We start from the raw sequence: 72,089 nt of genomic DNA on the forward strand, positions 1-72,089 counted from the left end.
AACAAAAGAAGCCACCACAATAAGAAGCCCTCGCACCGCAATGAAGAGTAGCCCCCTGCTCACCACAACTAGAGAAAGCCCGTGCAACAGCAACAAAGACCCAAGGAAGCCAAAAATAAATAAATAAAATAAATAAATTTGTAAAAAAAAAAAAAAACTTGACTGACCAGAAATTCAGGCAGGGATAGTTGAGTCTAATTACACTGGTTTATTCTGTGTCATTGATTTAGGTAGAAGAACATGCCTTATTATTAAATAATGAGAAACAAAAGAAAAATAAATGAAATAGCTTACAGTATGTAACCATCGTTCTCCTGAGAACAAGGTTTCTATAATACTCCTGTTTGCCAATTTAGTATCACCTTTAATTTCCTGTTTAAGAGATTCCCAACGTGGTCATAGTATGTCCCCACCTTCACCACAGTGGCTTTACAAAAACACATAACGCATAGAATAATACCCAAAAGTATGTGTCCCTCCCAATTCAAAAACTACATAACAGGGCTTCCCTGGTGGCGCAGTGGTTGAGAGTCCGCCTGCCGATGCAGGGGACATGGGTTCATGCCCCAGTCTGAGAAGATCCCACATGCCGCAGAGCGGCTGGACCCGTGAGCCATGGCCACTGAGTCTGCACATCCGGAGCCCGTGCTCCACAACGGGAGAGGCCACAACAGTGAGAGGCCCGCATACTGCCAAAAAAACGCCAAAACTGTATAACAATGTTCTGTGCAGAGTAAAGCATTCTGACTTGGAACTTGTTTCTGTGTCCTGATATAGGAAAAAAGTCTAAAACCTAGAGCTAGGATCTAGTTTTGTAGCTGTCTGTTATTTGATAGATTTTCCCCAGGTTGAGGACTTTACATTATTGGTAACCTGTGACTACATTCTCTGGATTATGTGTTTCTGCATCTTCTTTTCTTGCCCTACTCACAGTTATGCATTGGCCCAGGCAGAAGTGCTTACACATGATTTCCAACTAGTACCTTTATGGTCAAACCCATTCAGCATAAAGAGACATGAGAACTGATAACTACCCCTTAGTACCCACCCTAATTGAGTACACAGGCATCCTCCCGTTGGGTCAGTCTTCATCATCACTGAACCCGTTTTGTTTTCATGGAAATATTCATTACTAAATGAAATAATCTTTGTTCATTTTTTCATGTACTTATTTAATGTTTGTCTCTTTTTAGAACACGCTTTCCATGAGGTTAGAGAACTTCTCTTTGTAATTCATCCCTGTGTCCCAGCACCTAGAAGACAGTCTGGCACATACAGAGATTTGATCAATGTTTGCTGAAGGAATGACTCTTGGGAGTACAAACAACGGATTTGTCCAGAAAGATAGCGCTCAAGGTTCTTAGACTCTTCCAGGTAGATGGAGTCTCATAGGTCACTCAGAGTTGGCAAATTTTTGTTAAAGGACCAGATAGTTATATTTCAGACTTTGTGGGCCTCATGGTCACAGCCACGACTACTCAAGTCTGCTGCTGTCCATGAAAGCAGTCATAGTGAATGAGCACTTGTGAATGAGCCTCGCTGGGTTCCAAAAAAAACTATATGCACAAAAACAGTCAGTGGTGGGTTGAAGTGTGCTGACTGGTTCTAGACCACTGGTCTCCTACCCAATGACTTTCTAAGAATACATTTCACCAAGGGCAATAAAAGAAAATATAAGGATGTTTCTGTGAAGTTTTTCATAAAGCTAAATTTTTTCAACTTAAAAACTGTCTTTTTTTCTGCATCTATGTCTTCCTACTTTTTTGGTCTTCAAAAATATTTCTTCAGATAAATTATGGTGATAGTAAATTGGTTTTGTATTGTTAATCCCCTCTCTTGGAAAAAGAAAAGTTGGCAACCCTAATGGAATTCCAAAATATGTTTTGGAAATTTTTTCTATCCAAGAAAATTCAAACAGTGGAGAACTACTACGGCAGTAGCCCAGAGATCTCATTCTACAACCTGGTTCTTATTTAAGGTCAAGAGAGTCCTTTCTATTTAGGGTATGCAAAGGGATTACAGAAAAGATCCTAGCAGTTTATGGAATCTGGGAGGACCAGAGAACTAAGCACTAGAAAAAAGCCACCCCATACCATGTGACTGTGTTGGCAGACCTGGACATCCCCTACTGTCTATTGCACTGCGTCTACATCAGCAGGGGCTGAATGCCAAAAATCTGCCTCAGCTGCCCCCAAAGAATAGATGCCTCTAGTGCAATGCCTATCCAAAGAACTGTGTCCCATCCCACTCCCAGTCCTAGACACTGCCTTGCTGTTTGCACATGCTCCTAGTCTCACACAGATCCACGGATTTAGCTGATGCAACGTCACATGCAGAGCCCTCAGGGCAAGGGAGGTGGAGAAAGGAATCTTCAGCTCTCCACCCCTTTGAACAGGAAGTCAAGAAAGAAGGGTGCTGGAATAGGTGCTGAGTAAACCAGTTTATAGCATCTTCCATGAGAATACTGAGGCCCAAAGCTCTTTACCTTTATCTACACACCCATTCAGACATTCCAGAGGACAAGGAAGCTCCGGCCTCAGGATCTGTGTCATAACCACATTTTTTAGAAGAAAAGTAGCATCTCCAAAGGTTGCCTAGAGGGTTGACACCACAGAAACATTTCAACTTGTTAGTGAAAGCCACATAGCAGAAAACTGAAGAACTGGGATGACTACCCAGATAACTCAGATCTCAAAACAACTTTGCCTAATCATTAAGGTAAACGGTAAGAAACAAACTAACAACACTCGCTCCCCCCCCAAAATAAACCACCTTAAAATTTGAATAATCACCTCAAGTCATTTTTTGTACTTGTAGACATATCTTGAAACTCTGCAGTTCAATAGGGAGGGGTTGGGAGTTGCTTCTTCTAAGCAATGCACACACCTCTCAGATCTGAACAGCCATGTCAATTAAGAAACTTGCCCCTGAATACGGAGGATTCTCTCTAAACAAAATAAACCACAGAAATCACATTAGCTCCTTTTTACCTATTAATAGATCACTACTGTGAGAGAAAAGCTGGAAACAGCACAATTATACAAGGAAAGTTTGACTTACAATGGAAGTTGTTTGCTGTGATAGTTCCACTAACCAGAGACCAAAGTAAAACACACTAAAATTTCAGTAATTGTTGCTTCTGGACAGCCGAATTGTAATGACAGTCATTCTTTTCAAAATTTCAAAAATATGTACAGTTGTCCCTCAGTATCTTTGGGGAATTGGTTCCAGAACCCCCTTGGATACCAAAATCCACAAAGTCCCTTACACTGTGTTAAATGGCATAGTATTTGCATATAACCTATGCACATCCGCCTGTGTATACTTTAAATCATCTCTAGATTACTTACAACAAGTAATACAATGTAAATGCTATGTACATAGTTGCCAGGGCACAACACCCTGGCAACTATGTACAAAGTGCTGCTTTTTGGAACTTTCTGGAATTGTTTTCTGAATACTTTCTATTTGCAGCTGGTTGACTCTGTGGATGTGAACCTGTGGACACAGAAGGCCGACTGTATATACTATGTATATATAATCCTTTTTTAAAAAGAGAGCAATTTACTCCCCAAAGATATTAGTACACAGGAATCTCTTTATAACACATTTATTATTTTTACCCTTTCATTAAATATTTATAGTTCATTAAGCACAGGACTGTATTTAAGACATATGAGCCTAAAAAGATGTTTGAGATATCCTTTTCTCAAGTTCACAATTGAATCAACAAAATTTAATAACCAATGATGTCATTACAAATACTACAAAAGGCATAAGTCTTCTTAGAAATGTTTATGTTAAGAGAAACTGTTCATTTTTTGAGGAAAGAGGTGTGAATGCTGATGTACACATGTAATTCTTGGATGCGCAAAGTTGTTATCCTGTGAGGAGAGGTGGAGTTGGGGAGGATTTGAAGGATAAACATTGCATTGTAGGGAAGGAAACAAGGACTCACATCCAGAGTAGTTCCTATTTGCCAGACCTCAGTTCAGTGGTGTCTGAAATTCCTTAATAAAACCCAATAACCAAAAGTATCATTGGTGCATATTTGTGTAACAAGTCCTCTTCAGGATTAAAAACACATCAAAAAAAGTCATGGCCACTGAATTTTCCAAAGAAACAAAAGACAAAAGATGTTTTATGTCTCAGTCTCTTTAGGCTGCTAGAACAAAATACCACAGACCTGAGTGCTTCTAAACAACAGAAATTATTTCTCACAGTTCTAGAGGCTGGAAGCCCAAGATCAAGGCACTGGCAGATTCAGTGTCTAGTGAGGGCCTGCTTCCTGGTACAAAGACTGTTCTCATGTTCTCACTATGTCCTCCACAGTGGAAGTGATGAGGGAGCTCTCTGAGGTCTCTTTTATAAGGGCACCAACCCCATTCATGAGGGCTCTGACTTATGACCTCACTGCCTCCCAAAGGCCTCACCTCCTAATACCATTACACTGGGGATTAGGTTTCAACATACATGAATGTAGGGGGGACACAAACATTCCATCTTTGCGTATGTCCTAGTGTTTGCAAACAGCAGGCTAAAAAGATTGCCTAGCGGTGCTCTGAATGTCAGAGCCCTCCAGAGCTAGTTTTTCTGCTAAGTGCTTTCATTTATTAAAGTAGAAAGCAAGACTTTAAAGAGGCTCGACCAAGGGACTTCCCTGGTGGTCCAGTGATAAAGAATCCACCTTCCAATGCAGGGGATGCAGGTCCAATCCCTGATTGGGGAACTAAGATCTCACATGCTGCGGGGCAACTAAGCCTGAGCGCCACAACTACTGAGCTGGCGCGCCTCAACGAGAGAGCCCACGTGCCACAAACTACAGAGCCCACACACCCTGGAGCCCACGTGCCACAACTAGAGAGAGAAAACCTGCACGCCACAACTAGAGAGAAGCCCGCATGCCACATCGAAGAGCCCATGCCGCAACAAAAGATCCCGCATGCCTCAACGAAGACCCCACATGCCACAACTAAGATCGACGCAGCCAAAAAAAAATAAAGGAAATAAATAAATTTTTAAAAATAAAGAAAGAAAGGGGGTGGACCAAACCCTGTACTAATCCTCGTTCTTTGGATTACATGGCTATTCTCTCCTAGGCTTGTGGTCAATCTTCCAATCAAAGATTCTTAGCAGAGTGGTGTCTACACAGTTCTGAGGCCTGTTTCTCCACTGGCACTGGAAACGCTGGGTCTGTGGCAGCCTCTGGAATGTGGTTTACATTCAGGGGCTTCGTTTACAAGGAAATAGTCTTGTTCATCACTGCCTAGGTTACAACTTACGTTTTTATAAAGATGGAGTTAGTATTAGGGCAAATCCGAGTTTACTGGCTTTAAAAAGGGAATGCGTCACCAAGGAACAAAATCAGAACCAATGTCTGGTCTTCCCAACTAAAGGATCTCCAGTCAGAATGGAGCTCACATTTGCACAGGTATTTGGAGTTGGACCACACCCCTCCTTCTTCATATCTATTTACCTCTACTGACCTAAACATAGGCCGAGGAGAAAAAAAAAAGCATGTCCGTAGTTGGCTCAGACCAATACAGACAGACAGGGCTGACAGCCTTCAGGCTTTGATAGAAGACAGCTTGTGGGGTCAGAGAAGTGTCTGGGAGCAAGTTCACCATTATGAAGCAGCCTGGCAGATTTAGCAGTAAGGCTTGAGTGCCTGGTAAGTGGTTTCAGATAAACAGTACTTGAATCCATCCTCACCCAACTACCTGGGTGACATGTCTGTGCCCTGGGGAGAAAAAGCCTTGTGTTCCAGGACTGATAAAGCTCTCCAAACTCTGCAAAGCTCCAGAATCGACACAGTCCTTGGCAGAGGTGGTGTGGCAGTTCTGCATTCTTACTACCTGCTAGGGAAGCTGAGAGCTAGTCAGGCTTCACGAGGAAGATTTTTGCTCAATATGAGGATAACTTTTTTTTAGAAAAATAGGGAGTCACATTAACAGAACTTTTGATCTTAGAAAGTAGTGAGCACCCTAGCACTGGAGACGTTTCAGCAGAGACAGAAACATCTACATTGGATGGAAAGTTGTCTTAGCCAGCCTTTAAGGTCTCTTCCAGGGTCCTATGCTTCTTGCTGAAAAGTGGACTCAAATGTGCCATTTTTCTTTGCCACTTCTGTTCAGCTCATATGCATATGCATGAGAGAAAGTGTTAAGTATTAAGAGCCAAGAAGCCAACCAGCACTGTCATGGTTAATTTCACGTATCAACTTGACTAGGCCACAGGATGCCTAGATATTTGGTCTGTGTATTTCTATGAGGGTGTTTTGGGGGGTGAAATTAACATTGAAATCAATAGACAACATTAGACTAGATTAACATTTTAATCAGTAAAGCAGATTGCTCTCCCTAATGTGGGTGGGCCTCATCCAATCAGCTGAAGGACTGAATAGAACAAAAAGATTGACCCTCTTTCAAGTGAAAGAGAATTCTCCAGCAGACTACCTTTGGACTTCATCTGCACCATCACAGTCTTGAATCAGCTGGCCCATACTGCAGATTTGGACTTGCTAACCTTTACACTTGTATGAGCCAATTCCTTACAATTAATTTCTTTCTCTATATATTCACATCCTATTGGTTCTGTTTCTCTGGAGAACCCTAACTAATACAACTTTTTTCTGTCTCCTTTGCTGACTCAGCTTCCACTTTCCAATCTAAATACTGGAAGCATTCCAACATTCAGTCCTCAATAATCTTCCCTATTTAAATCTCCCCATAGGTGAGATCAGCCAGACCCATGACTTTAAATATCATCATCTCTACACTGATGGCTTTATATGCCAGCCCTAACCTCTCCCCAGAGTTGCAGATTGGACTACACTTCACATTTCTACTTGGATGCCCAAAAAGATCTCAAACGTAACATATCCCAAACAGAACTCTGCCCTCTACTCTCACTCTCTACCTCCACTCACCCATCTTAATTAATGGCACCACCATACACCCAGTTACTCAAGCTCAATACTGAGGAGGCATCCTTGATGCTCTTATTTCTTTGTATTCAATATTCAAAACTTTAGGAAGATTTATCAGTTATATCCAAAAAAAATCCCAAATCTGTCCACTTCTCATCATCTTCACCACCTTCTCTGTCTCCATCCTAGCTCCCCTCCATCTCTTCTTTTTTTTTTTGATGGTTTGCTTTATAAAAGTTACTATAATACAGTGGTACATAGTATTGAATTCACAAAAATATGAACAAATATTTACAGCAAGACACACCTACAACGGAAACACTTCTCTTCAAACCAGGTTACATACGATGAGAGTCAATATGCACAAACATCCCTAAAACTTACGGGTTCCTCTTCTTTGCTGGAGGAGGGAGGTGGGGGGAGGAGGGGGGACAAGAAAAAGAAAAAGCAGAAACCCCCAATTCCTCAAAAGCTGTCAGTGCCATTTTCAAAACATGAACCTAACAACATCCCTTCTGTACTCAGTACCCTCCCATGGTTTCCAACTTGCTCAGAATAAAATCCAAACCCCTAATCAGGGCCTCAAAGGCACTACACATTCCTTTGCCCCTCTCTCTGACCTTACGTCCTACCACTCTCCCACGCTGGCCTTTCTGCTATTCCTGGAACACCCAAGCTAATTCCCCATCAAGGACTTTACATTTGCTGTGCCCTCTACCCCCAAAACTCTGTCCCCAAATCTTCACAATGGCTTTCTCCTTCCCATTATTCATGTGTCAGCTTAAACCTCACCTCCTCGGAGGGGTCTTCCCTAACTACCCTGTCTATCTCCTTTTCTCCCCGACCTTCCACTCCCTAACACTGCTATGATTTCTCCACGGCACTTGGGCTTGCCTTGAATCAGGTTGGCCTCTGGATAGAATTTGTACCACTTGCTTCCTAGGCCTGGATCTTAGGACCCACCTGCAGAAGAGACTGGGCCTCTAGACTACCCAAAACTTACCCAATCAGCACCATAACCGATTGAACCCCGACAGCAAGGACAAAGAGACAAAGGTCTCCAAAAGTGCACGTAGAAGGTAGGTTCTGGGCCTGACCCAGAACCTGGGTGGGGGCAGGAGTGAAAGGAGAAGGCACTGTCTTAAGGGCAGGCTGGCCAGGGAGAGAAATCCCCCCAGGCTGAGCCACGACCTCTACAAACAGATACTACTTCTCCTTGGGAGTAAGGGATGGAGAGAAGGCCTTGCTAGCAGAAGACCCTTCATGAAACACAAGGCCTGAGGAGTTGGGATCCCTCTCTTAATTTAGGGTAATAACAAATATTGTTTAAGGTGATGGGACTGAAAAGCAAGTAAGTTGACTAGTTTATCTCCAGAAGACCCTCCTCCAACCACGATTCAATGCTGGAAGAAATGCAGTCTCTGTGATGGCATTTGACCTTTTTTTTTTTTTTCCAATCTGGCGCATTGCTCCTTCTTTACTGATACCTTACCTATGGCAAATTAAAGCACACACTGCCCTACCCCAGCCACAACACCTCTTCTGCATGAACTTGGTTACATAAGTTAATGATCATCCTACTTCTCCTATCTTTCATGTCATTTATAAATTAAGTTGCCTTTCTCTTCAGTGGCTTTATTATCCTTCTGTATCTCTGTGAATATCTTTGTTAAATTGTAGGTTGTTCATTTCAACCAAGGAAGCAACAGATTTATTGTGCAGAATGACACCATGTTGAAGGTGCTAAAAAAATATATAGTAGAGAAAAAGAAGAAAACGAAACACCCTCTTTTTCTCCCATCTTCCCAAACTCACCCTCATCATTTTCCGTGTGTTGGGTGCTGGGCCAATCCCTGCTCAGGCCTCTGTCAGGTCAGACTCTGTAAGCCTGATCACCCTGGCTTGATCTGTGCCTTGTGTTCAATCTGGACTGCTCCCATTTGTCCTGAGAGCGAGACACAAAGGAAAGAGTGGCATTTTAATGAATTGTGAACCCTTTTGAAGACAGAAAAGGCAACATAAATTGACTATGGGACTTCAAAAATTGTATAAGAATGGATAATGCTGGGGGCTGGGGGTGGGGTTTGGATGGGGGAGGGATGGATAAAGGTCCATCCTAGATTACCAAGTGACTTACTGATGGAAGGTGTTTTCATCTTGGTCATGTACTTCTCAGTATTAATTTGATGACAGTGACTGACTTAATACATTATTTAATACTGATATATTAGGAGAAGTCTCCTTCTCCATGCACTGGCTTAGCAATCAAGGACAGCTACTTTGCCCGGTGATTGTCTTGAAGTTGCACCGGAGGGAATATCCTATGTTCCACTGAAGGTACTGTCTCACTTCTCCCACGAGCTAACAAATTCTTTCAATCCACTTCTCACAGTACATATACCACTTTGTGCTTCATTTTTTCTGTTTTACGACTCAGATGTATTAATTCCCTGCACTCCTTGGCCACCCATAAACTGAATATTGTTACACTGTTTTTGCACTTTTGCTCCATTTTTATCTTGGGCGGGAAAAAACGTACTCCAATCACGGATGGTTAAACTGCCTTAACGTTTCCTCCCATGAGTCTCTAAACAAGCCAACATCTTTAAAACTGGCTTTTTCATTGTGGATTTTATTTTTATGTTCTATGTGAACCAAAGTCATTTGTAGAGTTCAGTTATTTATGCCTTTGGGGTTTTTTCCTTTTAAAGATTCTGACAGCTATTTTCAAAAGCCCATGTATCATTTTCAAAAGTAGGAGAATTCAAATATCATTTGGGGTGGTGGTGGTGTGTGTGTGTTTGTGTGTGTCTGGATTTGTGCGTGTGTGTCTTTCTTAAGATTATGACAGCGAAGGGAATATTTTCTCTTCCCTTTTTGAGAAAAATTAAAACGAATAATTAAAAAAATTTTTTAAGGTTTCAAATTGAAAAATCCTGTCATCACTCACAAGTGCAATGTATACTGTCAGTCACTGCTGCTGTGTTTCAGGGAGTGGCAGAAATGACTGGGAGTTCTGTTTGTTAACTGTTAAGAAAGTGACAAGTTGCCAAGCATCTGCTTATAGAGGCCCTGACTCCTTCTTCCCCTCATACTCATCATTCAGTCCATCAGCAAACCTTTAAGTACCACCTGTAAGCATAAGCCTGTATCCTTCCACTTCTAGTCCTATCATTAGCACTCTAGCCCCCGCCACCACCGTCTTTCATCCAGACTATAGCAAGAGCCTCTGAAAGATTTCCCAGCTTCCACTCAAACAGCTGACTGTCCAGACAGCAGCTACAGCTATCTTTCAATAACATATAGCATGCCAATTTGAGGTCAGAACTCTCTAATGGCTTCCCATCACACCCAAAAGAAGACCCAAACTTCTCCACACGACCACCCAGACCTGATATAATGCACCTGTCAGCCTCTCCCACTCAGGTGCTATGGCTCTGCCAGTCCTTAAATAACCAAGCTAGAGCCCATCTCAGGACCTCACATCTGCTATCATCTCTGTCGTGAACACCCTGTCTCCTGGTGGTGGTACATCTCCCTCCTTCCTAGCCCTCAGGACTCAGTGCAAACGGCAGACCCTCGTAGGGGCCTGCAGTGACTTTCCTTTCCAAGCCATCACCGCAGTCTCATTCCTACTCACTCTTCATCCCTCTACGTTGCCTTTATTTTTTTCCTGCAGAGCACATATTAATATCTGAAATTATTTTATATACGTCTCTCTTCCACTGGAAGATAAGCTCCGTGAGAAGAGCAACTTTGTCTTTACTGCTGATTCCCAGCTCCTATGACACTGCCTACCACACAGTATGCTCTCCATCAATACCTGTTGGATGAATGAATTCTCCTGCTTCTGAATATAATTATTCCCATGAGCTATGTAGGATCCCAGTTATTGTAAAAGAGAACGCTTACGAAAAGCTGAGAATGCCTGAGTGCACTGAATGCCGAGAAGGTGAGAATAAATGTCTGAAAATGTGGTGGTATAAGAGAAAAAGAATTGGAAGGGCCCCTAGAGATCCCTACATTGTACCAGATCACACTGTCTCTGAAAGGCTGTCAGTACTTCCCTGGTCTGTGTACCTGAAAGATCTCTGGCAAGAATTCATTTTCACTTGAGGGTACAGTAACTCAGAGGATGAAAAATGATGAGGAAGCACCTGTTCTTCAGCAGCCAAAGGGAACCAGAAATCTAGGCCTTCCAGAGTATTTAGGCCTGTGTCTTGAATCATAGAATTTCCCCAATCTCCTCTGCAGTTGTGGTCTAACCCTGACCCTACTTTAGTCTCTAAAAATGGAAGCCAATAGATGGTAAGTATAGTGGCAAGAATTCTGCACTTGGAGTGAGAAAACGTAGGTCTGAAGTTATGAGTACTGACACTCAACTGGTCGAGTTTCGGATGAACTTACTCCGTTATCTGTAAAGTGGAAATTATGCCTCCTGCTTGACAGGTCATTATGGATCATCAGCAAGGTGTGACCGTGACAGAGCCCAGCCCAGTGCTTGTATGGAAGTCCTCAGTGTATGCTTGCTTCCTCCCAGCCTTCAAACTCTGTAGGTCATTTCCTTTTGTCCTTCAAACACTCATAAAAGAATGATTTGGCAGGCCATACATACTTTTAGAGCATCAATATACAGGCTTTTAAGGTTTGTTTTCGAAGCCTCACATAAGCAGATGAGTTACATCTAATCAACCAGAGATAAACAGTCTTCTTTGGGTAGTAACAGCTTTAGATTTTGAAAATACATTGCCTTCGGTGTGTTTTATTCTCAGTGCATCACTAAAATGACAGGCTGCCTTCCTCAGAATGTATCAGGAATTCTGTTTCTTAGCAACACCCCTCCCACAGGCAATAAAAGACAGAACATAATCCCCTTTGGGCATTAGGAATCTGCTCATAATACTGAAAATATGGCCAATTTTCTCTTAGACGCAGAATTAGAAATCAGTTCTCCACATGTGAAAGACAATACAATTGTGACCCTTCACATTAAAGCTTTTGAAAAGTCGAGCACATTTCTCATTCCAGGGCCTGCTACTGCAGGGCTTGTTTTTAAAGATATTACAGAATTTTAATGTATTAGGTCTCACAGCCTTCCTCTTCGCAATTCAAAAGAATGAAGCTTTTTTTGGGACTTCCCCGGCAGTCCAGTGGTTAAGATTCTATGCCTCCACTGCCGAGGGTGCGGGTTCCATCCCTGGTCGGGGAACTTAAGATCTGCATGCAGTGTGGTGCAGCCCAAAAATTAAAAAAAAAAAAAAAAAAGAATGAAGCTTTTCTAATTCTAGGCTCTCCCCTCCTACTACTACCTTCCAAGTTCATCTCTTAAGAAAGTACAAATTATTAGTCTTGAATACCAGCTGCACTCTTCAGTTTTATATTCTGGATTTCAGAAAATAAAAAAAAATTTACATTTTTGACCAAGTATAAAATAAGCTCATTGCACCTATTAAGTCTGTTCAAAGATTAAAATCCAAATAAATCCAGCATTTATTTTATTATCTACTTTTCCACCAAATAATATTAAGAGCTACTACATTTATTAAGAAATTATTATGTGCCAGGTGTTCTACTTAGCACTTTAAATGCTTTATTTACTTCTCAGAAAAACCTTGTGAGGCAGGCATTATTAATCCTCATTAACCACGGAACTGAATCTTAGAAAAGTTAACTAGCTCAAGGTCACACAGCTCGTAGTAGAGACCCATGGGCCAAGTAATATATTAATCTTTACCCCCTAATAAATTATTTATTAGTTTTAAATTTTGTGTTCTGCTCATCACTGCCATTGATTTGTTGAAACTAAGTGAATGAATAAATAAAATCACATGGAGTTTTACCTTTCTTGAAAAGGCAGTATTCAGTAGCTACCTAAGGAAACTGAACACATCCATAATTAATACTTAATCCTTTAACACTGCAATTGTCTGTTACAAAGAAGGTATTTTGAATGAATTCAATGTAGTAAAAAAGCTCCAATGAGCTTTGATTTATTTTCTAAACAAGTTTCTCAACACCAGAGCCAAACTATTTTCTCAGCTGTTTGATAATCAGGGTAATTTACCACCTCTTCCCTGTGTCTGCAGTTCTGTCCTGGGTAACTAGGAAACTACCAAGCAAAACAAATGTGCTCACAATTATTTAAAGTGTGTTCCCATCTGATGGACCCAATTTGTACTTAGACACCTGCCATTTGAATGGCTGTCATTTTCTATGACTAAAAACAGTATTCCCATTATAACTAAATAAGCCACTCCTTAACTTGAACACAAGCACTGCAACAAATATACTGTTATGCAGTTGCCGCAATCCAACAAAGCACATGACTACTTTTGTTTTAATTTATTTTATTATTATTTTATTTATGTTTATTTTTGGCTGTGTTAGGTCTTCATTGCTGTGCGCAGGCTTTCTCTAGTTTCGGCGAGCGGGGGCTACTCTTCATTGAGGTGTGCGGGCTTCTCATTGCAGTGGCTTCTCTTGTTGAGGAGCACAGGCTCTAGGTGCACGGGCTTCAGTAGTTGTGGCACGCGGGCTCAGTAGTCGTGGCTTGCGGGCTCTAGAGCGCAGGTTCAGTAGTTGTGGCACACAGGCTTAGCTGCTCCGCGGCATGTGGCATCTTCCCGGACCAGGGCTCGAACCCATGTCCCCTGCATTGGCAGGCGGATTCTTAACCACTGCAACACCAGGGAAGCCCAAAGCGCATTACTATTTAGCTATATATTAAATCGTGTCTTGGGAAGGATCTTTCTCTCTCTTCTTTCTGTATATATATATATATATATATATATATATATACATATATATATACACACACACACATACACAAACACACATATGTAAGTATATATTTAAATTTATATATGTGTATATTAAATGGAGTGTCTTGAGGGTCAATATATAGCATATATTAATGGAATGCTTATGATGAAAAGATACATTAAATACACATTTCTTCTTTTAGATATCTTGAGATACTAGTTCATTGGTAGAAGCATACGACATTGTCTTAAAGGGCCATTTAACACTAAATGCTTCACATACATGTAAATAAAAATATAAGATGTACTTTGTACCCCCCAAATAACCCATGAATGAATTTTTCTAGTAAATTAGAGGAAATGCATTATACAAACTCTCATCCTCCTTTTTGCCATGGAAATTGCAGCAGGGTTTACTTCAGCTAAGTCTACAGTCTGTGACTACAAAATGAAGACCACTCTGTGGCTCAAAGGTTTTCAGCCCCAAGTCTTGGCCTCATTACAGGCTGCTCTAAGCAACTTTGTTTCCTATTGTGGCAGAGGAAAAACAATGTTCACATTCAGGACCAAATTCCATGGACATGCCCAAGGTCACAATTATACTTCTATGCTTTCCTGATCCATTAACTAAGTGTAATTGATTTCTAGGGAGAATATCAATATAAGAATAACCTTGATTCGACTTTAATTTATAAAACTGAAAATCCCTTAATAACTCTGGTACTTGTGACCCAGCAGACTGTGGAATGAGACGGGTGGACCAGCTTAGTGCAGACTACTCTCTCATTCCAAACACGTGGAAATGGCAGATAAATATAACTCCCCCATCTTTTTATAATACATAGCTGAGCTGAGAAGAAAGGAGAGTGCTTAAATTTCAGAAATGAAGAGGGGAATTCAAAGCCATGCTAATGCCAACACTGATGGGATGTCTAACGGCTAGGGAGCGAGGGCTTAGCACCCACAGAAGGCATCTCCCTGAGTCCCAGTTAGACAGGAAGCTGGAACTGAATTCTACATAGAATGTAAGGAACCCAGGAAACACTATCCTTGAGTTAAGGGGCCAAGAAAACCATAGCCTTTTAGTCCAGTTAGTCAGTGAGCAGACTTTGCTGTCTGTCCATCACTATGGATTTTGTTAAAAAGAATATGATTTCAGAAGAAACTGGAACTGTAAACCTGCATTCTGTGTACAGGCACACCTTGGAAATATTTCAGGTTCAGTTCCCGATCACCACAATTAGAGCAAACATCACAATAAAGTGAGTCACAGGAATGTTTTGGTTTCCAAGGCATATAAAAGTTATGTTTACACTATACTGTAGTCTATTAAGTGTGCAAAAGCATTATGTCTAAAAAACAGTACATACCTCAATTTTAAAATACTGTATTGCTAAAAAATGTAAACTATCATCTGACAATGCAGGGTTGCCACAAACCTTCCATTTCTGAAAAAACACAATATCCACCAAGTGCAATAAATCAAAGCACCATATGAAGAGGTATGCCTACATAGAATCCAGACTAACTTCATCCTCTTCATATAGGATACCCAAGTTGAAAAATTGATATTCTGGAACCCCTGGGGTCCTGGTTGCTCTATGGGGATATTCCCAAAGCCTTGGACACACAGGTCTTCCACCTGAAGAAATACCACATGCTGAGGACAGCTACGGAAATAAAATTATAACCTCTGGGAGGAAAGGAGCCATCCTGCAGAGAGCAGCACAGGGGGACTGGCATGCCAGGAACTCGAGATAGTACAACTACAAGGGATGATAAAGTAGAAATGTTTAAAATGATGAGATAGGTGGAAATTGAAAAAGGAATAGGAAATCGTGAACAAAATAGAGCTTCTAAAAATAAAAATACAGGGACTTCCCTGGTGGTGCAGTGGTTAAGAATCCGCCTGCCAGTGCAGAGGACACAGGTTCGAGCCTTGGTCCAGGAAGATCTCACATGCCACGGAGCAACTAAGCCCCTGCGCCACAACTACTGAAGCCCACGTGCCACAACTACTGAAGCCTGCGCTCCTAGAGCCTGTCAACGAGAAGCCACCGCAATGAGAAGCCCACGCACCACAACAAAGAGCAGCCCCCACTCGCTGCAACTAGAGAAAGCCCACGCACAGCAACAAAGACCCAATGCAGCCAAAAATAAATAATTTTAAAAAAAAACTCACAAAAAACAAAGTGTCAACAGGGTTAGTTCCCTCTGGAGGCTCTGAGAAAGAAACTGGTCCATGCCTCCCTCCCAGCTTTTGGTGGCTGCCAACAACCCTTGGCATTCCTTAACTTGTAGCTACATCGCTCCAATCTCTGCCCACATCTTCAAAGAGCCTTCCACTCTGTGCAGCTCTGTCTGACACAGCCTTCTCCCCTATGTCTCCCTCCATGCATTCTCCTTTTCTGTCTCTTATAAGGACACTCTTCATTGGATTTAGAGCCCATTCTAATCCAGGATGATATCATCTGAAGATCCTAAGTTATATCTGCAACTCTTATTCCAAATAACGTCACATTCCTAGGTCCTGGGTGGACGTATCTTTTGAGAAAGCAATTCAACCCAGTACACATGTTAAAAATGAAAAGGTAGCCACTAAAAATGTTTTTTCTTTAATGGAATGCATAAATTCTAAAAAAATAGAGGGAAAAAAGAAATATAGAAAACAATCTCTTTGAAGGTAGGAAACAAGAAATAAAAGCTAAATAAAACCATGGTAAAATAAGATGTTAGAAATTAAGTCCAAATGAATTATAAATTAAGTGTAAATAAGTTAAACTGCAATTATTAAAAGAAAACTTCAGATTAAATTAAAAATGAAATAAAACAAAACCCACATGTACCACTGCTGATCAAAATATTCACATACTTAGGTCCCATTCTCTTTAATACCTTCCTCAGCACCTTAGTTTAGCAACGCAGAAGTACATTGTCATTTGACTAATATCCTGAAATCATTTTCACCTGTGACAACATTAAGCCCAGACTATAAACAGAGGTTACAAAATAGAAAAAAGGAAAAAACTGTTTTCAAACCAAATTTCCCCCATTCTCGTGGTAGCTAAGGACTTACATTTTCTGGATCAGTTTTAAGATTTTTTTATAAGTAGTTTTAGATGGCTTAAAAGATTAACAAAAGGTTAAAACTGTGAGATTTATTTTTGATCCCTCACTCACTTTTATTCTTCTGCCAATTCTACATCTTAATAATAAAAAAATTTCTTTGAAATTCCAGACTACAGAGAACAGATCTTGTTAATGAACCTGGTAGACTGACTGATTTTCAATCATGGCGAGCACAGATTCTCAATGCTCAGCATGGGCCAGATTTAATGAGTTCAGAATACAAAAGACGTTACTTAGAAACACACACACATACACTCTCACTCACTCAAAGGATACCTCCTACAACTTTATGTAAGGTAAAGGACACATTTCAAAATAAAATACAAAGTACAAATTTTAGCACAAAAATGATGTCAAATAGATGAAGAAAATTCAGTCAATGGACTATGCACTTTTCCTCTAAACCTCATTTTGATAAAAAGGTGAAATAGCCAGCCAGTCCTAAAAATGTGAACGATGGTTTATAAAAAAAAGTGTACAGGGCTTCCCTGGTGGCGCAGTGGTTGAGAGTCCGCCTGCCGATGCAGGGGACACAAGTTCGTGCCCCGGTCCGGGAAGATCCCACATGCCGCGGGGCGGCTGGGCCCGTGAGCCATGGCCGTTGAGCCTGCGTGTCCGGAGCCTGTGCTCCGCAGCGGGAGAGGCCACAGCAGTGAGAGGCCCGCACACTGTCAAAAAAAAAAAAAAAAAAAGTGTACGATGTAATGTATAAGCAATTTTAATTCGAGATCTTTCTCAATTCTTATTAAACCTAAAAGTCAGAAAAACCCTCTGCCCTTCAGAATACAGTTGAAAATCAGCTTCACTTGCCTCCTTAAAAATATTGCTCACTCTTCAATGGCAAGTTTGTATTATTAATCTTTATATCCCCACTCACTGCAGGGTCAGTGAATTTACTGACTGTGTGAGTTTACATGATAAATTACTCCCAAATTTATTTCCCTTCAGTCCTAAGGACTCTCTCCCCTAAACTTTCAGTAGATTGGTAGGCTAGAGAAGTTTAAACTTTGATCTCATGTCATTGTATGCAGATGAAGTACTGGGGCCTAAAGAAAAGCCAGTGCATTCAATATGGATCCTATAAGGTGTTATGGTGGTTACCAGCTACTCTCTTATTTTGGCTTTTAGCACAAATAATTAAGGTGTTTCAGTATTTAAACACAGAGAATAATTTCCGGTTTTTTTTGATTTTTTTTTTTTCCACGGCAAGCGGGCCTCTCACTGCTCTGGCCTCTCCCGCTGCGGAGCACAGGCTCCGGACGCACAGGCCCAGCGGCCATGGCCCACGGGCCAAGCCGCTCCGTGGCATGTGAGATCCTCCTGGACCGGGGCACGAACCCGTGTCCCCTGCATCGTTAGGCGGACTCCCAACCACTGTGCCACCAGGGAAGCCCAATAATTTCCTTTTAATAATTTCCTTTAATTTTCCTTAAAAAGATAATTAAGACTCTTTCCTAACCTTGCTCCCATTTACTTCTAACGATCCTCAAACATCACTTCATTTTTAAGGCCTACTCAAAATATCAGAAGATGAATTTCACCAACAGACATTCTGATTCTATTTCAGTAATCTCAACTTATAAATTTAACATTAAAAAAAGCTAGAGAATCAGCAAAAGCAGTGAAAAGATACTAGAGTCAGCTTTGTTGAACAATCAGCTGAGACAGGAAGAAAAGAACAATTTTAGTTAGAAACAGGTTAAATGTATATATTTTTACTTTAAAACTTTATACATTATGTCTTTGAAACATTTCCCTGTTTTTTTAAATAACAATTCTTTTTTTAAAAATTTATTTATTTATTTTTGGCTGCGTTGGGTCTTCCTTGCTGCACGCGGGCTTTCTCTAGTTGCAGCGAGCAGGGGCTACTCTTTGTTGTGGTGCACGGCTTCTTACTGTGGTGGCTTCTCTTGTTGTGGAGCATGGGCTCTAGGCACATGGGCTTCAGTAGCTGCAGCACGCAGGCTCAGTAGCTGTGGCTTGCTGGCTCTAGAGCACAGGCTCAGTAGTTGTGGCGCATGGGCTTAGTTGCTCCATGGCACGTGGGATCTTCCTGGACCAGGGATTGAACCTGGGTCCCCTGCATTGGCAGGCAGATTCTCAACCACTGTGCCACCAGGGAAGCCCCATTTCCTTGTTTTTGATGGTGAGCTATAGCTTGTAGTCAGAACGTTACTCTCTTTGATTCTTATTACACAATAGTCATTAAAAAAGTTTTGTTGGGGTTAAAAGGTGCTGCCTTAAGTAATCTTAGAAAATGGTGTTTTGACTAAATACTGTAAGGCTAACAACAGAAATAGAAAAAAAGAAATATACATAAGCACTGTACTTGTAGGTAAATTTCTCACCAGGATCCCGGGTTTAGCAATTCTAAAGCGACTTTAGGTAATAGGGTTGAAAAAATAAGTAAATAAATTGTAGATAAGGGGAGTTAGGTTTGTCACTTACAGAGAAAGAAGCCACAAATAAGCAAAGGGAGAAGGCTGTAATGAATCCTGTAGTGCTAGACTGGGAGTAGGAGATGTCAGTATGAACTCAGATTTATTTTAAATACATACAGATACAGAAATAATTATAGGTATGTGTATTTACATGTGTTAATATACATTCAACAAATACATCCAAAATCAAATCTTGGATTCTAAATACCATTCTCCAACTAAAGCAACAGGGCTCTAGGGACTTCCCTGGTGACGCAGTGGTTAAGAATCCGCCTGCCAATGCAGGGAACACAGGTTTGAGCCCTGGTCTGGGAAGATCCCACATGCCACAAAGCAACTAAGCCCATGTGCCACAACTACTGAGCCTGCGCTCTAGAGCCGCAACTACTGAGCCTGCGTGCCACAAATACTGAAGCTCATGTGCCTACAGCCCGTGCTCCACAACGAGAGAAGCCACTGCAATGAAAAGCTTGCGCACCGCAGAGTAACACTTGCTCACCGCAACTAGAGAAAGTCTGTGCGTAGCAACGAAGACCCAAAGCAGCCAAATAAATAAATAATTTTTTTTGTGTGTGTGTGTGGTATGCGGGCCTCTCACTGCTGTGGCCTCTCCCGTTGTGGAGCACAGGCTCCGGATGCACAGGCTCAACGGCCATGGCTCACGGGCCCAGCCGCTCCGCGGCATGTGGGATCTTCCCGGACCGGGGCACGATCCTGCGTCCCCTGCATCAGCAGGCAGACTCTCAACCACTGTGCCACCAGGGAAGCCCAAATAAATTTTTTTTTTTTAAAAAAAGCATGTTTAAAAATAAAAAAGCAACTGGGCTCTAGAGAAATGTATGATTCTAGGGCTGGGACAGAGAAAATACAAGATGAGCCTAGAGTATATTTATAAAAAGTAAGGAAGGCTAAGGAGGAAAAGTGGGGTCATGTCAAAATACCATGGCTCCCAATGGCCAAAGCTGAAACAACCCGAGCAAGAAAACAAACAATTATAGTATTTAATTATAATACACAAAAATAAAATATAAATCCATGATCCTATACTAAAAAATGATTGATTGAGGGAGACGGGACAAATCTTCCTTCCATTAGAATTCCACATGGATACCCCTGTCTAGGAAGAGGAGCTTAATTACTCTCCTCTTCGAACAAGGGCTGGACTTAGCAACTCACTTGCAAAGAATACCCTATGGAATAGAAAAATATAACTCTCAAATAGAGAAAGAAACCCACCAGATACCACCTCAACCAAGTGATCAAGGTTATTATCATCAGTGTGGTACTGTTGGTATCATGTACCCTTGATATGATGTAAGGAGAAGGGCACCTCACCTCTGGTGGTATTCCTCCCCAGAAAATTAAAATCACAAGAAGATATCAGATAGACGCAAACAGAGGAACATTCTACAAAATATCTGACCAGCACTCTTCAAAAACGTCAAAGTTTAGCAAAGATCAATAAAACTAAAAGCTGGTTCTTTGAGAAGATAAACAAAATTGATACACCATTAGCCAGACTCATAAAGAAAAAAAGGGAGAAGACTCAAATCAATAGAATTAGAAATGAAAAAGAAGTAACAACTGACACTGACACACAAAAGATCATGAGAGATTACTACAATCAACTCTATGCCAATAAAATGGACAACCTGGAAGAAATGGACAAATTCTTAGAAATGTACAACCTGCCAAGGCTGAATCAGGAAGCAATAGAAAATATGAACAGACCAATCACAACCACTGAAATTGAAACTGTGATTAAAAATCTTCCAACAAACAAAAGCCCAGGACCAGATGGCTTCACAGGCGAATGCTATCAAACATTTAGAGAAGAGCTATCACCTATCCTTCTCAAACTCTTCCAAAATATAGCAGAGGGAGGAACACCCCCCAATTCATTCTATGAGGCCACCATCACCCTGATACCAAACCAGACAAAGATGTCACAAAAAAAGAAAACTACAGACCAATATCACTGATGAACATAGATGCAAAAATCCTCAACAAAATACTAGCAAACAGAATCCAACAGCACATTAAAAGGATCATACACCATGATCAAGTGGGGTTTATTCCAGGAATGCAAGGATTCTTCAATATATGCAAATCAAGCAATGTGATACATCATATTAACAAACTGAAGGAGAAAAACCATATGGTCATCTCAGTAGATGCAGACAAAGCTTTCGACAAAATTCAACACCCATTCATGATAAAAACCCTCCAGAAACTAGGCATAGAGGGAACTTTCCTCAACATAATAAAGGCCATATAGGACAAACCCACAGCCAACATTGTCCTCAACGGTGAAAAACTGAAAGCATTTCCACTAAGATCAGGAACAAGACAAGGTTGCCCACTCTCACCACTCTTATTCAACACAGTATTGGAAGTTTTAGCCACAGCAATCAGAGAAAAAAAGGAAATAAAAGGAATCCAAATCGGAAAAGTAAAACTGTCACTGTTTGCAGATGACATGATACTATACACAGAGAATCCTAAAGATGCTACCAGAAAACTACTAGAGCTAATCAATGAATTTGGTAAGGTAGCAGGATACAAAATTAATGCACGGAAATCTCTGGCATTCCTATACACTAATGATGAAAAATCTGAAAGTGAAATCAAGAAAACATTCTCATTTACCATTGCAACAAAAAGAATAAAATATCTAGGAATAAACCTACCTAAGCAGACAAAAGACGTGTATGCAGAAAATTATAAGACACTGATGAAAGAAATTAAAGATGATACAAATAGATGGAGAGATATACCATGTTTTTGGATCGGAAGAATCAACATTGTGAAAATGACTCTACTACCCAAAGCAATCTACAGATTCAATGCAATCCCTATCAAACTACCAATGGCATTTTCCACAGAACTAGAACAAAAAATTTCACAATATGTATGGAAACACAAAAGACCCCGAATAGCCAAAGCAATCTTGAGAATGAAAAACGGAGCTGGAGGAATCAGGCTCCCTGACTTCAGACTATACTACAAAGCTATAGTAATCAAGACAGTATGGTGTTGGCACAAAAACAGAAATATAGATCAATGGAACAGCATAGAAAGCCCACAGATAAACCCACGCACATATGGTCACCTTATCTTTGATAAAGGAGGCAGGAATGTACAGTGGATAAAGGACAGCCTCTTCAATAAGTGGTGCTGGGAAAACTGGACAGGTACATGTAAAAGTATGAGATTAGATCACTCCCTAACACCATCCACAAAAATAAGCTCAAAATGGATTAAAGACCTAAATGTAAGGCCAGAAACTATCAAACTCTTAGAGGAAAACATAGGCAGAACACTCTATGACATAAACCACAGCAAGATCTTTTTTGACCCACCTCCTAGAGAAACGGAAATAAAAACAAAAATAAACAAATGGGACCTAATGAAACTTCAAAGATTTTGCACAGCAAAGGAAACCATAAACAAGACCAAAAGACAACCCTCAGAATGGGAGAAAATATTTGCAAATGAAGCAACTGACAAAGGATTAATCTCCAAAATTTATAAGCAGCTCTTGCAGCTCAATAACAAAAAAACAAACAACCCAATCCAAAAATGGGCAGAAGACCTAAATAGACATTTCTCCAAAGAAGACATACAGACTGCGAACAAACACATGAAAGAATGTTCAACATCATTAATCATTAGAGAAATGCAAATCAAAACTACAATGAGATATCATCTCACACCAGTCAGAAAAGCCATCATCAAAAAATCTAGAAACAATAAATTCTGGAGAGGGTGTGGAGAAAAGGGAACATTCTTGCACTGCTAGTGGGAATGTGAATTGGTACAGCCACTATGGAGAACAGTATGGAGGTTCCTTAAAAAACTACAAATAGAACTACCATATGACCCAGCAATCTCACTACTGGGCATATACCCTGAGAAAACCATAATTCAAAAAGAGTCATGTACCAAAATGTTCATTGCAGCTCTATTTACAATAGCCCAGAGATGTTAACAACCTAAGTGTCCACCATCAGATAAATGGATAAAGAAGATGTGGCACATATATACAATGGAATATTACTCAGCCATAAAAAGAAACGAAATTGAGCTATTTGTAATGAGGTGGATGGACCTAGAGTCTGTCATAAACAGTGAAGTAAGTCAGAAAGAGAAAGACAAATACTGTATGCTAACACGTATATATGGAATTTAAGAAAAAAAAATGTCATGAAGAACCTAGGGGTAAGACAGGAATAAAGACACAGACCTACTAGAGAATGGACTTGATGATATGGGGAGGGGGAAGAGTAAGCTGTGACAAAGTGAGAGAGTGGCATGGACATATATACACTACCAAAGGTAAAACAGCTAGTGGGAAGCAGCCACATAGCACAGGGAGATCAGCTCGGTGCTTTGTGACCACCTAGAGGGGTGGGATAGGGAGGGTGGGAGGGAGGGAGACGCAAGAGGGAAGAGATATGGGAACATATGTATATGTATAACTGATTCACTTTGTTATAAAGCAAAAACTAACATATCATTATAAAGCAATTATACTCCAATAAATATATAAAAATAATAATAAAAATAAATAATGAAAATTTTAAAAAAATAAAATAAAAGAGAAAAAAATATTTCTTTCTAAAATCCAAACAAAAACATAAAACAAAAACATCAAGGTCTAGGAAAACAAGACTGAGATACTGTTAACAGACTAAGGGAACACAATGACTATATGCAATGTGGTGGCTTAGATTTCATGCAGGAACAGAAAAAGGACATTAGTGGAAAACTGTGAACTCTAAATAAAATCTATAGTTCGGTTAATTGTTTTATACCAATGTTAATTTCTTGGTTTTGACAAACTAAGTTTTGATAAACAGGTACTGTGTATGTGAGACGTTAACATTAGGGGAAGCTAGATGAAGGGTATACAGGAACTCTGTACTATCTTTGCAACTTTTCTGTAAATCTAAAATTACTCCAAAATTTTTTAAAGTTTTGGAGTATTCATAGAAATAAAAATATTCTACAACTCTTACTAGTTTGTATAATTCATCTGTAAAATAAAATTTTCATAATTCAAATATATCAAGACTTGTTCAAAGTCAGTGATGTAGAAAAAGAACTAAATATGAGAAATATCAGCTTATTTTTAAGATTATAGAAAAATCAGAAAGGTTTAAATGTATTATATAAGCTCTTTATGTGTAACTAAAGCTTCCATAATTTCTTTAATAAGTTGTATTTAGATGAATAGAAGCTATCCTAACATCAGCTATTTCAGAGATAAACAGGAAGGAATTGTTACCTACTGACAATGCATGTGGACTTATTTTGCTAATTGATTTTTTCGTGAAGATTACCCTGAAAGAGCATGGAGAATATGCCTAATTTTCCCTTAACACTCCATTATAAACAGGTCACACTCATCTAAAATCATTCTTGACCTAATTCTATTTTTCGAATTTTAGCTACCACCTATTGCTTTAAGAATTTGTCTTGAAAGAACTTAAGGTTTAAAACAGAACAACAACAACAAAAAGAAAACACCTAAGCATTAACCATGTATAACTGAGAGGTATGAGATAGGTGGTTTTCTTTTACTTTCGAAAAGCTTCTACAGTGAATAGAATAATCATTTGACACAGTGTCTGTTACTGCAGGAATTCAATATTATTGACTGAATACTGAACTGGTATTACTTCTGCTATTAAAGAATCAAGGTGATCGATCGGAGCCGCCCTTAAAGGAGTGGGACGTACCCGAGCTGGGGCGCCGAAAGCCTGTGAGCAAGAGGCCCCCGTGGGGGCATCCCTGGTGGCGCAGTTGTTGAGAGTCCGCCTGCCGATGCAAGGGACACGAGTTCGTGCCCCGGTCCAGGAAGATCCCACATGCCGCGGAGCGGCTGGGCCCGTGAGACATGGCCGCTGAGCCTGCGCGTCCGGAGCCTGTGCTCCGCAACGGGAGACGCCACAACAGTGAGAGGCCCGCGTACCGCAAAAAAAAAAAAAAGAGGCCCCAGTAGGAGCTGGTGACCCCCAGGAAGTCTAGGGACAAGGGAATTTCTGCCTACCCTGAGTCAGTCCTTTCCACATGGGTGAGGTCCATCCACGGAGCAGCGGGAACAGTCTGTGAAGACCAGAGCTCTCTGTCTCTGCGGTTCTAGGCGGCTTCCATCGCAGCGCCTGCGCAGTGAAGCTCCTCAGCCCTATACCAGCGCCACGTGGATGCGAGGCTCACGTCGGCCTGGACATCTCCGAGAACAAGTGGGCCCACCTGTGTGACATCAGGACCACCTGTTCTCCGTGCAGAACCGACTAGAACCCAACCTCGACAGCTCTCTGAACACACATGCTCCTAAGTTCTAGAAATACCCACAACCTGTAAGTAACCGGCAAGAAAGTCTAGTTAAAGCAGGTCTCCCTGTGAGAACCCTGACTCCAGCTGTCCAGCCTCTTTCACTGTTGCCTTGGTTTTCCCTTAGATGGTCTGTCCTTTCTTTGTTATCTTAAGCTGTGGTGTCATTTTAGTTTTGTTTTTCAATTGTCTTTAGTTAATCCCTTGTAATGAATATGTTAACTACATTTTGTTTAGAAAAAGAAAAATCAGGTGCCGAGTTTTTGAACTAGGTATTATCACAAGTATCCTTTATAACTTTATAATCTACAAACCCATTCGTTTATATGGATGAAAGGATTTTAGAAATAAGTATCAATCCTAGGATCAATTGGTACTATAATGTAAACAAGAGGGGAACCTGCTATTAACAAAATTTTCTTTTGGAAAAGGAAAAAATTAAATTAATAAAATAAGGCGCAAATTATGTCTAAAATAAATCAAGTAGACCTCACTTTAGAAGAGACATTACTGGGAAGTTTTGTTTATGGTTTTATAATAGACTATCTTTTTTTAATTCATCTTTGGCAATGTGACATACTTTAAACCACTCCACTCCTTGACTTACAAATCCCTTTTTAATGTGAACATATGTATCTGAAGTGTATCCCATTTTAAAGTTTCAATTTTTTAAGGCATGGAACTGTATTATTTTTAAATCAGACATTCTATATTAAGAAACTAAATTGAGATAATTATTAAAAGCTGAGTTAATTTAGGGAGAGACAATCTTATTTAAAAAAGCCTTATAATAAATAAAACGTAAGGTAACATGGCACACAGGAACCAATTCACAATTCCCACAACCCCATATTACTCATGAAAGAACATTCTAAATGTGCAGAAATGGAGGGGAAAAAAAGGATATAATAACTTTTTTTTTTCTTGCTCAAATCCTTAAAAATATTCTTAGCCTTATATATTTGCTAAGATTTCCTTTTAAATATTGGTGGTGGTAGTTGGGAACAACCATAGCACCAAGGGTAAAGAAGACTAACGCTTCAAAGGGTCCTGTGAAAACTATGACAAAGCCTGTATTTGTTATGGATAAGTTAATGATTCAAAAGGGGAAAGCCCATACAATTGAATATTTCAATTTATGCCTGGAGTTTAGAAATTATGCATTTTCTGGATCTGTTAAAACTTCTTATATTAGGAAACTTACAGATAAGGAAAAGACAAAGACTACTTACATTTTGCAATTTAAAAGTGATGAAAATAAATTTATAAAATTTACCTTCATAGTAATATATTTATGATATACTTCTGATACTTAATATCAAACTCAGTTAAAAAACTGAGTTAGACCAGTTAAAAAACAAGAGTTAAAAGCAGTCCCTCTCCCATGCATCCCACAACAAAAATCTTCCTGTATCTTTAGTTTCTGTGCTCTTTACTGGAAAAAAAAATTAGAATAAACTACATAAATCATCTTTGTTTTTTACATACTAGTATAATAATAAATGCTAACTTGTGAGTTCTGACTATAAATTACCAGTAGGTGTTTTTGAGAAAGGAGTCCACTATCATATGCCTTAAGATAACATCAGTCAAGTATTGAGTTAATAAGAATACACTAGTGTTTGGCGCAAATTTAATTTTATTAAACCTTACAATGAATGTTGTGGCATATCATTTTCCATTGTGTGACAGTTTATTGGCTGGCATCTGAATACAGTACTTTTTGGAAAAATACACAATGGGAATTGACAAAAGGGAGAGAAACTAGTTGCTTAGTGATGTACGAGGGCAAAAAGAAAAAGATGACAATCAATTAATTTTAGTTTTCTTAGTAACTAAAATGGTTAAAGTTCCAAGCAATAATGCTGCTGTTACAGTGCACAGGAAAATGGTTATTATCTCATCCGGCCCCCACAATTCTGGGGAAATTAAAAGGATTATTATACCTGTAAAATTCAACCTAAGGCTTCTGCTGGGTAATATTATTTTAAGGAGCTACTTTTTCAAACATAACCTCAACAGTTTTCCCAAGTCACAGGAGATGGGGGCCTCGAAAACATTATACATTAAGTCACTTTACAAGTGAGCAATCACTTAACTGCAAAATCATAATGGGCACCAAATTACCTTTGGTTGATTTGGGCTAATGTCCCTGTCAGATTTATGGATAAGAAAATGACTATTTTTAAAATCTGTAATACACTTGTCTTTATAATGTAGACTGGCATCTAAATAAAATGACCATTTCTTTTACAGAAATGATCAAGAGTGGAACATCTAAAATTCAGCAGGCCTTAACAGGGGATTTTTATGGAAATGCAACCAAAACTTATACATTAGCTCCAGCCAACATTACCATACTACAGTGTACAGTTGAGAGTGAGAGTACAATTAGCTCATTATTAAATTACTCATCTGTTGGTTAAAAAAAATAACACAAACTTAAGTTTTTTTTTAAATTCAGTCTCACAATTTTGTGAATACTTCCTGACAAAGGCCTTAAACAGTGTCTGAGGGCACATTTATGAAACAACCTCCTCTAAAATAAAATGGACAATTTTGAGCTTTTAAACTAAGTGATTTTTCAAGAGCTCCTAACATCATTTGGGGAGATGGCAAATAGAGAACTGTATCTTAATTGAAATAAGGCATTTCAGTTACCAAGACTGAGGAATAGTTCTAAGTTATCTATATTCAGTGGTGGGAAAATGCTATGTAAAGAAATCCTTATTTTATACTAGAGTTGCACAATTCAAATTCACCTATAAAATAGTGTGAGATGTGCCTTACTATAAGAGCATGTAAGCCCTCCTACACCCTCCCAAAAAAAGGAATATTATATCACTTAAAATCCAATTGCTCACCGTTCACCCCAAAATTATTGAGATCAACTAATGTAGATTTACTGTGCTTGCAAAATTTTCCTTTCTTTAAAAAAAAAAGGCTGTTCACGCATATAATTCTTATTCCAGAAGGTCAGAGGCAAATGATTTCAAAAATTGATATCTGATATTTCTAGAATAATTATCTAAATCACAAACTATTCTTAATTTATGTGGCAGTTCAAATATTTCATCAAATTTTCCTATAGTAAACAAGATATTAAAATCTCTTCATCAAAAGGTTGCAGAGCAACCATTTATATCCAAATCACCTTTTTCAATGGTGAAGTTAAATATACAACCTAGTAAAATGAGTAAGGATATCTTTTAAAAAATTAAACTTCAATTATTTAACCAGAAAGTAAGTCTAATGCTTTTTTGTTTATTTACTATTCTTCATTACAAGTTTTTTACTGAGTAAAGATGAAATAAACCTAATGTGACTGTTTGCAATGATGACTCCTTAAATACCCCTACATCAACCCTCAGAATAAAATGTTAACACAAAAATCCAAGTGATCAGGCTCATTAAACTCACAGGTAAACTGAGTTTTTCCTCAAACCAATAAGGAGCTTTTTATTCAGAACAATTTCATTAAGACATTTGCAGGGCAAATATGCCATCATAAATTTTATTCTGAATAACAATAAAGTGCTGAATAATAATTACCTGAATCTTTTTTAGTACTTTTCACTTATTTTTTCTTAAGTTAAAAGAGCCCTTTCTGTGGCATTAGCAAAGCTGTGAAAAAAAAAATCAAAAAAAGAAAACAAAGAAGGGAGGGAGAGAGGAAAGAAAGAAAAGAAAGGAAGAGAGAAAGAGAAAGAAAAAGAAAAGCTAATTTTCAGTAAGGGAAGAGGAAGCACTGCAACCTTTTGTGTTTAATTAGGGTGACAAATAATTGAGACCAAAGTAATTCATGCAAGTTATCTTCAAAGGTATACTTAAGCTTGAAGAAAGAAGGAACACTGTTACTGACCTCTGATACTATGGCAGTAAATTGCATACTAAAAATACCTTAATTATCCTAGATGCCTAGATCTGGCTTGGCAAGCATCATGCCACTGACATGCTTCAGCTCTTTTTTGTAAATAAAAGTGATTTGCAGTTCAATTACTGAATAGTTCAGTGTGACTCATTAAGCTGTGTGATAAAACTTTGAGGTTAAATTTAAGCAAATTCTCTACACCTAATCACATCATCAGCACAAGCAGGACAATGCTGGCGCAGCATGAAAGGTGGGTCACTTTATAAAGATTCTTCCTTTTACTGCATGATATATTAAGACGACAGACCTAAATTTCAACTGGGTTAATGAGTTAGAATAGCTTTGTTTCCCAAATTTAGCACACGATAATTTCAGTGGATTAGAGAAAGAAACTTCAGATGTAAAGAAAAAAACAACAAAAAAGCTTGAGCTCTGGTAGCTAACCTGTAGCTCTAAAAATTGTCATGCTACAAGAGTACTTTCGTAAAATAAACTTTGTAACATACTTAGCAGTGTTTCAGAGTTGAAGGTGACCAACTGCTGCATAGAAAATATGCTAACATACAACAGTCAAGTTGAAGCCAGTGCATAGAGAAGATAAAGCACTTATGGTAACTGCAAATGGTAACAAGTCCATAAAGTTTGTACAACCTAACATGGATCCATAAGGGGAAAGAAACTGATAAGTAGAAATGGTTAAGTTAAAAATGAGGTGGAAACAGGGGAGAAGCTCAGAGAAGAGAAGGAAGAAGCACAAAAAAGACATTCAATTGTATAAAATTCACAAACCAGAAAAGTATAAAGACACCACTGAAAAATGGTTAACTCTGTCCCAAACACCCAACAGCAAACAAAACCAGAATGGATAAGCCTTTGGCAGACAATTTTAGAAATCTGAATATGAGATTACATTTCTCAATAATTCACAAACAATATATTATATGGTATATTTATATTAAATACTGGGAAACCAGTCCTGTAAATTTGATGCTTACAATGCTTTAGCCAATGAGAGCACGATGAAATCAAGCTAAATGAATGCTGGTGTTACCACAACAGTGCTCATTTATGAAACAACTGTTACCAAGTCGTGCTTCAACAGTCAAATTATCATCTATGAAGTGAAACGAAGGTCTCTAGCTTTTCTGGGATATGCCCTTTATAGTATATTCTATGATTCACTATGACACGAGCAGCTAGACACTGCAATGTGGTATGATTTATAGGCTGGATCAAATTTTTAGCTATTTCCTTCTCGTCCAGCAAGTCACTAGCAGTTTGTTTGTGCAAGTTTGTGGCATCAAAATGTGCACCTGATTTAATAAGGAGATTCATGATGTCTGGATGGTTGTTCAGAGCAGCGATATGGAGGGGACTGTTGTCATCCGAGTCTCTGACGTTCACATCAGCACCACATTCTATCAGTATCGCAGTAACTTGCAGAGATGGAAATTTACAAACAGGGTACTGCCCTACACAGGTAGTATTCTTGTCCACAGCCAGATGAAGAGGGCTGAAGTTATTCTTTCCCCTTGGATGCAGCTTAAGAAACCTGTATATAGTTTGCTTTTTGAAATGATCCTGTTCTAGAGTACAAGGAACTTTTTCTAATATGCAAATCAAGTGCAAAATAATGGAAAGAGCCTTATTTAACTGTAATGGGTCTGCTGGACACTGAGTTTGTTTGATCGCTCGCTCTATTTCAAGGACACTTTTGCACAGTATGCCCATAAGATCATCAAATGTAACAGTGGTTCCCAGACCTTTAGCCCTATACTGTAGCATAAAAGAGAACAGTTCTGCAAAAGATAATAAGCTGCTGGCGGTCATCGGGCTTAGAGGGTCCAAATTGTTCTGCTGCATATCCAAAGCATACTTCCATAGGTTGATGCATCGTTTGAAATTTCCAGAGTCTGCATAGACAGCACCTCTATATCTAATGTAGTAAGAGGTGTCAGGATGAGAAGGACCGAGAATACGTTCTCTAATTAATAGTGCCTGCATTCTCATCTCATCAGGATCAGCAATAAGACCTTCTAGCTCTTCTGCACTGTTTACCTCCTTGGCATAATCATAAGCCATTATTAGTGTCTGTGGTACTGGTTTGCTAATTATATTAGTCCTATCACTGTACCTCATGTTCATTGCCTTTTTCCAGTATTTCAAAGCCCCAAGGAGATCTCTTTTTTTGTCTACAAATGTGGCTCCCAGAAGCTCTAGAGCATTGATCCTTTCTGTCTTGCTGGTCTGTGCATGGTGAGTCAGGAAATCTACAATATTTGTGTGACCAGTCACACTTGCTGAGAGGAGGGGAGTCATTCCATAACCATCCTTTTCCATCTTGGCACAATACATAAGAAGCATCTTCATGATGTCCAAACTTCCAGATTCTGCGCAATCATGCAATGCAGTATTACCTTAAGGAGGAGGAAAAAAAGAGATAACATATTTGAGGGACCAGGATATAATGTAATACATATGTATACTTTAGAATCTAAAGAAAAGCAGGCAGCTCCAAGCTGCCCTCAATGGGACATACTTTAATTTGATTACAAATAAGAAAAAATGATCCCCAGCACCTAAAGCTAATGTCTGACACACAGCAGGGGGAAAAAATATTGGTTAAATTCTTTGAATAAACGAAATGACAAAATAAGGCATGAAAAGATATTCAAAGTCACTAAATGAAATTCAAAATTAATCCATGGCCTCTTGATATTTTTCAGTAATGTTTTCAAGTGTATATTCTACAACTAAAAACTGATGAAATGAAATTAACCAGCTATTTACAGTTTTGCTGACAGTCACTTAACTTTCTGGGTCAGACTCCACATTTATAAATAAGAAATCTAGTCTGTAACACCTAAGGGTCTCCAATTTGATTCTAAGAGCCAGAAATTATTTTTTCAGTATTTCTGATTGCCAAGTGAACCTCAACTGTTTTAGTCAAAAATCTTGGTAACAAAGTACAATACTTTCTTCAAAAAACTCACATAAGAAAAACAAGTCCACTGAAACCTAAAAAATATGTGGGTGGTTCAACATGAACTTTAAAAGGAGACATCTGAAGTGTCCTTTCATAATGGATTATTTCCCACTGTAATTTAATTTTCTTAAACATTCTTTTTAAATGTACTAAATGTTCTAACACCGTCCGATTCTTCCCACACATGCATTAAAACTGACAATAGACACTGGCACATTAGTAAAAGGCTGTGTGGATGGAACATACTAAGACATAATCACTCATTTTAGCTACCTAAATTTAATCTAAACATTCTACTAATGATCAAAACAGAAATTATCATGCAGACCTTTGATATCTACATACAATGTTTACAGAAAATTTCAACAGTCTTATTAGGCATGTGTGTGAAAAATAACTAATATAGCTGGCTGAGACAGCTATCTTTAGAAAGACCTGCTTGCAAGGATGGCCCTGGGCTGGCATCTAGAATGTTGTCTGGTAAACAGTTCCAAGATATAAAACTTTCCCTAAATGATAAGGGTGGCTTTTATGCTGACTACCTGCTTTCCTTCTGGGACTCTGGAATTTTGCGTATGTGCTCAGCAGAGGGTGCCTTTGTGACCAGTGCCCAATAAAAACCTGGACATTGAGTCTCTAACCATTCTCTAATCAATCAAAATGGGTTTCCCTGGGCAGGAATATTGCACACATGCATTTATGTTGCTAGCGGAAGACAGCTCTTTGTGACCTCACAGGAAGGAGAGAGCATAAAAAAGCCTGCACAAAGATTCCTCTAGGCCCCAACTGTGCCTTTCCTCTTATGATCCAGGTACATGTCCTTATTATACCACTGTAATAACTCTTAGCCATGAGTACAACTGTATGCTAAGTTACCTGCTAACATGGGGGTGGCCTTGAGGACCCCTGACATAGGATGTGTACTAGAAAGTTGTTTAAACCTGAATACTTCATGTAACAGGTCTACAGATAAAATTCCAAAAAGCACAAGTTGTAATACATTAGGGCTTTAAATCTCTTCACAAGTTTATCCTGTTTATTAGTCTTCCATGATATCTATAGGGATTATATTAAAAAATCTGGATATGTTGTGACCCAGGATTCCAGTGGTCTACGATGGAAGGGTGTCTGATAGAATGTTTTAGCAATGTGTACGGTAACCAACCACTAAGAGAGCCCAGAACTTCTGACTACTAATGTTCATTTGCTCAAAATAATTTCAATTAAACATGACTACTACTAAGTATATTTTTAAAACTCTTTTGAATTATGGATCCCTAATATTCCCATTTTCTCTAAGAAATAGACAATATAATAGAAATATAAAGAGAAGGCTTAGATGGCATTCTTCTCTATTCAGAATAATAAAATCAAGAAAAAGAATGCAGCAAAGCCAGTTTTTTAAGTAACTGAATTGACATATTAGAAAAATGCAGAATATATATATTTTGAATACACCATATACTGAAAAAATGTTCTGTTTTGTTTTGTTTTTTGTTTTAAAGGAATAAGAGACTCTCACATCTAGTATTGGCAGAGGTAGCATGATTACCCTCCCAATCAGAACCAGAAAAGCTGAAAACTGCATTTAAAAAAAATCTGTATGACCACCTGTAAGAGCTCACAGGGAGACAACATCCAGGAGAATAAAGAAAATTAGTTAAGTAAAGTCCAGAATTTGGGGAAGCTTTCCCCAATGACCTCTACTGATTCTGGAATAGGCAGCTAAAAAACTGGGCAGAGCTTTTGACCTTTCAGAGCTAGAGGAGAAAACTGGAGTCCAAAGCCTATTAAGAAATCCCTATACACTTTAGGTTATAGCTCTGAAGGGCTGCTCTCTAGGAGTTAAGGTGAAGTGCAAAGAAACCAGCGTTCAGAGGCACTGAAATGCAAGTTAAAATCATCTTTATATTGAATTAAAGTAATCCAGAACTGCTAGTATATATGTAATCAAAAGCCAGAAGCAAATACAAATACTACTTAGATGAAGATATTATCATACAAGAGCTCAAATTATCTTTATATATTCTTCATATATAATGTTTGGTATCCAATCAAAAATAATGGACAGAAGAGAAAACAAGTAACCACAGCACAAAAACCAAGGATAAGAGCTAAGAGAAAAGCCCAACAGAAGATCTAGATAATACAGTTATCAGACACAGACTTTAAAGTAATAATTATGCTTAGAGTATTCAGATATTTTTTAAAAATTTGAGAATTAGACAGAAAACTGTGAACTACAAAAAAGAACCAAATGGACATTCTAGAACTGAAAAACTCAATGGGTGGCTTTAAAAGCAGACTACACATAGCTGAATAGAGAATTAGTGAACTAGAAAATTAAGCCAGATGAAAATACATAGAAAGAAGCATGCAAGTGAAAGAATGGAAAAACAGGAGACTATAGAGACAGAGGAAACGATGTCAGAAGGGATAACATGCTTAAAACCAGAATTATAGACTAAGAAAATAGGCCCAAAGCAATATTTAAAGAGACAAAGTTTGAGAATCTTCTGAAGCTGATGAAAGATTAAGCATAAATTTAATAAGTTTTATAAACAACAAGGATAGACAAAAAAAGCCACACCGAGGCACTCTACAGCAGAACCGTTAAAAACTAAGGACAAAGAGAAAAATCTTAAAGCCAAAGAATAGGTGGACATGACCTGCCAAAGAACAACAATTAGACTGACAGCAAAGTTCTAATCAGAAACAAGAGAAGCCTTAAAGCACTAAAGGAAAATAAATGCCAACTTAGAATTCTGTGAAGTAAAGGACCGTTTCAGGTGAGAAAGAAAAGATGAGCCACATGGAAGCCTAGAAAGGAGAGTATCAACATTGACAGAAAGGGTAAATTTGTGAGATATCTAAATAAATATTGACGTTAAAAATAATATCTTGTAACAGGGTTTGAAACACATATAGAAGAAAAATGCTTGACAGCAATAGCATAGAAGTAAAGAGGGTAATTGGAGTTGAAGTATTCTAAGATTTCTGCCTTACTTGGAAAGAGGTAAAATAAGAAATTTATGTTAGCCTTTGATAAGTCAAAGTAGTACTATCTAGAGTAACCACTAAAATAATAGAGGGTATGCATGCATATAATTACTATATCCTCTAATATAGAGAAAAAATGAAAAATAATCCAAACAAAGACAGAAACAAAGCAAAACAGGTAGACAAATAAAAATCAGTTAAGTAGCTAGGAGATTAAAGCCCAAATATATAAGTAGTTACATTAAATACAAGCAAACTAAATGTTCCATTAAAAGACAAAAACTGTCAGACTGAAAATACAAACACACATAGAACTCGACTACATGCTGCTTACAAGAGAAATACCTTAAATGTAAGGATAGAAAAAGGTTTAAGTGAAAAGATGAAAAAATATATATACTTTATGCAAAAATTAACCATTACAGATAAACATTTTATAATGACATAAAATTCAAAACAACAGAAAGATATAATTCTAAATTTGTTTTCACCTAAAAACAGCAAAATAAATAAAGCAAAAATCAACAGAACTACAAGGAAAATCAGATAAATCCACTCATAATACATTTGAACACCCTTTTTCAGTTTAGGAGACCAAAACCAATAAGGATATTGAAAATTAAATGAACACTATAGAATTTAGTTTTTTTCTAAGGACACATGGAGCATATACAAATGCTGACTACATTCTGGGCCATAAAATGAGACTCACACAAATGTCAAAGGACTGAAATCACTGAGTATGTTCTAAGTCCACAATACAAGTTAGGTTCTAAGTCCACAATACAAGTTAGATTAAAAACAAGCGGGGAAAAAAAAAAAAAAAAAAAACCTAGAAAAATCTCCACATATTTGAAATTTAAAAATATACTTTTAAATAGGCCACAGGTCAAAGAAGGAATCCCAATGGAAAGCAGAAAATATTTTTATCTGGATGGTAATAAAAATGTTAAATAAAAAAATCTTGTGGGATATGGCTAAAACTATGCTTAAATGTACATTAGAAAAGAATGGCTTTTTGAAAAAACAGCTAAGTTTCCATCTCAAGAACTTATAGGGGAAAAACAATATATTAAACCTAGAGAGACTAGAAGCAAATAATAAAAAACAGAAATAAATGAAGAGAAAAGGTACCAGTATGCTAGCACGGCATTTTTCCCCTAAATTGTATTAACTATTGCGAACTTATATTAATAACTATGCAAAGTAGAGAAGATAAACTTGTTCTACAAACAGAAACCAGAGAAACTGGTAGTAAAATAAAAACCCATGTCTCCCAATTGCCATTTCAGTGTATTGCTCATTACTAAGGTCATATTTTAAATGCTAGTCATACTACACTCCAGTGAATAAGTTATTTCTAATATAAACCAAGCATCATAATAAAACTTCCACCAATCATATTACTTTCCAGCTCAAAAGCTTTCATGCTTCCTCTAAAGAAATAGCTGAAAATCTTTAAGATTTCAAAATTCTACAGCATTGATTCTCAAAGCACTATCTGTGTGAGGATGAGAAAGCAACAAGGCAGAAATCTATAGTTTTAGAAGGCATGTCATGTGAAGTAAAGCTTAATCTTGGTAGTGGGAACACACATAAGAAGATATACTCTGGGAAATAGATTTTTAAAAAGAGAAATAGTTCCCTAACCTACCTCTCTAGCCTCATTCGTTGTCATCTCCAGTATGAATGCTGCTCTGTGAATCTAGCCCAGGAGCCAGCAAACTTCTTCTGTAAAGGGTTAGATAGTATTCCAGCTTTTGCAGTCCATAAGGTCTCTGTTGTAATCACTCAACTCTACCATATAACAAAAAGTATCCATAGGCAATTGGTTAAATTAATGGACATGGCTGTTTTCCAACAAAACTTTACTTATGGACATTGAAATGTGGCTTTTGTGTAATTTTCTCATGTCATGATATATTACTCTTCATTTGATTTTTTTTTCAACCATTAAAAAATATAAAAAATATATCTTAGTTCTCAGGCAGTACAAAAACACGGGGTGGGCAGGATTTGACCTCTGGGCCAGAGTTTGCCAACACCTTCTCTAACCCAAAAGACATCATCAATACCAGCCACACACAAGGCAAAGAAACTGCTTAGGCTTCCCATCACTGTATTCTAAGTTACCTCTCCCAGTTCCTGGAATAGTCCCACTTACTTCCACCTCCATGCCTCTTCTCTTAATTTTCCTGTCAATATACTCTTTCTTCTTTGCCTTTTTAACTTCTTCTTCTCCAAGTTGCACCAGAAATTTCAGCTGCTCAAAGAGGCCTTCTTGGTTATACTATGTCAATTTATCATTTTGAGAATGCCTGGTGAATAAATGTTTCATTCATCCTGGTAAGTACTCATGTTATATCTATCTACTATTATAATCTTACGTAATACCTTACATAATATGTTAGTGCTTCACAAATAGGTTTTCTTACCTAAACTGTCTATTCCTAAAGTACACAGAGCCTATGTTATATTTCCTTTATATCCCAGATAGCAGTTAGCACAATATCAAAGCTAAGGTAGATTCTTAAATTTTTAATACTTGATATCACAAAAAATGATTCAAATAAGGACAAAATAATTTTAAAAACTAAAATCTTAGGGCTTCCCTGGTGGCACAGTGGTTAAGAATCCACCTGCCAATGCAGGGGACACAGGATCGAGCCCTGGTCCAGGAAGATCCCACGTGCCGCAGAGCAACTAAGCCCGTGCACAACTACTGAGCCTGCGCTCTATAGCCCATGTGCCAAACTACTGAAGCCCGCATGCCTAGAGCCCATGCTCTGCAACAAGAAAAGCCACCGCAATGAGAAGGCTGTGCACCACAATGAAGAGTAGCCCCTGCTCGCCGCAACTAGAGAAAGCCTGCGCACAGCAACGAAGACCCAACGCAGCCAAAAATAAATAAATAAAATAAATAAATACATTTTTAAAAAAAGTAAAATCTTAGCAGGAGGGGATCACCTTTATTATTCTAACAGGTTAAGTATATAACCGCCACACTTTCATGCCCTGGAAGCCCTAAAAAATTTCTGAATTATAACCTAGACCATTACTTAAAAGTTAAGAAAACAGAGGTCAAAAAAAAACCCCAATACAAAAGCATAATTTTACAGCAACTATGTCATGTCTCCAAGTGTCTTTACATAGTATATTTTGATAAAGTTGTAATCAGAAAATATACAACTGTTTCCTGCTTTTCACCTACATCTTAGTCATTTTGTCATGTTCCATGTATATAGTCTACATGAACTATTTACACAGATACTACATAATCACTCTTAATGGCTTTATGGTTAAAGTTCAAGTAAGGAGGCATGTCATAATTTACATAAACACTTCTCTGTTGATGGACATCTGCATTCCTTCAGAATTTTCACTATTAAAATTAATGCCTAAAAAACTATAAGGACAGATAACAGACCAGTGATTGCCAGAGGGTGGGTGCTGAGAGAATGGTTAACTGCAAAGGGGCATACAGGAAGTTTTCATTCCACCTCTATTGTAGTGGTGGTTAAATTACAGTTTATGTTTTTCAAAACTTAGGGAACTGGGCTTCCCTGATGGCGCAGTGATTGAGAATCTGCCTGCCAATGCAGGGGCACGGGTTCAAGCCCTGGTCCAGGAAGATCCCACATGCCGCAGAGCAACTAAGCCCACGCGCCACAACTACTGAGCCTGTGCTCTAGAGCCCGCGAGCCACAGCTACTGAACCCGTGTGCCACAATTACTGAAGCCCGCACGCCTAGATCCCATGCTCTGCAACAAGAGAAGCCACCGCAATAAGAAGCCTGCGCACCTCAACGAAGAGTAGTTCCCACTCACCACAACTACAGAAAGCCCACGCGTAGCAACAAAGACCCAACACAACCAAAAAACAAAAGTAATTGTGGTGATGGCTGCACAAATCTGTGACCATACTAAAAATCAATGATGGGTGTTTTTTAAATGCGTGAATGGTATGTGAATTATGTCTCAAAGCTGTTTTAAAATCAAAGTATTTGTTTTTTGTAAAGTATAAGTTTTGACTGATAGAAACAGCAATTAAAAGGTTTTTTATCATAACAGATATGTCTGGAAATGCACAAAAACTACTTATTGTAACAGGGAACAGCCAATTTTGACTCCATGTTGGATCTGTTTCTTTGACTTTAGCCTTTGCTTTTCCTTGCTTTTGTTTTTATAATCATACATAATTGCCTGCCTCAGGGAACCCTACCCACCTGTGAATCGCTGCAAGAAAAAAGAAATTAACACATCCCCTCCGGGAGGCTGGCCATTCCAGGAGATGTTCTACAAGACTGATGGCCCTTTTAAATTTACTTCCTCCCCACCTCTCCCTCTCTATTCTGCCTTTTTACTTTACTTCCGATTCTGTAAAAAAAAAACTGGCATCCAGACCCCATAAGGTGGTTTTTTGGGGGACCCTAGTCTGCCATCTTCTCAGTCTGCCAGCTTTCCGAATAAAGTGGTACTCCTTGCCTCAACACCTCGTCTCCCGATTTGCTGGCCTGTCGTGCGGCGAGCAGAGCCAGCTTACACGACAGCTCCAGCTCGCTCATCATCTCTCCTCTTTAGCCTGCTGTGCTTGGCATCCATTCTTCTACCTTGCAGCTGGGGCTAAGCCGAGTCTTTAAGAGAGGTCCACCTATAAACATGGGGGCCGGGGGGGAGGGGTGCAGTTCAACTGCATAACAAGGCTGATTCCAAGTATTTTAATCCTGGAATAGCTAATTGGTATGTGTTAAGGGAGCAGGCGGGAAGGGGTAAAGAGGAAAACTTTAGGATATCAAAGGAGCACTAGAAGATTCCTCTGCTCAGAATATTTTCCTTCCCCATGTATGCTGTAACACCAGAGATACTCAAGGACAAGAGTTTGAAAAAAAAAAAAAAAAGAATCAAAAATAGGATAGGGGGCTTCCCTGGTGGCGCAGTGGTTGAGAGTCCGCCTGCCAATGCAGGGGATACGGGTTCGTGCCCCGGTCCGGGAAGATTCCACATGCCTCGGAGCGGCTAGGCCCGTGAGCCATGGCCGCTGAGCCTGCGCGTCCGGAGCCTGTGCTCCGCAACGGGAGAGGCCACAACAGTGAGAGGCCCGCGTACCGCAAAAAAAAAAAAAAACTACTGGTATCAAGATTACCACGTGCCTTCCCCTCATTAATTCTTTATATAAGGCAGTGAGCTAGGAAACACAGAGAAATTTAACAATACAGGTCCTTGAGCTCGATACAAAGTTAAATGCTAATAAATGCTCAAGATGCATTTATGTGACTCAAGGGGGATGAGGACTTGCCTTTGAAATGGGTCTTGATAGCAAGCAGTAATATCTGAGCTAAGGGATCAGGACTAAATTCAACTAATAATAGTATAATTTGATGAAAATTACACAACATAAGTTGATGAAAACATCAACATTACAATTCAGATTTACATTCTAGTTCAGACTCTCTATTCAACTGCAGCTCTACCCAAAGGTAGGGAAAAAAGAGGAAAAGAGATATTTTAATCAAATTTGCATCCATGTGACTTCTTTACCTGGGCCTCTCCCCAACTCTTCCACCTCTATCTTCCAACACATGCATTCCCGATGTCTCAGTAGCATACATCTTTAGAATGCCATGGGCTTCCTAAATTTTCTTTTAAACAAATTTAATTTAATCAATGTGATTAAAATCTCATAAAGATGAACTCAGTGAGGGAACTACATGTAGCTAAAAGATCAATAAGTAAAACTTAACCACTGCCTTAAGTTTGTGTTGCTGGGGATGACTTTGAAATAACAGTAGTGTTCAGGATCTACTCATTTTCACCATCTTCAGTTCAATCTTGTGAGGACACAGTCTACAATCCAATCTTCAGGGACAGAGGAACACAATAGATATTTCCCTACTGCACTCAATAGACACATCATCTACAGTTTAGCTTCCCCAACTAGGATGCCAAGTTTCCCTGAAGACACAGAGAAAGTGTGCCAGGAGATACAGGAGGGAAAAGGATGAACAAGAAAAGAAACAACTTGCAGGAGCAACTCGATCTGGGATTAAAATGTTAATGAATTCAACTAGTTAAACATTATTATTATAACAAAATAAGTATGGAATGTTACAGAGTAGAAAGAAATTTTAAATCCCTCTCTTTCACTCTTCTCTGCTACTAGGTGTGTTCTGAGGTAACCAAGAGCTGAGCTAGAGTTCTCAAAGAAGAAAAACAGAATTTCAGCTTCCAACACTCTTAGTCCTGAAGTATACAAATAAACTACCTACATGACAATAGTCATTATCTTTGTCCATTCTCTTAATACCAACCATTCTTAATTTACAGTGGAGATTTTCTTACATGAAATTCCTTTGGATTTACAGTGGATAAGAGAAAAAAAGGATTTCTTTTTTTTTAACATTCTCTTGATTGAAATACATCTATACCCTAAACTGCCTATACTATAGGAGAGAAAGAATGCCTGGGGTTTGCTTCAAGCTACTGCAGAGAACAAAAGGAGGGAGAAACATATTTTTTAACATATATTAGCAAATGTGAATAAATGTTGAAGCAAGGTGATAAATACATAATGGTTCAAAGTATTCTTCTCTCTTTCTCCACTTACATATAAGTTAGAAAACTTCCATAATAAAGAGGCAAATAGGGGCTTCCCTGGTGGCACAGTAGTTAAGAATCCACCTGGTGGGCTTCCCTGGTGGCGCAGTGGTCAAGAATCCACCTGCCAATGCAGGGGACAGGGGTTCGAGCCCTGGTCTGGGAAGATTCCCACATGCCGCGGAGCAACTAAGCCCTGTGTGCCACAACTACTGAAGCCCGCACGCCTAGAGCCCGTGCTCACAACAAGAGAAGCCACTGCACTGCAACAAAGAGTAGCCCCCACTCGCCACAACTAGAGAAAGCCTGTATGCAGCAACGAAGACCCAGTGCAGCCATAAATAAATAAATAAGAGATTTATTTATTTTTAAAAACGAGGCAAAAAACTGCCTGATCTAGCTCTCTCAAACTCTTTTAAAGCTAACCATACTTACGAGCCTACATGGTTTTCTCCCTTTTCTAAACTCCTATAGAGTTCTACCTGTACCACGCACTTCACAATCACTGTCTTAATGTCTTCATGTACGTATTTCTGTACTACAAGGACCAGAAAACACAGTTCTTGCCATCCGAGAGCTTATAATCTTTCCTCTCCTAAATGCAACACATTCATTCAACAAACTCATTTACCAATTGCCCCCTGCGGGCCAGATTACTCTTTCTAACACATGGATACAAACACCAGGTCTCTAGCCTCAATGAGCTCACAATGTAACAGAATTAGAATGTACTAAGATGGGTTTCTCTAAAAAAAAAAACCAAACACCTCAGTCATTCCTCTGCTGAAAACATTCACCAACTTACCTACCACTGCATAAAGAATAAAGTCAAACTCCTTTACCTGGAAGTCAATGTCCTTTTATACTCTAGCCCTGACTACCCTTTGGTCCAAATATGCTACTTTCCAATTTCTGTACCCTCCAAGCATATTTCTCAATGTGCCTTTCCTTATGCCATTTCCTACACCTTAAAAACTGGATCAAATCCCTTCTGCAGATCTCAACTCCAACAATCCTTTCAAAGCCCAGTTAACTCCATGAGGCCTTTCCAGTCAGTACACTCTTCCAAAATCCTATATAATGAATTTATACCATTCCTTTAGCGGTGAACAAATGCGATGTGCTGTATCTTTTCAGAGCCTCCACAATGTCCAACACACTATCTGGCCTACAGAAAATGCACAGGAGTTATCCTATTACTGATTTACTTAATTACCTTGGTATCTAAAATAACTGACCCATGCGTGAGGACAGCCTGTCCTCTGGGGCCAGTCTCCCCACTCCCAAACTCAAAGAGCTGTTCTACGTAGGTCTGTAGTACTCAACCAATCACTTTCAGGTGCTCAATTTCCAGTCGAATTTGGGTGTAAAAGCAGAATTGAGGGTTTAAGTAACTTTTCCATAGATATGCAAAGTCCTATTATGAGTCAAAACATAAACAAACAAACAAAAATACCCTCAAATATAAAAGAACCAGGGCTTCCCTGGTGGCGCAGTGGTGGACAGTCCGCCTGCCGATGCAAGGGACACAGGTTCATGCCCCGGTCCGGGAGGATCCCGCATGCCGCGGAGCGGCTGGGCCCGTGCGCCGTGGCCGGGCCCGTGCGCCGTGGCCGCTGAGCCTGCGCGTCCGGAGCCTGTGCTCCGCAACAGGAGAGGCCACGTCAGTGGTAGGCCCGCGTACCACAAAAAAAAAAAACAAAAAAAAAAAACCAAAGAAAGCCAAAGATGACTATAGCCGTGAAGTACTGAGATCAGTGTTATGGCCCTAAGATGGGCTTGTCTAATCACTCCTGAATAGCAACCAACTTTCCTGTCTCAAAAATGAACTGTTGTGTTAAACTGCAGCAGCATTTCTAAATATCTCAGTTTTTCTCCCCCTTTTGAATGGCATGGGAAAAAATGGAACCCACTGTCCCCTCAGGTAATGAGTTAGTTGGGGATAAAGCATTTCCAAAAATCTAAAACAAGAAAGCACTACTGCTGCATTTACCACAGTGTGTTTTAAGTATCTGCTTATGAACCTGTCTCTCCAAACAAGCCATGAGCTCCTGAAGAGCAGGGAATCAAGGACTGGATATCTTGTCTTACTCATCTTTGTATATCCTAAGTCAAACAGTCTGGCACACTCAAGGGACTCAGTAAGTGCTCTCTCGATTAATGAATGAATTCCACCTTAGGTTAAAACATGTTCAAAATGCCAAGAGCCTGTTAAAAAGTAATGGAAAGAGGTTAGATAATATATTCAAATGTCAACTGCCTGTTAAAAAGTAATGGAAGGTAGAAGTCACATGCATTTTATATTTAAGCAAACCAAGCATAATATACTGACATTTTCCTTCTTCAGAACCATTTCCAACAGTTTACATATAAAATTTCCTAAGAAATTATTCCATTTTATCCCTCATCCCATCAGTCTTTTCCATTTTTTGCATGGGGGTAAAAATGTGGGGGAAAAAAAAATCCTTTCTTGACATTCTACCAGATCCTTCTCCAGTGTTCCTGCCTCAGTTTCAAATAGTTCCTGTTTTTTTATTACCCCCCAAACCCATAAAATAAAAAAAAAAATCTGAAAAGTCGATGAGGGAGTAATTATCAAAGAATGGAAGCTTCAGGCCCAGAGTGGGGGGAGGTACATACGTACTTTAATCTGCCCCCAATATTCTTTAAGACTCACTGTCAAATTTAAAAGGCACTATGCAAAAGTTAAAGTACTGCACACAAAGTGATATATTATATATACATATACTACACACGTATGTATTATGTGTATATATGTATGTATATAAAACTGAAGCTATATGAAAACAATTTTTGGTATAAATTGTTTTCTCTTATGTGTACTTCTTTAAACAGCATAAATACTAGATATTGATACTGAGGTTAAAAAAAAAAAAACCTCTAGAATTAGCCAGAAGAGGGAGTATACACATCCTCAAGTACAAAACTATACGATGATGGTGTTAAAAGGTTTTATTACCTCTGAAATAGCAAAGGTAATCAAGTTAAATATTGTTCAGTTTACTAAGGGAAAATGCTCACTAAAATTTACAGTATAGTTCTCCCATACATTATATCTCTAGAAGTATAAAGAACTTTGAAAAAGAGAAGGAAAAATAGTACCAGTACTAATCTCTCCAGTGACCTAAGTTTAAAACATGCCCCAATTTGATTTAAATACGTGAGTTTATCAACAATCTCTACATCATTAGGCTGATGAATAAAAAGCCCAAAACAAACTAAAAATTCAACAAGCCTAAACATGCAGCCATACCTTTTAACCCTTTCTCTTCTAGGTATGATTTCAAAGCATTCTCAATACTAACATGGTCAATTAAGCAGTAATTTGTTCTTTTAAAACAACATTCTTTAAAAGAATGGTGATTGTTTAAAAAAAAGAAAGTCATGCTGTCCTTTTACCCAACACCTACATCAAAGATTATCAGGAACAATAAATCATTCATAAGAAAGAATGTTTACAGAAACATTTCTTATAGTGAGAAGGCAGAAGCAATGTAAAACTCCATTCGTAGAAGAGTATGCAGCTACTGAAACTAAAGAGCTATTATTAATGACACTAAGGATAACATTTATTAAGCTAAAAAACAAGTACAGAAGAGCATAAAAAATATCATACATGTATCTAAATGCAAAATTCAGTATCTTTGGGAGGATTATCTCTAAGTGCTGGAATTTTGTGAGATTTTATATTTCCTCAGGAAAATAATTTACAAAAAAAATCACAATGTGGCTGTATCATTTTTATGACAAACCTTTTTAAAGAAGATTATACTAACTTCAGTAAATATGTCCAGTAACTACGTGGTGCCCCACAATTGTGTGGTTTAGCCCCTCTGAGAGGCAATCAGTCACTATGACAATGATAAACTGCGCATTCACTGATTTAGCAATCACACTTACAGGTATTTATAATACAATTATTTTCACACAAGTGTGCAAAGCCACAGATTTGTTCAAGAATATTCACAGCAGCATTGCTTATTTTGGATGTGACCTGTCTGTCAACAGGGACTAGGTAAATTATGCACACTCATACAATGAAATACTGTGTAGCCATGAAACAGAATGAGGTAGCACGTGTGTTGGAGCTGAATGACATTCAAGATAAATTAAAGTGAAAAAAAAAGAAAGAACAGTATGCATCAACTAACAAAGAAGAAAGAAGGAGAGATATACAGACAAGTATACTTGTATTTGCATAGACTATCTTGAGGACACACAAAACACTGTAAACAATGGTAGCTGGTGGGTTGGAGGTCTAGAAATGAAGGGTGTTAAGACTTACTTTTCATACTAAACACTGTAAACCAATTTGTATTGTGTGATTTTTTTTTACCATGTATGTATGCTCCTTTAAGTTTTATAGTTTTTTAATATTACGCAGTGAATTACTTTGCTGTTGTATAAACAAATATGTTTAAGGAAAATAATGTTAATGCTAAGTATTAATATTATACTATCAAAACACTTGTTTTTAAGGGTTAAAAAAATCCTAAACTATCATCTGAACAGTATACACGACCATAAACCTGAACTCTTCTTCTGGACAAAGAAGTTTACATTGTTGCTAGTCAGCAAATCCACATCTGCTTAACCTAGTCCTTGTTTTGCTCTGGGCATTGTAGCAGTTTAAAAAAATCTTTTCTCTCTTGCTATATTTAATGAAAGGATTTTCTATTGGCCACACAGTAAGTATGGAATAAGGGAACAGATTTTCTCCTTTTCATGGATATTAATCCTCCCGGGTCAGTATGGCCTAGCCATCCCTGACAGAATAACAAATGAAATGCCTACATAAGACAAACATGACAATGACTCACTAAATATAGTAGTTTCTACTCCAAGGGTATTCTAAGAAAATAAAACTAAGAAAAATATATTAAATCAAAGTATATTCTTAAGTAAACACAAGTCTAATGGCTCAGATCAACTACCACTAACATGCTCTAAACTTTGGGGAACCCACTTCCCATAAATTGGAAGTTACCCCAAATAAAGAGAGAAAATGCTGCTTAACAGTGATAGAGGGTGTTTTTTTAAATCACATTTGTCCCATGTACTATCAAATACCAAAGAAACAATCAACAAGGTTATACTGGAAGGGAGACCTAATCAAAATAGGTCTGTCAATGTTGGCTTACTCAACACCACTGCTTATAATTATGTATCAAACTTCCTGAAAATAAGTGGTAAACACTTAAAAAATTAAAATGAATATGAACTCACCTTTAACACTTTTTCTATTAACATCTGCCCCCTTTTCAAGTAAATACTGAGCAATCTCTTTGTGTCCTTTGTAACATGAGATCATCAAGCATGTATGCCCATGTCGGTTTGACACTTCCAAATCAGCTTTGTGTTCTACCAGGTACTTGACTATTTCCAAATGGCCATCGAAACAGGCAGCTCGAAGAGGAGTTGAATTGGTTAAAGTCGTGTTGTTGACAGACGCTCCATGATTTAACAAAGACTGAACCACCTTCAGATGTCCTGCTGCAGAAGCGGCCCACAAAGGGGGAGCCCCCTCAATGGTTTCGCCATCAAAATTGACCGAGCCCCCGACTTCTATGGAGGCACTGCACTGCTCTAGGAGAAATTCCACCATGTCAAGGTGCCCATACCTGGCGGCCATCAAGAGTGGGGTGGCCCCATTTGTTTTTTCAGAGATCAAGGAGGAAACCTCCTCTTTAGATTTGCTTGCCAACAATTTGGTGAGAAGCCTGAGTTTGCCATCTCGAGCTGCATTAAATACTGCTGTCTTTAGATCCATTTATGTCCAGTTGAGAGGCTGTGCTTTATATATCCTTCAAAGCAAAGCTCCAGCTTAACTCTATTGACACAGGCAAGGGTTACAGGAACCAAAGTTCAATGTTAATCACGGCGCCCCAGAACGGATGTATGTTCTGTCTATTGCCGTCCAACACATGACAACCAGAGCGCCAAACTAGAGAAAGAAAAAAAAAAAAGTAGCGGTTTTGAAATTTCCATAGGTAAAGGCGAAAACACTAGGTTTTCTTAATTTTTACTCCTGGGGGCGGGGGGAGCCACACTTTAGGGACTACTCCGCCTCCCCAAAAAAGGTGGGAAAGAAGAATACAAAAAAGATACACACAGAGACCCAAATGTTATGGTGGAAGAGAGTCCCTTCTCTGTATACGGTAAATTTAAACACTACAGGCAACCGGTTTTCTCGCCTCCTAACCAGCCAAGCTTTGGGCTAGTTTTGCTTTGCACACGCCCAGAGAGAGTACAACCCAAAGAGGCAGGAGACGCGGGTGCAGAAATGTTTCCCCTTCTCACATCTGCAGAGGAGAGCGGGCCAAGGGCGCGAGGCTGCAAGGCCTCGCTGTGGCCAGGATGGCTTTCGAGAAGGAACAAAAAAGGTCGGACCCAACAAACCGCGGCCAGCTAACGCCAAAACCCTCACCCAAAGGGTTCTATCTCCTTTAAAACTACTCGAGGCTCTCAGGAAATCCGGCTGCCTTTTAGCTAACTTCGCCCGCCCCATTCTGATCCCCCCCCCCCGCCCCGCAAAGGGGTCCGTAGGTTCCCCAAACCACAGCCACCCCTACACAACCTTCACCTCTACCTTTTCCCGATAGGGGCAGCCCCCTCCCCAAGCTCCTCCATCAACCACGACCCCCTCCCGCAGGCCGATCAGCCTGTGGCCTCCAGCCCGCTGCCCGCCTTCCGTTCCTGAGAGCGCCCTCCTTCCCCTTCCCGCCCAGGCCTCCCCGCGGGAGCCTCAGGCCGCGGCCCGGGCTCGGCCGACCACCGCCGCCGCCGCCGCCTCCACTACCTGCCACGGGGCTAGTCCTCCCCGCCGCCGCCGCCGGCCGCTCGGGCTCGGGCTGCCCCCTCAAAATGAGACCGCTATCCGCGCCGCCGTCCAGACCGCCCAGCTCCGCCTGCGGCCGCACAGCTTCTCCATACCCCGCGCCCCACAGGAATGAATCCGGCCGCGCCGCTCGCCCCGCCCCGCCCCGCCCCGGCGAACTGCCTCCCGCCCTCCCAGTCTGCGCGGGCTGCAGCGGCTACAGAAGCAGCCGCGGCGGATGGTGTAATGGACTGCGGGACGGGGGCCGGACGTGCCAGAGCACTGCTTCACATCACCGACGCGGCAGCCTCGCCATTGGGCCGGGGGAGGGCGGCGGCTGCTGCGAGCAGCCGCCTAGGGGCGGGGCGGGGCGGGGCGGGGCGGGGCCACGCTGGAGGCGGCCGCCGAAGGTTGGCGGAGAGGCTGCCGAGGTGTCGGGGGCTGCTCCGCGCTCCACCTTTCGGGCGCTGGTTTCCGGTACCTTTGGGTCCCAAGGCCATAACCCCCCAGAGGGGTGGTAGCCATTCTTTCTTTCTCGCAGACATCAACTCTCTCAAACTAGTCTCTTCTAAGGCTCCTTCCTTTGGTGGGCCCTGGAATATACCGAGCTCGTTGTGAGGCCTCAAGAAAGCAAAACAAGAAAAACGCAACAAACTTGAGAAAAAGCTTAGTTTTGGAGGCTGCCAAACATGGCTTAGTTTATAAAAATATGAACTCTAAGAAAATATAAAGCTACAAGGAATGATAAAGCTTAACAGCAGTGTAAGTCATCGAGTTCTTCACTCTGAACAGTAAAACCAGGAAATGAGAGGAAGCTAAAAAGTTAATATAAATGAAAAGAATTACTACTTTGTGCAGCAGGAAATAAACTTGTGGAATTCATGACGTTAACACATGGGATGTTTTAAACAAGGTTGAGGAAGAGTTTAAATATGTTTGGAGACTTAACACCCATAGTGAATCATGATGAGAAAATAGTTTTGAAAAACGTAGTTTTCATTCTCTTGAACACTTTATTTTGGGGGACTTAAACTCACACACAGTTTTTTGGTACCGTTAAGAGAAAGAGAATGTTAGATTAGACATTATCTGACCCCCAGCATCATAAGTGTAATTAGCATTATTACTTAAAAAGTAATGCAACATTAAAGACATTTTATTTAAAAATCACTTCATTTTTGCATATTTACTTACAGTATTGTCCAGAATTTTATGTAGTTTTGTATAATAGAAATAATAATTTTCATACAACTACATATTTTGCTTTTTTACCTTACTATACTCTAAAGATTTCTCATTGTTTATGGTCTTAATAATCATTTTTAAGTGGGGCACTGTATTTGCCTCAGGCAGTCAGTATATAGGCTCAACATCAGTACTCCAAAATTGAAGTTAAGGTTACTACCACTGAGAAGAAAATAAAGAAGGGCAGAATAGAAAGGATGAGGGTAGCAATCTATAAAAATCAAACAACCAAGAGGAATTGGCTGTTTTATCCCTAGTGTTAAAGGTCACAGTTCTACACTCCCAAGGTGTAAACACCAGAGTACAGTTTCCCAACCAAGGCCTAATGTGAGCTGACCTATCTCTCTTATCAAATTCAATAAGATGATGTAAAAATTTACATCAGTGGTCTTCAAATGGACATGAGCATCCCCCAGGGGATTTTCAAGGGGTAGGTGCACACTTAATTTTAAGGCCACCAGTTTCTGAATCTTCAGCTTGCATCTGTATCACTTCCTAAAACTGATCTGCTGGTAAAGGAATGCAGTATGGCATCTCCCTGTTTCATTTCCCAGCTCTTTTACAATAGCCATATATTTCCCAAATTGCAAAAATAAAGGACGTAACTTTCACTCACTGAGAATCTTAAAATGGTGCATTGTTCCAGGGTATAAAACCTCAGGCAGGGCTTCCCTGGTGGCGCAGTGTTTGAGAGTCCGTCTGCCGATGCAGGGAACACGGGTTCGTGCCCCGGTCCGGGAAGATCCCACATGCCGCGGAGCGGCTGCGCCCATGAGCCATGGCCGCTGAGCCTGCGCGTCCGGAGCCTGTGCTCCGCAACGGGAGAGGCCACAACAGTGAGAGGTCCGCGTACCGCAAAAAAAAAAAAACCTCAGGCAACCTTTGTCAGTTCTTTATCAATTTAAAATATTGGACTGTACAGAGAAAGTATACTCCTAATGACTGGATAACAAATTCTTTTGCAAGCTAGGTGATTTCCAAATAATTACTTTCAACAAAGTATGACCTCAAGATCACTAAGTGAGTTTATAAATTGGAAGGAGTTCAAATAATTGAGTGAATTGATGTGACAACACTTCTTACAGCCCCATATACTTATTAGTGTAAAAAAACTTTCTTAGAATTTGTAAAAATGAAAAATTGAGAAAAACATTGATGCTTAACTCTGTCTCATTCTTGTAAGATGTAGTATTTAACAACAAATGTATGCACTAATTGTAAAAAATTACATGTTTAGTAATTATAAACATTTGTAATATATTTTGCATTGTTTAGAATACCTGATCATTTCTAATAAATATAACAATATCTTAATCTAGAAGAAAATGTTCTAGCACATAGTCTTTCAGTCATAGGAAATTTTAAAATTAAATATATTTATATTTTCATCACAGATAAATATAATAGGATGATCAATAAAATACATTCAAACATAAAAATACATTAAACTAGGATATGATCCTGAGGGATGGGGAAGTGGAATGGAGCTATAAGTGTGAAAAGAAAAATAAATTACATAAAATATACTGAAGGTAAAGAAGAGTTTGTTCATATATTTTGTAAATAGCTGATAATAGGCATAATTGCTATGGTATTTAGATTTCATTGGATTCACTTAAAAGAGTGACTATTCTAGCTTAAAATGTCATTTTTACAGTATGCAGGAAATTGTATCCTTTGCAACTGCTTAAACTTACGACGAAAAAATTTTAGATGTTAACCTAGAAATATGCAAGAGGGTAAATAATATTCCATGTATGTGAACAAAAATATTTGAAGACTACTGATTTACTCATTAACCTCCTATTGGAGGTTGTCTCCGTTTCTACAGATTTTGGCAGTATTTGTTCTTCCAATCTTTGTTTTTAGTTTTTTTATTTTCTTAAATAGAAACTCAACTAAAATTCCGTTTTCTGTTTTGCTGAAAGATCTTACATTGTGTTTCTAAACACCCATCTCCTAGGGCACCTTTTATGATTGGGGAGGAAAAGTTTTTCGTTTGGCTTGCTTGGTTCGACTTGGATTGGTTTGGTTGCTAAGGCTTTGGACTCTGGTTTAATCAGCAATTACTGTGGTCCTGAAAGCCTCAGAATATTTTGGGGGATATAACAAGGAGAACCATGGACTCAAGGTCAAGGAGTCTGCAGGTGGTACAGGTAGGAACTAGAGAGGTAGAAAAGGGGGAAAGGACCAGAGGGAGCCTCTGAATAACCCATTCTGGTAAGTGCCCAGGGGATGGCAGGCAAAAGACGAGCCACTTTCAGGAGCCAAGGCAAACACCCAGTCTACCTCTGAGGGGAAGCCTTGTGTCACTGCATTCACAGCTCTGACTCATTGGGCTTCCCTGAGACCCAAGGCACTACAAGTCCCTAGGAGGGCACCTCTCTGCAAGGCCCCCAAGACACTGTAAGCCCAGAGGGGTCACTACCCCCTACCTGAAAGGGTGGTGGGAAGGAACTGGACTAGCAGAGACGGGGCACCCTTATTACTAGAACAACAAACATTTTCAAGTTGTCTAAGTTGTTTTCTTCTTTTCATGTATTGCTTTGGGATAAATTTCCAGGAGTTGGATTACGGAACATCTTTCTGGCTTCTCATACATATTGTATCACTTTCCCAAAGAGTTAGGCCAATCTGCTTATACTAGTGGCAAGAGAGTGTGCTGAATTCGCCGAAACTTGTACCCGCTAGATATTATATTTTTAAAATTCTTGCTACTTTGGTATGTGTAAAATAGTACATCAAAATTTCCCAAATTTGCCTGACCACCTTGTGATTTTTTGGCGTCCATATAATCTCCTATAATTAGTAAACTATTCCTTCTTAAGTTTTCCTTCTGGGGATTTTTCAATGTTTTATTCTTGCTGGTCTCTGCTTAAACCAGAAACCTCAATGAAAGATTCTGCTTGCACAGTTTTGGTAAACTTTGTTAACTTCATCTAACTTCAGGAAAGGATAGGATGAATGAAAAAATACTTCTTGGGGCTTCCCTGATGGCGCAGTGGTTGAGAGTCCGCCTGCCAATGCAGGGGACACGGGTTCGTGCCCCGGTCTGGGAGGATCCCTCATGCTGCGGAGTGGCTGGGCCCATAAGCCATGGCTGCTGAGCCTGCGTGTCCGGAGCCTGTGCTCCGCAACGGGAGAGGCCACAACAGTGAGAGGCCCGCATACCGCAAAAAAAAAAAAAAAGAAAAAATACTTCTTGTTTTTAGTAACTAACTGAGCACTGGTTTAATTTTAAAAAGTGTGAAAGGAACCTACTTTAATGACTAGAACACAAAAATAGTATAGCAGTGTGTATGCTTCCCAAGCTATTTAGAAATGCCTCTCTTATAAAAGAAATCTATTTTATTAACACTGATAATTTGTTTCGCCAAAGTAGTTTTTCATAAATTCATTCATCATGTCAATAGTTACTGAATCCTATTGTGTACTATGTTAGATGCTAAATGGATATGATCCCTGCTTTCAAGGAATTCATCGTCTGTGGGAGAAATGTAGCAATAAACAGATCAAAGTGAAATATATATATAAACAATCGTGAGAGCTCAAACGATAGAGCCACTAACTCTCCTTGGGCAAGCCTGGAAAGGAGGTGATGTTTAAACTGGATCTTCAAGGATTACTGGAAGGACAGCCAGCCAAAAGGCAGTGGGAGAGAGCAGAAGCCCCATCAAGAAACAAAGAGCTGAAAAAACACAAGAGGTGGCCCTTTCTTTCTTTCTTCCCCACTTCCCACCCAGGTACAGAGTGGAAAACTAGGCGACCTTCTGAATGTACAAAGATTTCACCCCATCCCCATAAGATGAAAAATCCATCTCCACTTGCTGCAGCAGAATGAGCCTCTACATTATTGTTTCTTATAATGTGGCCCACAAACCTCAGGAATAAGAATCACCTAGGAAACTTGTTTAAAATGAGGATTTCTGGGACACACTCTCAGAAATTCAGATTCACTAAGTTTAAATGTGAAGCACAAGAGTCTGCATTTTAAACAAATCCTAGAAATCATTTTATGCCCATAAAGCTTGAGAACCAGTCTTATAAGTCCATGTCATCCAATTTCTAAAGAGAAGGTGAGGGAGATTGGTTCAACATGGCAGAGTAGAAGGACGTGCGCTCACTCCCTCTTGTGACAGCACCGGAATCACAACTAACTGCTGAACAGTCATAGACAGGAAGACACGGGAACTCACCAAAAAAGATACCCCATATCCAAAGACAAAGGAGAAGACACAATGAGACAGTAGGAGGGGCGCAATCACAATAAAATCAAATCCCATAAGCGCTGGGTGGGTGACTCACAAACTGGAGAACACTTATACCACAGAAGTCCACCCACTGGAGTGAAGGTTCTGAGCCCTGTGTCAGGCTCCTCAAACTGGAGGTCTGGCAACGGGAAGAGGAATTCCCAGAGAATCAGACTTTGAACACTAGTGGAATTTGATTGCAGGACTTAGACAGGACTGATGGTAACAAACACTCCACTCTTGGAGGGCACACACAAGGTAGTGTGTGGATCAGGACCGAGGGGAAAGGTGCAGTGACCCCACAGGAGACTGAACCAGACGTACCTGGTAGTGTCGGAGGGTCTCCTGCAGAGGCGGAGGCGGGGGCAGCTGTGGCTCACCTCAGGGACAAGGACACTGGCAGCAGAAGTCCTGGGAAGTACTCCTTGGTATGAGCCCTCCCGGAGTCCAAACATTAGCCCCACCAAAGAGCCTGTAGCCTCCAGTGCTGGGTTGCCTCAGGCCAAAAAAACAACAGGGAGGGAACTCAGCCCCACCCATCAGCAGAAAAGCAGATTAAAGTTTTACTGAGCTCTGCACACCAGAGCAACATCCAGCTCTACCCACCACCAGTCCCTCCTATCAGGAAGCTTGCACAGACTCTTAGATAGCCCCATCCACTAGAAGGCAAAGAGCAGAAGCAAGAAGAACTACAATCCTGCAGCCTGTGGAACAAAAACCACATTCACAGAAAAAGGGGCAAAATTAAAAAGGCAGAGGACTATGTACCAGATGAAGGAACAAGATAAAACCCTAGAAAATCAACTAAATGAAGTGGAGATAGGCAACCTTCCAGAAAAAGAATTCAGAAAGATAATGAAGATGATCCAGGACCTCAGAAAAAAAATGGAGGCAAAGATCGAGAAGATGTAAGAAATGTTTAACAAAGGCCCAGAAGAACTAAAGAACAAACAGAGATGAACAATACAATAACTGAAATGAAAAATACACTAGAAGGAATCAATAGCAAATAACTGAGGCAGAAGAATGGATAAGTGACCTGGAATACAGAATGGTGGAATTCACTACCACGGAACAGAATAAAGAAAAAAGAACGAAAAGAAATGAAAACAGCCTAAGAGACCTCTGGGACAACATTAAATGCAACAACATTCACATTATAGGGGTCCCAGAAGGAGAAGACAGAGAGAAAGGACCTGAGAAAATATTTGAAGAGATTATAGTTGAAAACTTCCCTAACATGGGAAAGGAAATAGCCATCCAAGTCCAGGAAGTGCAGAGACTCCCAGGCAAGATAAACCCAAGAAGAAACACGCTGAGGTACATAGTAATCAAATTGCCAAAAATTAAAGACAAAGAAAAACTATTAAAAGCAACACGGGATGAATGACAAATAACATACAAGGGAACTCCCATAAGGTTAACAGCCGATTTCTCAACTCTACAAGCCAGAAGGGAGTGGCACGATATATTTAAAGTGATGAAAGGGTAGAACCTACAACCAAGATTACTCTACCAGGCAAGTATCTCATTTAGATTCAACAGAGAAATCAAAAGCTTTACAAATAAGCAAAAACTAAGAGAATTCAGCACCACCAAACCTTCTCTAAGACACATGCTAAAGGAGCTTATTTAAGTCAGAAACAGAAGAGAAGAAAGGGACCTACAAAAACAAACACAAAACAATTAAGAAAATGGTAATAGGAATATACATATCAATAATTACCTTAAATGTGAATGGATTAAATGCTCCATCCAAAAGACACAGGCTGGCTGAACAGATACAAAAACAAGACCCGTATATATGTTGTCTACAAGAGACCCACTTCAGACCTAGGGACACATACAGACTGAAAGTGAGGGGATGGAAAAAGATATTCCATGCAAATGGAAATTGAATGCTGGAGTAGCAATACTCATATGAGACAAAATAGACTTTAAAATAAGGAATGTAGGGCTTCCCTGGTGGTGCAGTGGTTGAGAGTCCGCCTGCCGATGCAGGGGACACGGGTTCGTGCCCCGGTCCAGGAAGATCCCACATGCCGCAGAGCAGCCGGGCCCATGAGCCATGGCCGCCGAGCCTGCACGTCTGGAGCCTGTGCTCCATGGCGGGAGAGACCACAACAGTGAGAGGTCTGCGTACCGCAAAAAAAAAATAAATAAATAAGGAATGCTACAAGAGACAAGGAAGGACACTACATAATGATCAAGGGATCAATCCAAGAAGAAGATATAACAATTATAAATATATATGCACCCAACATAGGAGCACCTTAATACATAAGGCAAATGCTAACAGCTATAAAAGAGGAAATCGATAGTAACACAATAATAGTGGGGGACTTTAACACCTCACTTACACCAATGGACAGATCATCCAGACAGAAAATTAATAAGGAAACACAAGCTTTAAATGACACCATAGACCAGATAGATTTAATTGATATTTATAGGACATTCCATCTGAAAACAGCAGATTACCCTTTCTTTCTTCTCAAGTGCACAAGAAATATTCTCCAGGATAGATCACATCCTAGGTCACAAATCAAGCCTTGGTAAATTTAAGAAAATTGAAATCATATCAAGCATCTCTTCCAAGCACAACACTAGGAGATTAGAAATAAATTACAAGGAAAATAATGAAACACAAACACATGGAGGCTAAACAATACGTTACTAAATAACTAAGAGATCACTGAAGAAGTTAAAGAGGAAATCAAAAAATACCTAAAGACAAATGACAAACAACAATTTAAAGCCCATGGGAGGCAGCAGAGCAGTTCTAAGAGGGAAGTTTATAGCAATACAATCCTGCCTCAAGAAACAAGAAAAATCTCAAATAAACAATCTAACCTTACACCTAAAAAAAATAGAGAAAGAAGAACAAACAAAACCCAAAGTTAGTAAAAGGAAAGAAATCATAAAGATCAGAGCAGAAATAAATGAAATAGAAACAAAGAAAACAACAGCGAAGATCAATGAAACTAAAAGCTGGCTCTTTGAGAAGATAAACAAAACTGATAAACCATTAGCCAGACTCATCAAGAAAAAGAGGGAGAGGACTCAAATCAATAAAATTAGAAATGAAAAGGGAGAAATTACAAAGGACACTGCAGAAATACAAAGCATCCTAAGAGACTACTACAAGCAACTCTATGCCAATAACATGGACAACCTGGAAGAAATGTACAAATTCTTAGAAAGGTATCATGTTCCAAGACTGAACCAGGAAGAAATAGAAAATATGAACAGACCAATCACAAGTAATGAAGTTGAAACTGTGATTACAAATCTTCCAACAAAAATCCAGGACCAGATGGCTTCACAGGTGAATTATATCAAACATTTAGAGAAGAGCTAACACCCATCCTTCTCAAACTCTTCCAAAAAATTGCAGAGGAAGGAACACTCCCAAACTCATTCTATGAGGCCACCATCACCCTGACACCAAAACCAAAGATGCTACAAAAAAAGAAAATTAAAGGCCAATATCACTGATGAATATAGACGCAAAAATCCTCAACAAAATACTAGCAAATAGAATCCAACAGTACGTTAAAAGGATCATACACCATGATCAAGTGGGATTTATCCCAGGGATGCAAGGATTCTTCAATATACACAAATCAATCAATGTGATACACCATATTAGCAAATTGAAGAATAAAAACAATATGATCATCTCAATAGATGCAGAAAAAGCTTCTGACAAAATTCAACACCCATTTAGGATAAAAACTCTCCAGAAAGTGGGCAAAGAGGGAAACTACCTCAACATAATAAAGGCCATATATGACAAACCCACAGCAAACATCATTCTCAATGGTGAAACACTGAAAGCACTTCCTCTAAGATCAGGAACAGACAAGGATGTCCACTCTCGCCACTATTATTCAACATAGTTTTTGAAGTCCTAGCCATGGCAATCAGAGAAGAAAAAGAAATAAAAGGAATCCAAATCGGAAAAGAAGAAGTAAAACTGTCACTGTTTGCAGATGACATGATACACTATACATAGAAAATCCTAATGATGTCACCAGAAAACTACTAGAGCTAATCAGTGAATTTCGTAAAGTTGTAGGATACAAAATTAATTCACAGAAATCTCTTGCATTCCTATACACTAAGAACAAAAGATCAGAAAGAGAAATTAAGGAAACAATCTCATTCACCATTGCAAAAAAAAGAATAAAATACCTAGGAATAAACCTACCTAAGGAGGTAAAAGACCTGTACTCAGAAAACTATAAGACACTGATGAAAGAAATCAAAGATGACACAAACAGATGGAGAGATATACCATGTTCTTGGATTGGAAGAATAAATGTTGTGAAAATGACTCTACTACCCAAAGCAATCCAAAGATTCAATGCAATCCCTAACAAATTACCAATGGCATTTTTTACAGAACTAGAACAAAAAGTCTTAAAATTTGTAAGGAAACAGAAAAGACCTGGAACAGCCAAAGCAATCTTGAGGGAAAAAAACAGAGCTGGAGGAATCAGGCTCCCTTACTTCAGTCTATACTACAAAGTTACAGTAATCAAGACAGTATGGTACTGGCACAAAAACAGAAATATAGATCAATGGAACAGGATAGAAAGCCCAGAGATAAACCCACTCACCTAACGTCAACTAATCTATGACAAAGGAGGCAAGGATATACAATGGAGAAAAGACAGTCTCTTCAGTAAATGGTGCTGGGAGAACTGGACAGCTACATGTAAAAGAATGAAATTAGGGGCTTCCCTGGTGGCGCAGTGGTTGAGAGTCCACCTGCCGATGCAGGGGACACGGGTTCATGCTCCAGTCCAGGAAGATCCCACATGCCGTAGAGTGGCTGGGCCCATGAGCCATGGCCGCTGAGCCTGTGCGTCCGGAGCCTGTGCTCTGCAATGGGAGAGGCCACAGCAGTGAGACTTCCGCATACCACAAAAAAAAAAAAAAAAAAAGAATGAAATTAGAACACTCCCTAACACCATACACAAAAATAAACTCAAAATGAATTAAAGACCTAAATGTAAGACCAGACGCTATAAAACTCTTAGAGGAAAACATAGGAAGAATACTCTTTGATGTAAATCACAGCGAGATCTTTTTTGACCGACCTCCTAGAGTAATGGAAATAAAAACAAAAATAAACAAATGGGACCTAATGAAACTTCAAAGCTTTTGCACAACAAAGGAAACTATCAACAAGACGAAAAGACAACCTTCAGAATGGGAGAAAATATTTGCAAACGAATCAATGGACAAAGTATTAATCTCCAAAATATATAAACAGCCCATGCAGCTCAATATCAAAAAAACAAACAATCCAATGAAAAACTGGGCAGAAGACCTAAATAGACATGTCTCCATAGAAGACATACAGATGGCCAGGAGGCACATGAAAAGCTGCTCAACATCCCTAATTACTAGAGAAATGCAAATCAAAACTACAATGAGGTATCACCTCACACCAGTTAGAATGGGCATCATCAGAAAGTCTACAAATGCTGGAGAGGGTGTGGAGAAAAGGGAACCCTCTTGCACTGTTGGTGGGAATGTAAACTGATACAGCTCCTATGGAGAACAGTATGGAGGTTCCTTAAAAAACTAAAAATAGAACTACCATATGACCCAGCAATCCCACTACTGGGCATATACCCAGAGAAAACCATAATTCAAAAAGACACATGCACCCCAATGTTCATTGCAGCACTATTTACAATAGCCAGGACATGGAAGCAACCTAAATGCCCACTGACAGACGAATGGATAAAGATGTGGTATATATATACAATGGAATATTACTCGGCCATAAAAAGGAATGAAATTGGGTCATTTGTAGAGACATGGATGAACAAAGAGACTGTCATGCAGCGTGAAGTAAGTCAGAAAGAGAAAAACCAATATCGTATATTAACGCATACATGTGGAATCTAGAAAAATGGTACAGATGAATCGGTTTGCAAGGCAGAAACACAGACACAGATGTAGAGAACAAATGTATGGACACCAAGGGTGGAAAGTGTGTGTGGTGGGTGGTGGTGGTGGGATGAACTGGGAGATTGGGATTGACATGTATACACTGATATGTATAAAATAGATAACTAATAAGAAAAATAAAAAGGAATCTTTTCTTAACCAGAAAATTCAGAAAAAATAAATAAAAGATAAAATAAAGAGAAGGTGACATCACAGGTGTGGGTCTCAGCCATGTTTCCTCCAATTACAGCAGTGTATTTTCAGTAGGACCCATTGAGCAGAAAACCCAAAACTGCTATAGAATTCTTTAGCTCAGGCGTAAGGATATGGCTTTATGGCTGATGGATTACCCCAGCAGTGTTTCGAGAATGGCTTATTGGGAAATTTTCCAACCTGATTTACAGCCCGATGAGCCCCACCCTAAGTGAAGAACCCCATTGTTGAGTTCTCTGTCACCACCCAGACTGGTATCAGACAGGCCAGGTTCTTGTCAGTTTCAAGCATATGAGACCCCACCCAAGTCTTAGGAGCCACACTTTATTGGAGAGGGAGGAATCAGATGGCTTCTAACCCAGTAGTCCACCTAGGTCCCCTGTTGCCACACAACCTGAGTCTAGGGCACTCCTGCCCTCTCTCCCAGCCCTGGGAACAGTGCCTCAGACACCACTTCGAAGTCCCTGTTGGCCAGGCCCTAAACACCCAAATGATCTTCTGGTGCCTTACTTCTCACAGAACCCAGGAAATGAACTTTGCTTTCACAACCCTCACTCCTTTGGTGTTTTCACAACCTGCATCAGTTCCAGACTCTTACTTCAAAGCTGCCTTCTTTCATGCCCACCTTCCCCACTCAGGAGCTCCCAGCCACCTCCTTGGATGCTCAGCTTAAAGGACCTTTTTGCTCCATCGGTTGGGATAAATCATTACTGATGATTCTACCTCTGCCAAGGTGTTGACCCTAAATTCCAGAGCTCCTTCAACACCTCCCTGGTATATACAGTCCTAGGAACTTCATGCCATCAGCCCTCCCAGTGGAATCCACTATGTCCTAGTGTAGAATTCTGGAAGGTGATTCTGCTCTAGGTTCAGCTCCACCTCATTTACTTTCCTTCTGACTTCCTGTGCAGCTAGTGACTGTCTGCTGATTCTGTGCCTCCCACTCCACCTTTAGCTCCTTTCTCCGTGGGCCCAGTGTGTTCTACTGCTGACCCTCTCTGAAGAGGCCAGTGCCACAGCAGAGTCACTTTCCCTGTCCCCAATTCTACCTGTTTCTGTCTTCTTTTTCCTGCCACCAACTGGCAGGCCCACCATGTTTGGGGCCTGCCCCCGCCCTGAATTCAACCCTGATGGTGAGGACCCTGTCACTTTGACTCTTTCTTGTTAAAGCCACTCAACACACCTTCAACCTTTCAATACTTCTGATTGGAAACCCCCTTGCAAGTCGCTGCCCCAGTTGTGACTGAGGCCGAGATATTCCTTGGTAATAGTGGCTCCTGTCTGGTTCCTCTACTGGCATTATTCTCCACAGCTAAATTGGTTCTTCAAAGCCAGTCCCACACTAGTAGGTAGGTCTCATGCTAAGTCTCAGTCTCTCCTCCTGCCCCGTAAGGCCAGAGTAGCCCACCATACTTACATCCAATCTTGAGTTATGATTCCTAGTCAGAAGGGGATAAGGCCTTTAGCATCAGTTTTGTAAGTTCAGTACTCTTGTGGAGCACCCCTGAGAAACTGTCTGAAGACCCACATTGGTGGTAGATCTGTGTTACAGACATAAGGTTCTCCCTTTAAGAAATATAGATGCAATCCTCAGGAGAAGGCTGGCAGATGTGTCCTTGAAGCTGAGTACTGCTGTGCATCCATCCTATTGAGGCTCAGTACAATCCATCAGCTTACCGTGATTTATTTTATTTTGGCTAAGTCAATTTACTATTTTATTTATTTTATCATTTTACTTAAGTGTTTTCCCATGCCTTGGGACAGGTTTCAATTCTTTATTCTACCATACCCAATCCAAGAACACCAAAAGCATCCCTCGCCTTCTAGGTCCCTATTCAAAACAGCCCTCTGTTGGTCATTTGCGGAGGACAGGCATATTTTGTCTATCCATTCATTCACTGATTCACTCATTCTTTTTTTTTTTTTTAACTTATTTGTTTTTATTTATTTTTGGCTGCATTGGGTCTTTGTTGTTGCATGCAGGCTTTCTCTAGTTGTGGCGAGCAGGGGCTACTCTTTGTTGCGGTGTGCGGGCTTCTCATTGCGGTGGCTTCTCTTGTTGCGGAGCATGGGCTCTAGGTGTGCGGGCTTCAGTAGTTGTGGCACTCGGGCTTCAGTAGTTGTGGATCACGGGCTCTAGAGTGCAGGCTCAGTAGTTGTGGCGCATGGGCTTAATTGCTCTGTGGCATGTGGGATCTTCCCGGACCTGGGATCGTACCAGTGTCGCCCGCACTGGCAGGCAGATTCTTAACCACTGCGCCACCAGGGAAGCCCCAGTCACTCATTCTTTCAACACATATTTTTTGGTGACTCTGTGCTATGCCCAGTAATGAGCCTGGGAGCACAGTGTATGTGAGCAAGGTCATGTCTCATGTGTCCTCCTGGAGCACTGGAAACACCTAATTTGGGCTGGGGGGACAGGCTGCAGTGGAAGGGGGCCTACCAGAGGCAGTGATGATTAAGCAGAAGTCTGCAGGGTGAGGTGGAGTTTTCACAGATGAAGAAGTGGTAACGAAGAAAAGTTCAGGCAGACCGGAAACACTCAGAAGCAAGAGAGAGCCTGGCTGCCGAAGAGCTGAAAGAAGTTCCATAGGGCTGGGAACCAACCTGCAACAGGGACTGGTGAGACATGAAGGCAAGGAGTTATTGAGGAGTCAGGTCATGGAGCATCTGAGGAAGCCACATAAAATAATTTGAACTTGATGGCATGGCCATATAACTTTCCTCATGTAGAATGCGAATCTAAACAAATGGGGCAGAGCCAGGTCCAGCTTCTGCTAGCCTAAAGGGTGCCAAGTAAAAATCAGCTTCCACTTTTACTGAGAGCAAGCTGGACACGATGCTGAGAACTGTCTGATTAAGTCACTGGCTCCACAGCCAAGAAGCTATCCTGAGAACAAAGCTTTTGCTTAGATTTCAAGGTCTGGCTCCTGGATCAGTGAGTAAAAACAGCAATTTGTCTATGTTCTACCTCCCTCTCAAAAACAACAAGCACACATCCAAACTCTAGTCCAGTGCATCTATTCAGTAGGTTTCGGCGCTAGAACCCCATATTTTTCCTGCTCAGAAGAGCCCTACCTGTTAGAGTTCTGCCTCAGCTGAACTCACAACACACAATAACATCCACAGTGTGTTTTTTCATAAAATTACCAGCCTCGGTCCCTTAGTTACAATAATGTAATTTATCTCTGAGTGTAAGTCTATGCCAGTACCAAGTTGGCCTTGGGCAGGAAGACTCTGCCCTAGTTCCCAGACCAAACCAGATACAGAGCAGACAAATCCAAATGTTCTTAGTCTACTCATCAGAAAAACAGGAGCCTCTGACCTGGGGGTAGGTATATGTGAGCTGAGACCTGAAGGCGATGGAAGCTGTAGCCAGTTGTAGAGGAGGGAGAAGGGGCTCCAGGCATCTGGAGCATCTTATGCAAAGCGCGGCCCTTGAACGCTAGCACTGAGGGTTCAAGTGCTGACCATGGGTTTCCAATTTGTTCCTCAGTTTCCTCTGTTGATAATTAGTACTATAATTTGCTGCTACTGACAATACACTAGGCATTTATTTAGTGCGTCTGTGTGTAAGGGGCTGTGAAAAAAGCTTTAGGATTGTTGCTTTATTGAATTTTTATAACAAACACAGTGAGTACTATTACACAGATGGAGAAACAGAGGGATTGAGAGGTTGAGTAACTCAAGCAAAATCACATGGTCAGTCAGCAGCAGGTGGAATTGGTATCCAGACAATCTGACTCCAGAACTCAAGTTCTGAATAACGGTGCTACATGCCTCTGCCATGTACTTCCTCAGTAATGGGTGTTTGCTTTCCAAGTTGCCGCCCTCCTGGCCCCCCGGGTCTCTGGGTCCTGGAGCTGAGCTTCTGCTTATAGTTGGCTCCTATAAGGACTCTGCCTCTCTGGGACCTGTCCCACAGCCTTTAGCTAGCAGGCCTGTCCCTCCACCACTGGGGAAACACCCATGAGAGCAGGCCTCCACCTGGGTCCTGCTCATGGTTTGCATCCCTTAATTGCTTCGCATCCACCTTCTCACCACTCCTGGCTCCTCCAGGACTCCTGCTTCTGGATTTACTGCCCCTTTGTAGACTGATTTGCCCTGCAGATCTGACATGTGACCATGTCCCATTGGAACACCTGTGGCTGGCTCATATGGATTATGGTTTGCACCTACCCCTTTCCTTCTGCTGTTTCTGGCTTCTTTGAGTAAATACCACACCCAGGAAATTCCACTCTCTGAAACTTGCCCCTTTTGATAGGCCTCCATGGAGTGTCCACGCTAGCATAGGGCCTAGATGTCTGGCCTTGGTTGGTGGTCAGTGTACATCCGGAACATTTTTTGCCCAGGTCACTTCACCCACAAGGTGAGAAGGGCCTAGGGGCCAGATGGCAGACATCATGGTAGAGGTACTTGACCTTTTCTGTGCTTTGTTACCTATTCACCAAATCTGTGCAGAGCAGCAGTGACCGGAACACAGAAAACATGCAAAAAACTATTTGTCCAATTTCTGTTGTTATTCTTTGTGCTCTGGGAGGGGGCACGGGGGAGGAAATTAGCGGAAGAGAATTTCTACACCAATCTTCTATGTGGTATCCATGGAGTTAGTTTCTTATCAAAAAGAATTTGCACGAATGAAGAATTTTGAGAATGAATTCCTCTGAAGAGGACATAGGTCCTTTCTAGAAGGTCTTCTAATGCTAAAACTCTGCACTCTCTCTGTCTCCAGGCCCTAATAATGTCCCTGCCACATTTTTATAATGTTTCATGGCTACTAAGCTTAGGAAGTTAGCACAGCATGCCAGATACAAGCACAGGGTTTAGAGGCCACTGATTCAGTTCAACACACATGTATTGCCTGCACTAGGTTCGAAATAAGATTGAATCCCTCTCCTTGTGACTTTATAGTCTGGTGTGGGCAACAGACACTCAAACAGGTAATTTCAATTTAATGGGCAAGCTGTGAGAAAAGTATGCAGAGTGCTACAGAAGCAACCATCACTGACTAATTGTGTGTCCTTGGGCAAAGAGCAACCTCTCTCAGAGCCCCAGTTTCTACAACTATAAAATGGGGTCAAAGTTCCTACTGCCTAAGGATTGCTTTGAGAACTAAATGAGACAACATTTATATAACACGGTGTTTTACACACAGGAGGTACTCAATAAATGGTGTCCATTAGATTATCTAGTAGGCCAGAACCCAGAGTTCTTGTTCTATCTTTGCTTGCTAAGGGTGTCTGATTCTCCCACTACCAACTGAGTTTTCACACAACCCTCTCACTGTAGTAATTATAACAATAACCCACTGTAATACTTGCCCTTGTTCACAGGAGAGACTAGACAAGAAATGATGACTGTATTGGCCCAAATCTACAACTGCAACTTGAAAAACGCCTCAAAGAACGTTCTGTGCTCACAGTGGGCCTGGACCATTGTTTTAACATGTGAAGAATGAAACTGTCTACATTATCACTATAACTTCTTCCTCACCTTGCCTCTGTCTGCTACAAATCATTAGATCTTTTCTCCCTTTTGTCCATATCAGCCTTCTCATGACTTTGTCTAAGGGTCACACTCAGGACAGCCTTGTGTGGAAGAGGTCTCTGAGGTTGTATGATTTCAATGCCACTGCCAAAATAATCCCAAAGAGTCATCCATGTGCTGGACACTGGGCCTATATTAGGTCTTAGGGAGCTCTTATTTTATATTAACAATTTGACTACCCAAATACATGACATTTGGTTGGCTTTTTCTTATTGATGACATTTGACTATTTTAGAGAAAACTTGGCTTAAGGAAATGCTAGTAAGCTTTGTTTCAAGCATTTATTGTAAACTTTTTTTTTCTCAGTTCTTTGATTTCCTCATATTTCATCACTGAGATAATCGTCTATCAGATGACCATTCCTAATAGATGCTCCTTACTCCTAGAAGTCATCATCTTATGAGTATGAGCTCACTGCTTGGGAAATGACTCATAATCTACCATAGGGTGGTTAATATCATTGTGCTTAAAAATTGGGGTGCCATTTTATTCTCTTCATAAACATTTGGGGACTTACCTGGTGGCGCAGTGGTTAAGAATCCACCTGCCAATGCAGGGGACATGGGGTCGAGCCCTGGTGTGGGAAGATCCCACCTGCCACAGAGCAACTAAGCCCATGAGGCACAACTACTGAGCCTGCGCTCTAGAGCCCGCGAGCCACAACTACTGAGCCCACGTGCCACATCTACCAAAGCCCGCACGCCTAGAGCCTGTGCTTCGCAATAAAAGAAGCCACCGCAGTGAGAAGCCCACACACTGCAACGAAGAGTAGCCCCTGCTTGCCACAACTAGAGGAAGCCTGCATGCAGCAACGAAGACCCAGTACAGCCAAAAATAAATAAATAAAATAAAATAAATATTTGGGTTATGCTTACTAATATATCATGTATCCTCATGTATCAGCCATGAATTCCTCAAGATACCTGAAATGAAGTCTACACAAAAAAATCAAATCATTCTTACAGTAGCATTAGTCTAAGAATGATACTCAATGACCCTCAGAGGCCAGAACCAAGAGCCAAGAGAGTAAAGCAAAGAGTCAAGCAGAATTATTCTCAGGCTTTCAAACCTAATGAGCTGGTCCAGCTGGATGTCAAAACTGCTTTGAACTGATAACTCCTTTGTGCCTTCCATTTACATGCTTTTTGAGTGAAATGCCTATAACAGTTACCATGCCTGTTCCACCACTGTTTGTTGGGAGTGTGGGGACAAACAACTTGTCTCTGTAGTTCTACAGGCTCACAGATAGAGAGGAATTGTGCTCCAAATGAATTACTCCCAGGAGCCTCACCAGCACCTGATTTAGATGATGGTATTTTGGGCTTTTGAGCTGATGATATTTAGATGAGCTTTTGGACTCTGAACTGATGCTGAAAAGGGATAAGGAAGGTCCTTAGGAACCTTTGGAGGAGGTTCACGTATCTTGCATGTGGAACACATGTGGACCACTGAGGGTGACAGGGTAGATTGCAGTAGTCAGAGTCCTACCCCAATGTCTTTCAACCTTATATATATAACCAAATTCTCTCCCCTTTCAGTGTGGATGTGATGAGATATCATTCCCATGATTATGTTATGTTAAATGTCAAAAGGGAGTTTACTCAGCTGGGCCTAATCATGTAATTACATGAGCTGCGCAAAAGCAGGGAGTTTCCTCTGGCTGAAAGAAACAGAAGTCAGAGAGACTCAGAGCATGACAGGATTCAATGGATGACTGGAGATTCTCCTGTTGGCCTTGAAAAATTCTGCTGCTGCAATGCTTGAAGAGAGCCGGTGAAGGGAGACCTTCAAGATGGTGGAGGAGTAAGATGTGGAGATCACCTTCCTCTCCACAAATACATCAGAAATACATCTACATGTGGAACAACTCCTAAAGAACACCTACTGAATGCTGGCAGAAGACCTCAGACCTCCCAAAAGCCGTGTGGCTGACAGGGTCTTGGTGCTCCGGCTGGGTGTCAGGCCTGTGCCTCTGAGGTGGGAGAGCTGAGTTCAAGACACTGGTCCATCAGAGACCTCCCAGCTCTATGTAATATCAAACGGTGAAAATCTCCCAGAGATCTCCATCTCAACACTAAGACTCAGCTCCACTCAACGACCAGCAAGCTACAGTGCTGGACACCCTATGCCAAACAACTAGCAAGACAGGAACACAACCCCACCCATTAACAGAGAGGCTGCCTAAAATCATAATAAGGTCACAGACACCCAAAAACACACCACCAGACACAGTCCTGCCCACCAGAAAGACAAGATCCAGCTTTATCCACCAGAACACAGGCACCACTCCCCTCCACCAGGAAGCCTATACAACGCACTGAACCAAACTTACCCACTGGGAGCAGACACCAAAAACAACGGGAACTACGAACCTGCAGCCTGCGAAAAGGAGACCCCAAACACAGTAAGTTACGCAAGATGAGAAGACAGAGAAACACACAGCAGATGAAGGAGCAAGGTAAAAACCCACCAGACGAAACAAATGAAGAGGAAATAGGCAGTCTACCTGAAAAAGAGTTCAGAGTGATGAGAGTAAAGATCCAAAATCTTGGAAATAGAATGAAGAAAATACAAGAAACGTTTAACAAGGAACTAGAAGAACTAAAAAGCAAACAAACAGTGATGAACAACACAATAGATGAAATCAAAAATTCTCTAGAAGGGATCAATAGCAGAATAACTGAGGCAGAAGATCGGATGAGTGACCTGGAAGATAAAATAGTGGAAATAACTACCGCAGAGCAGAATAAAGAAAAAAGAATGAAAAGAATTGAGGACAGTCTCAGAGACCTCTGGGACAACATTAAACACACCAACATTCGAATTATAAGGGTCCCAGAAGAAGAAGAGAAAAAGAAAGGGAGTGAGAAAATATTTGAAGAGATTATAGTTGAAAACTTCCCTAATATGGGAAAGGAAATAGTTAATCAAGTCCAGGAAGCATAGAGAGTCCCATACAGGATAAATCCAAGGAGAAACACGCCAAGACACATATTAATCAAACTATCAAAAATTAAATACAAAGAACAAATATTAAAAGCAGCACGGGAAAAACAACAAATAACATACAAGGGAATCTCCCTAAGGTTAACAGCTGACCTTGCAGCAGAAACTCTGCAAGCCAGAAGGGAGGGGCAGGACATATTTAAAGTGATGAAAGGAAAGAACCTACAACCAAGATTACTCTACCCAGCATGGAGAAATTAAAACCTTTACAGACAAGCAAAAGTTAAGAGAATTCAGCACCACCAAACAAGCTTTACAACAAATGCTAAAGGAACTTCTACAGGCAGGAAACACAAGAGAAGGAAAAGACCTACAATAATAAACCCAAAACAATTAAGAAAATGGTAATAGGACCATACATATTGATAATTACCTTAAAAGTAAATGGATTAAATGCTCCAACCAAAAGACACTGACTGGCTAAATGGATATAAAATAAGACCCATATATATGCTGTCTACAAGAGACCCACTTCAGACCTAGGGACACTTACAGACTGAAAGTGAAGGGATAGAAAAAGATATTCCATGCAAATGGAAATCATAAGAAAGTTGGAGTGGCTATTCTCTATCAGACAAAATAGACTTTAAAATAAAGACTATTACAAGAGACAAAGAAGGACACTACATAATGATAAAGGGATCAATCCAAGAAGATATGACAATTGTAAATATTTATGCACCCAACATAGGAGCACCTCGATACATAAGGCAAATGCTAATGCTAAAAGGGGAAATCGACAGTAACACAATCATAGTAGGGGACTTTTCACACCCCACTTTCACCAATGGACAGATCATCCAAAATGAAAATAAATAAGGAAACACAAGCTTTAAATGATACATTAAACAAGATGGACTTAATCGATATCTATAGGACATTCCATCCAAAAAACAACAGAATACACTTTCTTCTTAAGTGCTCATGGAACATTCTGCAGGATAGATCATATCTTGGGTCACAAATCAAGCCTTGTTAAATTTAAGAAAATTGAAATCATATCAAGTATCTTTTCCGACCACAACGCTATGAGACTAGATATCAATTACAGGAAAAAATCTGTAAAAAATACAAACACATGGAGGCTAAACAATATGCTACTAAACACCCAAAAGATCACTGAAGAAATCAAAGGGGAAATTTAAAAATACCTAGAAACAAATGACAATGAAAACACGATGACCCAAAACCTATGGGATGCAGTAAAAGCAGTTCTAAGATGGAAGTTTAGAGCAATACAATCCTACCTCAAGAAACAAGAAAAATCTTTCTTAGGTCAGTCTCCCAAGACAATAGAAATAAAAACAAAAATAAACAAATGGGACCTAATCAAACTTACAAGCTTTTGCACAGTAAAGGAAACCATAAACAAAACGAAAAGACAACCTACAGAATGGGAGAAAATATTTGCAAATGACACAACTGACAAGGGCTTAATTTACAATATATATAAATAGCTCATACAACTCAACAACAAAAAACAAAACAATCCAATTAAAAAATGGGCAGTAGACCTAAATAGACATTTCTCCAAAGAAGACATACAGATGGTCAAGAAGCACGTGAAAAGCTGCTCAACATCACTAATTATTAGAGAAATGCAAATCAAAACTACAATGAGGTATCACCTCACACCAGTTAGAATGGGCATCATCAGAAAATCTACAAACAACAAATGCTGGAGAGGGTGTGGAGAAAAGGGAACCCTCTTGCACTGTTGGTGGGAATATAAATTGATACAGCCACTATGGAGAACAGTATAGAGGTTCCTCCAAAAACTAAAAATAGAATTACCGTATGACCCAGCAGTCCCACTACTGGGCCTATACCCAGAGAAAAACATAATTCAAAGAGTCATGTACCACAATGTTCACTGCAGCTCTATTTACAATAGCCAGGACATGGAAGCAACCTAAGTGTCCACTGACAAATGAATGGATAAAGAAGATGTGGCACATATATACAATGGAATATTACTCAGCCATAAAAAGAAACGAAATTGAGTTATTTGTAGCAAGGTGGATGGACCTAGAGTCTGTCATACAGAGCGAAGTAAGTCAGAAAGAGAAAAACAAATACCGTATGCTAACACATATATATGGAATCTAAAAAAAAAAGTTCTGAAGAACCTAGGGGCAGGACAGGAATAAAGACGCAGACGTAGAGAGTGGACCTGAAGACATGGGGAGGGGGGAGGGTAAGCTGGGGTGAAGTGAGACAGTGGCATTGACATACATACACTACCAAATGTAAAATAGATAGCTAGTGGGAAGCAGCCGCATAGCACACGGAGATCAGCTCGGTGCTTGGTGACCACCTAGAGGGGTGGGATAGGGAGGGTGGGAGGGAGGGGATGTGGGGATATATGTATACGTGTAGCTGATTCACTTTGTTATATAGCAGAAGCTAACACAACAATGTAAAGCAATTATATTCCAATAAGGATGTTAAAAAAAAGAGAGCCTGTGAAGAGGAATGCAAGTGGCCTCTGGGAGTGGAGAGTGGTCCCTGGCTGACAAAAGGAGGACCCCTGTCCTATAACCACAAGGAACTGACTTCCGTCAATAACTCATATGAACTTGGAAGCAGGTTCTTCCTTGGTCAAGTCTCCAGAGGAGAATTCAGCCAGTTGACGCTTTGATTTCAACTCTGTGCAGCTCCCAGCAGTGGACTAGCTATGCTTTCCAGACTCCTGACAGACAGAACTGTGAGCTAATAAATGGGTGTTACTTGAAGACACTAAGTTTGTGGTAATTTACCGCACAGCAAGAGAAAACGAACACAATTTCTAAGTATGTATTGACTATGTACAATGTTAAGTATGCCTTTCTATAACTGAAGTCAATTATTATTCATATCATCAATTTCTCATTGTCCTATTAGCTATGATGACAACAGCTAACAATCACATACTCCTGCTTTCAAACTCAATCAAATCACACAGTGCTGTGTCCTTCGAATTCCCAAGGGA

The 72,089-nt window shown here is 40.1% G+C and overlaps 1 protein-coding gene across 1 annotated transcript; it reads right to left on the reverse strand.

Moving 5' to 3' along the window:
• Positions 1-28,844: 28,844 nt before the first annotated feature.
• On the reverse strand, positions 28,845-48,897 carry FEM1C (fem-1 homolog C). Its single transcript, XM_065874905.1, has 3 exons — positions 48,870-48,897; positions 47,297-48,014; positions 28,845-31,886 (listed from the first exon to the last, which is right to left on the reverse strand). Exons 2-3 carry the CDS (start codon positions 47,838-47,840, stop codon positions 30,580-30,582), a joined length of 1,851 nt encoding a protein of 616 aa, XP_065730977.1. The 5' UTR covers positions 47,841-48,014; positions 48,870-48,897; the 3' UTR covers positions 28,845-30,579.
• Between the last annotated feature and the right edge of the window lie 23,192 nt (positions 48,898-72,089).

Source organism: Phocoena phocoena, chromosome 3 (genome assembly GCF_963924675.1).
Source record: "Phocoena phocoena chromosome 3, mPhoPho1.1, whole genome shotgun sequence".
Taxonomy (NCBI): domain Eukaryota; kingdom Metazoa; phylum Chordata; class Mammalia; order Artiodactyla; family Phocoenidae; genus Phocoena; species Phocoena phocoena.

What these genes read in the sequence shown, in the direction of transcription:
- FEM1C (XM_065874905.1), bottom strand. Translation starts at nt 47,840, where the DNA reads ATGGATCTAAAGACAGCAGTATTTAATGCAGCTCGAGATGGCAAACTC. An exon ending in TAATAGAAAAAGTGTTAAAG is followed by an intron (nt 31,887 to 47,296) that starts GTGAGTTCATAT and finishes CTCCTCCTTAAG; the next exon opens with GTAATACTGCATTGCATGAT.